Below are 52,270 nucleotides of genomic sequence, written 5' to 3' on the forward strand. Positions count from 1 at the left end.
CGTCTACCAGGAGGCCATGAAGCCGAAAGATGTGATCTAGGACAGTGACCGCTGTCTCCTTGGCTGTCTGTAATTTGGGCAAGGGAATGAAATGTGCCGCCTTCGAGAACCAGTCCACTACGGTCAAAATGACCGTCATGCCATTAGAGGGCGGGAGGGCGGTAACAAAATCTAGTGCGATGTGGGACCAGGGTCTCGAAGGGACAGACAGCGGTTGAAGGAGCCCATCAGGAGGTCGGTTAGATGACTTACCACTGGTGCAAACTGAGCAAGCCAAAACAAAATCGTGGACGTCACGAGCCATAAGTGGCCACCAGAATCGTTGTTTAACTAACCCATTAGTTCGACTTATCCCTGGATGACAAGCCACGTTAGAGCAGTGACCCCACTGAATGACTTCGGACCTTAACTCCTCCGGCACAAATAAACGATTCGGTGGACAACCGGGTGGAGGCGTTACCCCTTCTAAGGCCGTCTTGACATTCGACTCGACCTCCCAGTCGAGTGCTGAGAAGACTACTTTCTCAGGTAAAATACACTCGGGAGTCACCGGGCGGGCGGAGGGATCAAAAAGACATGATAAAGAGTCGGGTTTGACATTTTTGGAACCCGGGCGGTACGATAGAGTAAAATCAAAACGACCAAAAAAAAGTGCCCACCGAGCCTGCCTGGAATTGAGTCTTTTGGCAGTTCTAATGTACTTTAAATTTTTATGATCGGTCCAAACAATGAAAGGTACCCCTGAGCCATCCAACCAGTGACGCCACTCCTCTAATGCTAATTTGACGGCCAACAATTCTCTGTTACCAATGTCATAATTGCGTTCAGCAGGAGATAAACGATGGGAGAAAAACGCTCATGGATGTACCTTATCGTCCGAGGCAGCATGTTGAGACATCACTGCTCCTACCCCCACCTCTGATGCGTCGACCTCCACCACGAACTGCCGTGTGGGGTCAGGGGCCACAAGGATGGGAGCCGAAACAAAGCGGCTTTTGAGGTTAGTGAACGCAGTCTCGGCTGCGTCCGACCACGTGAAAGGAGTAATGGGGGAGGTCAAGGCCGTCAGAGGTGAGGCTAGTTGGCTGAAATTGTGAATGAAACGCAGACAGAAATTGGCGAACCCCAGAAACCGCTGTAGGGCCTTACGGGAATCTGGAGATGGCCAATCTATTACAGCCTTAACCTTGTCAGGGTCCATATGTATTCCCTCGGACGAGATGATATACCCTATGAAGGGAACAGACTGTGCATGGAATACGCATTTCTCCGCCTTGACAAAAAGCCCATTCTCAAGTAACCTCTGGAGCACTCGTCTGACGTGTTGAACGTGTTCCTGGAGAGATGAAGAAAAAATCAGTATGTCATCCAGGTAAACATATATAAACTGATCTACCATATCTCTCAATATGTCATTAACGAGTGCTTGGAAAACCCCTGGTGAGTTGGAGAGCCCGAACGGCATCACCAAGTATTCAAAGTGCCCTCTAGGGGTATTAAAGGCGGTTTTCCATTCATCCCCCTTCCTGATGCGGACCAAATGATAAGCATTACGTAAATCCAATTTTGTGAATACAGATGCTCCCTGTAACCTCTCAAAAGCTGAAGACATTAGTGACAAAGGATAGGTGTTCTTTATCGTAATGTTGTTCAGCTCTCGGTAGTCAATACAAGGTCACAGAGAACCATCCTTCTTACCCACAAAAAAGAATCCCGCCCCTGCTGGAGAAGAGGAAGGGCGGATGAATCTCGATGCCAAGGAATCAGAAATGTATTTCTCCATGGCCTCCCTCTCCGGAATAAAAAGAGAGTATAGTTTGCCTTTAGGCGGAGACTTACCTGGCACTAAGTCTATCGCACAGTCGTAGGGACAATGCGGAGGAAGAGAAGCAGCACAGGACTTACTGAACACCTCCTTCAGGTCCAGGTACTCTGTGGGCACGTTTGATAACACCATGTTCTCTTTCTGAAAGACAGAAACAGGCACAACAGGACAAGCAGAAACCAGACAAGACTCATGACAACTTTCACTCCACAATGTGACAGTGTTGGAACCCCAATCCACTCATGGATTATGTTTGATTAACCAGGGGTGACCTAAAACAATGGGAGCTACGGGGGAGTCCATGAGGAAAAAGGATATGGTTTCACAGTGGTTGCCTGATGTGAGCAGAGTGATGGGTTCCGTATAGTGGGTGACGTGTGGCAGGTCCTGGCCGTTGAGTGCGGAGACATGGATAGAATGAGACACAGGCAGGAAAGGAATGTTGAGGTGACGTGCAAGGAGTGAGTCAATGAAATTACTTTCGGCTCCAGAGTCCAGAAGCGCGTGACAGTCGTGAGTGTGATTCTCCCACCGCAGTTTCACCGGAAGGAGAGTCGATGATGTAGTCGAGGACTTCCCAGCGGAGATCCCACCTAATAGTAGCCTCATCTTTGCTATCGGGCTGGCTCTTTTACCGGGCAGGAATAGATAGAATGTCCTGAGACTCCGCAGTATGAACACAATCCGGGACAGCCGAGCTCTACCCACCTGCATGGGTTCGTGGTCGTCGACGGGAACGACCGTGTTCTCTCGACTCGAGCGGCCCCTTTCCGGAGAGATGGGATGGCGTGTAGGACTGGCCTGTCTACCCAGGCGGTTAATCCGAGCATCAACTCGAAGAGCCAGGTCGATTAATCCGTTGAGTGTAGGGGGCAGCTCGAGGAGGTAGATCTCCTTCTGAACATGGTCGGCCAGTCAGGCGCAACATGGATGTTGGTTCTCCCACACCGCCGTCCCCCATAAGGCGGCTTTGCCAGATAAGGCAAAGTTACTTGTTAAGGAAAGTCTTGCAGAAATTTGGCTCACCGCAATAATTCTCTTGCGCCAGAAGTCGCGGCTCTGGCCGGAAGTGATCCTGGAAGGTCTCTTGGGGGACGGGCGGCGCAGGGGGTGCGATGGGCGCAGTGGGAGAGGTGAGCTGATGGATCTGCTGGGTGAGCTCGGACACCTGTGTCACCAACGCTTGGATAGCGCGTCCGGTGTTTGCGATGCTCTCCTGCTGCTGATCCATTAGATTGATGCTGTGATGGATAAAGTCAGACAAGGATGTGGTGCTCGCTGCTTCCATGGCGGGTGAGAGCGTTCTGTGACGACTGGGTGAAGGAGAAGCTGGAAGCAAGTGCGAGTATAAACAAAGTTTTAATGAGAGTAGGTAAACAAACAAACTGGAACACAAACAACGCTGGGAAGGAGATACTGTCCGAGATGGTGGAGGGAAGTGATGAGTCCAGATGGCGGTGGTGAGTTGGCAGCAGGAGAGGGTGGCACAGGAACTGCGGGGAAGCGAGCCGAAGGTAAGTCATGATGCTTGTGGTGGTTTTGAAGAGTGGACGAGGTTCCGGGGGAAGACACGGACATCTAAAAACGCAGAACACAACAGAAAGCAAAGCACGATTAACAACATGAAACAACGCTCTCACAAACACAAGGCGAGAGACAAGCCATTATATATAGAGGGTAATGAGTGACAGCTGCTGCTGATGACAATTAATGGAGACGCCCACAAACTAATCAGTGCTGACGCGTAACACACAGACTTCACCCACAAAGTGCAAAACCCAGACATCACGGTTTACCAACCGTGAAAATATTTTATTCCATTTTAACATGTATACTGCCCACATTTTAACTAATTTAACAAACATTTCATAATCAAAAGTTAAACATTTAGAAGCAAACGAAATGCATATTTCATTTCATAAAGTCGATGGGTGGTCGCTCCTTTACGGTTACCGCTCCGTGGTTGTGGAATAAACTTCCATTTGCGATAAAAAATTCTACAACTCTGGACTGCTTTAAGAGGTCTCTAAAGACCCATCTTTTTAAAAATGCTTATTGTCTTTGAAGTGTATCTTATTTAGATTTTTTTTTTGTCTGATTTTCCTGTTTTTAATGTATTGTTTAATTATCTTATATTATGTTTACTATACTGTGTAGCGCTTTGGGTTGGAGAAAAGCGCATTATAAATAAAATGCATCATCATCATCATATTTCATTTCAATTATAAGCTAATAAGTGGGCTGTAACAAAGTTGCTACCGTAGTAGTACTTTGTACTTGTCCTTTTACTCAAGTAATTTTGAAAATGAATAGGCCTACTTATAATTTTACTGGAGTAATATTTTATTGGGGTATCTGTACTTTTACTCAAGTACTTGATTTGTGGGACACAGTCTGATTATTATAGTGATTATTTGCGTATAACTGTTCAGTAGTAGTTATTTCATAGTTATTTTTCTTGAACCTTAACTAGTAAATAATTAATAGTAGTTCTTCAGGATGTATCACAGAATATATTAGTTACTGATTATCTAACTGTTACTTAACACAATCATAAAATTATATTACATACTGATTAGTTAACACATCTTTCTTAGTAGTTAACAGTAGTGAGCTAAGTGTTAATAAATAATCACCTGTTAGTTCTTCAATAATTCCTTATTAGTTATGTAGTAAGTAAGAAACAGTATTCTAAAGTGTTACCCTGATTTGTACAAGAGTGTCTCACAGACCAGATGTTAAATTCATGGTTGTAATAAACCAGCAGCTCACAATATCTGACTTTGCTAGTAGAATCCATGGATGTTTTTCTCTGTAACTAAAATCCAAATGTAGCAGTCCGTCACTATCACAGTGCAACTCATTACCGTCAAGGAAAGCTTTCAGATCTTGCACATTGATCAACTTGTTTTAGCTTATTACTCACATCTTCGTCCTTTTGATCTTCATTACTCTTCTCGGACAGATTTGGTGCAGTCTGAAATGGAGGTCTTTTCCACCACAGTTCACTTTCCTTCAGATTAGCTACACTCTCACTTCCGTTTGGGAGATCTGCTGGATTGACCTTTTACAGTGGGAACCATTGCAGGGTTGGTTAAGGACTGTATTTTGATATCTATTTGATATCTATAAATGCAATCGCATGCAGTCTGAATTTATTAATATGTTGAGCAGATCTGGATTCAGGTTAGGTCCAGTAAGTAGACAGTCATGTGATGAGGCATCAAACACGACTCTGAGCTTTGTTTTTACCTTGTCTTCAAGGAGAACAGCATGATGAGGCACGTAGTATTTCACAGCGGTTGGTGATGACTCAACCTCTACCATGTCTTTGACAATGCCCTCCTCAAGGGAATCATTTACAACTTCATTATATTGGGGACTGCAACCTTCTCTTAAAGCACTCCAATCTTGTGTTTGCAATTCTGTAGTTATCTGGGAGTTATGGCTTGTCATGTCACCATGGCAGCTCAACTTCAAATCGTCTGTCTTTGTATTGAGTTGGCGTTTCAAACGTGTGAAGAGTCTCCTCTTCCTCTGGATTGTCTGTCTGCTTTGTGGCGATTCCAAGAGACTATTTCCTAGAAGGTTTTCAGACGATCTGAAACCAGTGTGTCTTCAGTATCTTGTACAGCTACACTGGACATTTTGACTGGGCCATGCACTGACCATCCAAGATGCTCTCAACAGCTACAAGTGTGTTATTCTTTCTACCTGGCCTGACAATATACGGCAGATCTTCATCACAACGGTGCACACTTGGGGTGTCTCGAGTGCTTCTATTAAAATTTTCTGCCCCTTCTTCCAGAAGTTCTGCAGAGTCGCCTTCACTGTATTGCACTTCACTGTTATTGGTGCTGCAGAGTCGACTTCCACATACATTACAGCACATTTGTCTAACAGAATCTTGTGATATGCTTTTGCCCAAATCACACGAAGCATCCCATCTTCTTCACTTTGTCTATTCGTACAGCAGTATCAGTTTCTGGACACAGTTCCGTTTTTGTGCGCTGTCACAGAAAAGGCAGTTCTGCATTCTTTGACTGGTGGTCTGTAGTACTGCAGCTGATGGCATGGTGTGCTTTCAAATGATGTGTCTTTTCTGGTTTCTGGTAGCTTTGGTTGTCTTTACAATTACCTGGTTTAATCAGCTCTATGGTCCTTTCTCAGAATCTCTTTCTGCAGGAATTCCATAACTTCTAGTCATCACTGGTTCCTCTCTGTCAGTCCAGATTTCATCTGGAATCATCTGTAGAAGAAAAGGGTCATATTCACGTTAATAAGCAAACTGATTCTGCAGCATCGTAATTACTATCTGTTAACATCATTCCCGCTATTGCCTTTGAAGCAGCACCAGTTAAATAGTCTTTAAGTAATTAAACTTCTCTGTTTTATCAAGTGTTTTTGTGAATAGCAGTTTCAAAAGCCCCTTTCACATTGCACATTGGTCCCAGAAAATTGTTATGAACATAAACATGTTCCGGGATTGATTCCGGGATCAGTCCCAGGTTGGGGACCTATTAACATTTCAGGGTTCAGTCCCAGAACAAGCTCTGTGTGAAAAATGCCAGAACCAATGCCATAAGGTTTGTCGTAATGATGACACACGTTATTGTGCGACTCTTTTAACGGTTGTTTTGAAAGCAGATCAACATTCCTCAGTTCCTCAAGTTGTGATTGTTCGCCAGCTTAAGTGAAACAGAATGCGTCACATTAGACATCACATCATAATGTAAAGTGTCTTTACGGGATGTGTGTGAAGGTGTGTACGCACACACAGATTCAAGAAAATCACTGGCAGGGGCAAATCCCGGGATACATTATCCATGTATTTTCTGGAATTTCTGTAAGAAAGAGGCTAAACTGATTCCAAAAGTCTTGCCACAGACTAATTTCATTGTTAAACTTGTCAATAATAAAGTTGGGTAACTTAATTATTTGTCTGTCCTGCTCAGTTTGCTGCTTTCCCTGTGTTGTGCCCAATTCCAACCTCGCCAGATTATTACTCCCCTGGTTAATTTAGGAGTAGGTTTGGGGACGGGGTTAGGATTAGGGTAGGGGTTAGGACTAGGCAATCAGGTAACATTAGTGACTTCAATGAGGGGTAATATTTTGGCAGGGGTTTAAAAATTATGCACAACACGGTTTCACTGTATCAATTCACTATGATGATTTGGACTTTATACTCCTCAACATCAATGTTTTCATTCTCCAAATCACTGGTGTTCATCCCTTCTTTTATTCTGATATCCAACTCCATCAGCGTGAGGGAGGCAATCACTTTTTCAGTGCACATACATACTGAATCATTCACTTAGTTCTCTTTCTTCTAGCACACTATCAGTTCTGCAAAGCATTATGGGCAATAAATAACTATAAACTTTTTGTTATTATTATTCTAAAACAGTGAATTAGACATTATATTAAAGAATCTTACTATTACTACTTTAATTTAGATCACAACAGTGTTTGGTATTTCTCTTGAATGACAGCTGCACACAAGCTGCATAAACTTCACAATTTTGTGTCAAACCTATATAATTATAATGTGATCCCGTATGATTTGAGATCATTCAAAGAGCTTTTTGTCCTTCTGTGAATGCAGCTGGCTGTACAAACAGTTAACATGGTCAGTGACACAAATTAGCTTTTTGACAGTTTCAAAAAATGCAGTTTTATGTCATAATTGTAATCCTGTTTTAACAAAGTAAAATCCAGAAATTCTCTTTATATATAGTTCTCTATATATACTTTAAAAAAAACTATGCTTTTCCGGCCAAAAATTTTGAATAAATTTTTTTTTTTAGGTTTCTTTAAGGCAATGCTGCACTCATTCGATCAAAAATAAAGTAAAATCAATAATATTGTGAAATATTATTACAATTTTCTATTTGAATATATTTTAAAAAGTAATTTATTCCTGTTATAGCAATGTTTCATCCTCATCCTCATGTCCTGTTATCACGCCCCGCACACCCACCGTCTTCTGACAGCTCATTCATCAGTTTTGAAACTTCTTTAGGGATTTGGGACACAGTCTAAAGGGAAAATGAATGCCAGAAATTAATAACTTACAGTGCGTTTGCTGAAAGAGCACATACAAGGAAAATAAACCATATACATGTTCTGATGAATCCACAGAAGAGACGGGGGTCTTCGGTGAAACTTGTTGCAACACTGAAAGGCTATCAACTATACCACTGCCTTGTTAAATAGGGGGAATTTGTTAAATGCTTGTGTTTATTTGAAACTGGAGAGTTCCTTGTGATTTTTTAAAAGAAAAGGTCATGACATTTGCCAAGAATGGTAGCCCATACTCAGAATTGGTGCTCTGCATTTAACCCCTCCAAGTGCACACACACACACACAGCAGTGAGAAGTGAACACACACCTGGAGCAGTGGGCAGCTATAGATCCTGGGGGTCTGGGGGTTCAGTGCCTTGCTCAAGGGGCACTTCAGCCATGGGTACTAAGGGTAGAAGAGAGCACTGTTCATTCACTCCCTCCCACCTACAACTCCTGCCAGCACCAAGACTCAAACCTGTGACCTTTGGGTTACAAGTCCAACTCTCTAACCATTAGGCCACAGCTGCCCCTAAAGATGTTCTGTTTGACCTCTTGTTAACTTGAAAAATGGCATAAACTTTAAAGCAAACAATCAAAGATCAGACAGGCTAGCACCTGTGTCTGATATAACCAGACAGTCTACCTTCAGCCTTATGTGTGACCTTACCATGAACACTCCTCAGAAGTTTTCCATTGGTTTGTGTAAATGTGTGTCATCTGGGTTGTCTGATTCTGAGTAAAGTCTGTATGCTGTCAGGAGAAGATAAACTCCAATGACCGCTTATTAAAGTTATTTGATAAGTTAAGAAGCTCGGTTCCATTCACACTTTATTTGTATTGCATTATCTAAATCATGGTGATTGACGACTTTATATGAGTCTTAATGGATAATCTGCCATCTGATGTCACTGTTTCACACTATATTGCTTTAAGGGCCACATCACAAGGTTTCTGAGTATCATTTCAGCTGGTCTGGAGAGCTTAGTGACATTTACAGAAAATCACAGTAAAATAATACTGTAACTTATTCCTGTGATGACAAAGCTTAATTTTTAGGAAGCATAACTCTAGTCCTGTACTGTATGTACTGTATATATAAATGTAAAAAAAGACTAAAAAGTACAGTTTAAATATGCAATAATACATATTTAAACTGTATTTTAATATTCCATCTTTATTGCAATAATAATATGGCTCATTGATACAGATGTCTGATGGACTGCCCTGAACCGAATACTTGTTAAAAGCTTCAACAGAAGGTGCCCACACCGTACTTTCGCATGATAAAACGTACAATAAACTATCATGAAGTGTTTTTTTTTTTTATGGTAATGGTAATCTATGACATATTTCATGTATAATTTCCTTGTGCACTCCCACACCTGTACGAATGAGGTTATTAAAACGATCTCTGGGTAGTGTTGAGCATTTCAAGTTCCATGTGACTCAAGCAGAGATCTTACCAAAGTGACAGTTTTATGGTGATTCAAACACACATGTACACACACTCATACACTCATGGCTCCTTAATTTCTCTGCACAACACTTTTATGTCCCTCAAAGGATAAAAGAAGCAGAGTGCTAATGTATTCTGTGAAGTACTGTATGCACTATTTAAGTACTAGCCAAACTTATCTTTCAATCCTAATCCAAATTCAACATTAAGTATATTTGTTGTTATCCCAGTAGGTTTAATTTTATATTTTAAAGCTAGCTCTACTGATAGACCTGCTGGACACACTGAATAACATCAACTCTTGCCCTACATAACTGTTAGCCATGTGTGATGGTCATTTCTTACACTGTTACAGAATTGACTATTACTCATCAGACCTTCATCTCTAATGGGATTCAGTTTGGCCATCATGCCAGCATTTCTTAGAAGCTTGTGCCACAATACCACCCCCTGGCCTATCTTGCCAAGCCCCACCCCTGTCCCTCAGAGACTTTTAGGGACAGACCTTAAGGTCTTACGTGCTCTGGCTCAACTGCTGAACCATCATGCAAAAAAACTTCAGTATTCGTGTTTGTGTATCATTTTTTATGTGCTCCTATAACGCAATAGAACTGATGTTTCATAACATGCAAATAAGACCCTTGACAGTCATTATTCTAGACCAAACTCTCTTGATATGACAGTTTTTTTATATGATTTTTCGTTGGTAGTTTTTTTGTGGCTGGGTGCTGTTATTGTGCAATGGCCCAGTCCCTTGATAGTGCTGATAGTGGGCTCAGGATACTGATATTGTGAGGCAGAGAGACAGAGGTGGGATCCAAAAATGAGGAATAAATTGTATATTGTGTTCAGGTGGAGCTCATACAGTTGTCAGGATTGAGAACAATGTGAATGAAGACCAAGGTCCACACCCATGGTTTGGTCAGCAAACAGCTTATCTAAACTGTAACTAGACTCAGGACATGTTAACTTTTTAGTTTGATCAATTTTCTTTTAAAAGCTTTTTATGCCCATACACTACATGACCTTCAAAGCTGTCAGACTGCTGTTCTGACTGTCTTCACATTTCACACTGCAGGACTTGGAGACAGGTCAAGATATTTAACCTAACCTGCATGCACTTCTCTCAGCACTGATTTGCCTTCGATTTTGAGCTTTTGTTGACAATCTCCGTTAACAAACTCCCCCAACCAAAAAAAAAGACAATATCTGACAATATCTGCATATGTTTTGATTAAAGTTATTACTGAAATTTATAATTTTTTTTGTACGTTCCTCTTTGGTTTTATGTATTCTGATGGAATATATTCAGGCACTTGTTTTCAGGTTCAGTGACATTTGCCAACACCATATGCAGTAAATGGCGCATCATTTGGCTTGTACACCACACTTCATTAATTTTTCATTTTATTTGGTTTATTAATCTTTCAAACAATTTAATCATTTGGCTTTTGTTTAATAAAATGCAGGTATAGTTCCACAGTAGGCTCTTCACCTAACGGATGAGCATACATCTGCATTCATTCAGAGGTGATTTACACAGCTTATCTGGTCATATGAAGGGTTTCAGTAGGGAAAAGGTTATTGTATTTTAGTCAGTCACTTCACGCTGTTAATGGGGCCAATATGTCATCAAATGTTGCAAGGGTCTCATCAGACCCTGTGATTGCAAATGCTGCTTTGCTGCCTTTACAAGGTTTTTTTTTTTTTTTTTTTTTTCGTAGAAAGGCAGCTTGTAAGCTTGCTTCCAGAGTGACGTATATTAATGTCTAATGACCTAGAATAACTCTGAGTAAGCGTTAGACCATATATACTTTAATACAAGTAATTATCTTGGTTGAGTCAAAGCTGAGAAAAATTAGGTTGAGAAAAATTATCATTAAATAATAAATAGAAGTAAATTTCATTAAGGCAAGGTACGATTTGGATGTGCCTTGATGTGCCTCATCTTAGTATGCTATTGTATTGATCACCTTAAAGTATCATAAAGACTTCATGATACTTTAATAGTGTATTGCATGCCGTTTGGAGCTAGAAAGCTTTAGTCCTATTGTAATTATGAAAAACAATGAGCAGTATGGTCTTCAGTGTTCTTGCATATGATGAGATTGGATGATGTTTAAATAATCACAGGGTTTTCTCTTTTTTGTGGTGAGCTAATCCATTAAGGAAACCTGGGACACATCTTGCAAACACAGGGGAACAGAAGGTGAGATGCTGTGCTGGATTAAGTGCAGCAGTGATGCCATTAACTTCAGGTGCTCGTCCTTCACTTGCTGCCAGCAGAGCTGCGCTTTCAAATGACATTGGATTAAAAAAAGGTACAAAATATTTTTGTACCTTTGGCATTTAAATACTAAAAAGTCTAGAACAGTATCAGTTGATTAGCTTTATCAGACACATACTGGTGATATATTATCACCATCAAACTTTGAGTTTGAGATTCAGGAACAAACTGCAGGGAAAAGAGAGATAAAGACGCAGGTAAAAGAATGTCCTTTGTGTTTAAAGTTCACAGAACAATCTCAGTCCCTGTTAGGTTCAATGACCTAGTTTTACAGCTCACTGACTTCCATATCTTATCCAGAGAGAGCAAAAATGAGAGAGCGTTTTTTTAGATATTCATGGAAACATCCATGAGGATTAACAGGTGTCGTTCATGCAAAGCTGAATGTGGTGGCATGACCTCTTAATACGATTTCATTTGATCACGTTCAAGAAACCTGTCAAACAAATGTCAAAAAATTGCATTTAAGTCTGATATACGGTGTGAGATTTAGTCATGAGAAATATTCCTGATGTAGCAGGTATACAACCTGATTTAGCTGACTCAGATTGGGAATTCTTTTCTTGTAAAAGGGTGAGACAGGAAAAGATGTTGTGTTACCGCAAGTACATTCTGCTGCTGCAGAGTCATGACACTGGATTTGATTTCACACTTTGAATCCAACCTCAATTTATCCCACACATACCACACCCAGTATAGCTCTGTGCATGTTCAAGTGGCTGAAAGGTAATGTAAGCCAGGAATTGGGATTTATAAACATCTTCTGTAAATCACAATGTGTGAAACCATGTGTCATCTTTACCACCACAACTAGTTGACAGAGATGTGATGGGCCTTTTAGAGACTGTTGTTGAGTGCATGTTAATGTGCATATATGTGTGCGTGTACATGTGTGTGTGTACAGTATGTGTGTGTGTGTGTGTGTGAGAGAGAGAGAGAGAGAGAGAGAGAGAGAGAGTAAGAGCGACAGGGCTAATTATGAAAGGAGACAGTCTGAGGGTGTTTGTGTGCAGAGAAGGAAAAACATGTAGGACAAAAACAAATAGAAAGCTCAAACATACATACTGGCAAAATACAAGAACAAACAATGCTAAACATAAGCTAAACAAAATGTCTGCTCCCATTTAAACAGTTTTTAAATGTTTGAAAATGATTGAGGAGTGCTATTTGTCAGTATTATCCTATTCTTTTGAAGAGTCTTGAACAAATAATCCTGGAATGTGGATGTCTGTGTTTCTGTGCAAACGCTTCTGCATGTCTGTGATGGTAACATTTTATTACTTGTTGTTAGAATCAATGCAATAACAGAAACACTTATTATCACCTAGTATCAAGATGCATAACATTATAATAAATGTGCACTTTTTTTAGCCACCTTAAGTGTTAGTACATTCAAGGTCAGGTTTATCATTGCAATTATATTAACATTTTATTATTATTATTATTATTTATTTTTTTTTAGAAACATTCTCTAGAGACAGAATGCACAGGTGTGTTTGGAGTTCTTGGATTAATTGCATGTCTTGTTTTCATTAGGAGATATTTTCCAGAGGATCCTCTTATCATTGAGGTTTAGTGCCAGTGGTGGGGAGTGAACACACGATGGGCTTAGTTCTTAGAAACGAATCATTTTCATTCTCAGATCCCAGTCAAGGCTGCCAATCTTCCCGGAAGGATAGTCTTGCTGTTTTTACTTTGCAAACAGAAAACAGCATAAATACGTAACTTGTATGTGGTGGATCATGATCTGAATCATGATTAATGGACAAACTTGGTTTGATTTGGTTTGATTACCATTTCTGTGAAACGGTAACTCTACTCTAAAATAAGTAATTGTTTTCTCTCTTAAAGAGCTCAGACAAACATTCTGAAAGTTTTGTGTTTTGTTTTGTTCTCTCTCCACATTAATCACTAATCACGCAAGGCTGACGTGCTGCGTCATGTACCGGAATGGCTTTCGCGTAAAACAGATACCAGAAATGAGAGATTATGGATATTTTTCTTAGAAAAAGGCATGGATTCGCTACAGGAGGCCTTTATTCACCCCCCCGGATCCGTGTGAGGCACTTTTTATTATGGATGTGCGCGCTTTATTTGATGACTTGTGGACTGTTCAACTGCAACACCCACTGACTGCAATGTCAGTAATATAACAACTGGATTCGTCTGAAAGAAGAAAGTCATGTACACCTAGGATGCCTCAAGGGTTAGTAAAACACAAGCTAATTTAAGTTTTTGGGTGCACTTTAAGTTTCTTGATTAGGGCAAGAATTCAGGCATGACTATACACTTTTCTGCTATTACACGGCTATACTCACTCACAACAGGGAAGTCGTGGCCTAATGGTTAGAGAGTCGGACTCCCAATCGAAAGGTTGTGAGTTCGAGTCCCGGGCCGGCAGGAATTGTGGGTGGGGGGAGTGCATGTACAGTTCTCTCTCCACCCTCAATACCATGACTTAGGTGCCCTTGAGCAAGGCATCGAACCCCCAACTGCTCCCCGGGCGCCGCAGCATAAATGGCTGCCCACTGCTCCGGGTGTGTGCTCACAGTGTGTGTGTGTTCACTGCTCTGTGTGTGTGCATTTCGGATGGGTTAAATGCAGAGCACAAATTCTGAGTATGGGTCACCATACTTGGCTGAATGTCACTTCACAAAATAAAATAAATATTTGGACAGGAAATGTTGATTTCAGTTTAAACAATTTTATAAGTTTACCTTTATATTCGTTTAAAACTTCCGCTGAGAAAAAAAATAATAATGCAATATGCAAAATTGTCCTAGCAAAAACACGAACACTGCAGCAATATTACAGTATAGAGCAAATGTTCAACAGTAGGCAAACTAAATGAATCAGCTGTGTTGCTTGACTTAAATGACTTAAATTTACAATTATCACTCTGTAGTCTCTGGTTTAAAATACACTTGATGCCAGAGTTCAGCAGAGCCCAAAACATTCCATTGCATTTTGAACTAATGACTATGATTATGATAATGATGATATTACTGTTTTTTGCTAATATTATTTTATAAGCAGAAAAAAATATTTAAAGTTCCATCACGCCAAAGCTGACAGATCACAGCAGGACTTCATAAACAGACTGAGAGGTGTAATGATTCTTATTTTTTCTTGTTTTGAGGAACAGCTTCACTGCTGAGTGATTAAAGACTTCCTCTGCTAACATCGCTTTGCCAAATTCTCCAAAAGGGAAAACATGATTATATATTAAAAGCTTTGGGGAATATTATAGGCACATCTGGCCTCACTGAGCATGTCTGCGTACTGTCTTTATCATCTTCAATTAAGCCTTGGCCTGATCAAAGATCCCTTTCACTGATCAGAAACAATGCATTCAGCTTTGTCCAACAGTGTTAGGAAAGAAGTAGTTATGGCCAACTGTAATACAAGGCTAAGAATAGTGTTCACATTTGTCAATGATTTATTGTACTTGCAAACAACCAACCAGATAGGAGCGAGAGAGGGAGGGAGGTCTTTGATAAAAACTAAATAAAATTTTAGTTCAACGAAGGTTTATAATAAAACTGCAGATCTTTCCATCATTTGTTACTCTTGCCATTCAGGCTGGTGATCATATTTCCACTCTATTGGAATCTTAACATCAAATATCCACTTCTCTGATGCAGATAAAGGTTTACTTTTGTGAATCTCCCAGCATGTTTGTACGTACAGTATGTACAATGTACCTAAAAAGTGTTGGGACATCGAGTCACAGCATCTGCAAACTATTAACTATGGACATGTTGCACCTAGTTTGCGAACAAGGTGTCCAAATGCATTTTAGCATAAGAAATGTTGACAAACTTGTTTTAATGAAATGTTTTACCTGAAAAGTATGATATCTTGAAAAGAAATGCCACTTGGTTTGATACGTTATCATTTAATCAATAAAACTGGTACATTTTTAAAATTGACTTAAGTGTCCAAATACTTTTTGGGGCCACTGTGTGTTTCTGTGCCAAGATAATTGTGCTTTCAATTTCTGCTCTTAAGTTTTCCACTTGCTCAGACAACACTGCGCCCTAGTGGTTTCAAAACAACTTAAGAAGAAGTTCTGTACACCATTATACATTACCTTGAATTTTTATTACATGAAGTTGTAATCAATCACTAAAGCAATTGAATGTTTAAAGGTTGAAGATTCAATATGTGGTTGGATTCTAGCTTAAATGAAGTGGCTTCACGCCAAGGGATATTTGATTAAATGACTCATATGATAATGGCAGTCAATGACACTTTGTGTTGATGTGCATGTTCCCGTGTTCTTAAAGTTTGTTCATTGGTGAGTAAATCTCTGGCTAAAGTGTAAATCATGACTAATGCTGTAGTTAAACAGTCTGCAAATGATGGGAAAAGGCTTTGACAGGAAGTCAAGGGGGTTGGTTCATCATCTCACCTGATGACAGACTGACAGAACAGGATGACGTTACAATCAAAAACAATAAGTGCCAATGGTTACCTGGTGTACTCAAACAAGACTTTGTGTGTGTGTTAAAGGTATTGACCTGTATAAGTGTTGATGGTGCACAGCTTAAAATTGCTCAAAATACAAAAACAATATGACTTAAAATACAAAATTGTCTCTTAAAGAAAGTGTTTTAAGTGACTCATCATATGGACGCATGAGTGTCAATGAATATTGGTATCAAAAGAATATTGGACACAAGCAATAAAAAGTCACTGATATCTGATTAATGTGTTTCACGCTGTCTCTACACTGAATTAAAATAATTCCCTCAATCCCTCATCAGTCTGAGATGCACGCTGATGCTGAAATTTCAACACATTTCATCAGTTAGTGTCTCCACTGATGCAACCATGGCCCAATAAGCTCTGGTACTGGAGGAGGAGAGAGACACCCAGTGTCCAAGGTGAGAAAAACACACACTGACTCAACTAGAACTTTCTGCGAGCATACTTTAAATATATATAGTCTTGTGCTGAAATAAAATAAAAGCTTACAAGAGAGAAATAAGACCATTAAAATCCTAAAAGCCTTGCCTTGCCTTGAATGTTAATGCATCAACTAAGGTTAACTAATGAGGTCTTATTGTAAAGTGATACCTATTGGTTTTTATAGTTCTTTTGCACTTTAATGTGTAAAACATTTAACTTTTATATATTTTTCTGTATTGCTTTATTGTTTTAAATGTTTAAAATATTTAACCTGTTATACTGTATTATGATCAACACCGTGATAATACCGTATACCGTGATAAAAGCATTATCAATTAACCGCAACAGGAAAATTTGATACCGGCATATCCCTAGTACCTATTGTGAATAAAATAGGAGAAGAGTGGAAAAGTTAAAAGTCGAGAGGTCACCTGACAGTGCCGATGAAGAGTACAGGATCCTGTGGTATGACAGAGAGTTGGCTGCGAAGATCTCTCAACCCCAGTTTGCAGATGTCCACATCATCTATAAATATAGTGCTCTCGGCTGGCTCGGCCAAACGGAGCAATGCCACACCCAGAGAGGACATCCTGAATCAGAAAGAGAGGGTCAACGAATGAAACCAAGAGAAACAGATCTGGCAGAACATTCTCGTTCTTAAGACAAATGCTTTTACTGATATGCTGAAGCTGCTTTTTGCATCTTATGAAGGTAACAACATGTGCATATTTAAGTACATATCACAACTTTCCATTTCTAAATTTAATTCAGTATACACTATGTCAGTATTAACTATTAAAGAAAATGAATCTTAATGTAAAAATGAAAACATAAATTAAGCTTTGAATAAAACATAATATCCTCTCTCACACCAGAGCCAGTGCGTCCCACAATGCCGACCTTTTTTCCCCTGGCTTAATTTTCTGTGGAGATTATTGAGGACTATGGGCATGTTGTCCCTGTATCTCATACTGTAGTTTTTAAAGGTAATGGCGCCCTCCTGTGGCCAGCCGGCGGTAATATGCGCGCCCTTGACACTTCGTGGACCCTCTGATACACAACTCTACAGCACACAAGCAAGCAGTGGCAACAAATCAAAACTATATTCTAAACTAAATATAAACTCATGATATACTTAAATAGACTTAAATAAACTTAATGTTTATGTCTCTTACCGTAATATACTCAAGCAGTCTCTCAACACTGGTAAACTTTGCCTCCACCTCAGTGGACAATCTCACCACAAACTAAAGGATCCCAGTCAACTCAATGACAGAAATGCAAAAAAGCAAAAAACAACAGTTGTGCTCAAGCATCCACTTGAATTTGAAATCATAAAGACTTTCATTTGTTTAGACTACTGTTTTGGTCTAGCTGTGAGAGTTACCTGTATTGTGTAAGATATGGTCCAACAGCACTGGGTCTTTTTAGTGTCTCTCTCTGCAGGTTGCATCATTACACCAGTAGATGGCAACAAACAGCTGTCTTTGGGTCATTGAAAAAAAAACACTAAATCTGTTTTGGCTTTATTTGGGAGCAGAAACAGGCAAGTCGCAATTTCAGTTTAATTATTAAATTCTTGTTTATTGGCAATATCAAACTGATAATCATGTTGTTGGTCTAAATTTTAACACTCATGCTTGCCTGCTATTGCTCAGGTATGCTGAATAATTACTGAGTCATTCTGGGATATGATTCATGAGGGTTAAAATGATGTTTCATATTCATTTTGGCAAGTACCACAACATGTTTCCCAGTGCTGTATGTCTTTCTAAAATATTTTCTAATATAAATTAATATCTTAAAGTTATAGTTCACCCAAAAATGAAATTTCTGTCATTAATTACTCACCATCATGTCATTCAAAACCCATAAGACCTTCGATCTTATAAAGTTGTTATTTTTTTTTATTCTTTGCACACAAAAAGTATTCTTGTAACTTCATAAAATTAAAGTTGAACCACGGTCACATGGGCTATTTTAATGATGTCCTTACTACTTTCTGGGCCTTGAACACGTTGGTTGCTTTGCTATTGATGCAGGCTCAGAAAGCTCTTGGATTTCATCAAAAAAATCTTAATTTGAGTTCTGAAGATGAACGAAGGTCTTATGGGTTTGAAACGACATGAAGGTGAGTGATTAATGACAGAATTTTCACTTTTGGATGAACTATCCCTTTAATATATTTTCATAGATCCAAATCTATTGATTGTATAATCTTACTGTTCAATGTACTGCTTTCTTTTGTCATAGGCATGGATGTTGCTGACTCCCTGTATGGTAGAGGTGGTGAGAGAGATCCAGGGAGAAAGACTCACATTCTCCATCCTCTTCATCTGACAAATGCTCCTTTGGAAAACACTGGGTCAAAGAGAAAACCAACATGGTTTGTACATTCCATGGCATTAAAACCTGTTTAGTAGATCTGTGTTTGTAGTGTCTCTATTCTGCTTCTGGATAAAAAAAAAACACATCTTATGATTTTAAGTTGCAATGTTTATGCCTCACTATAGGATTGTATCAAAGATGCCCGCGAGAACTGCCACAGCGATAAGCAGGTATGGGAACACTATGCAGATTGTGAGAATGGTGAAGTGACGATCAGACAGAACTGCAAAAAGTTCTCCATGTTGAACGGCAAAACTGCATCAACCTCATCTTGGTCTTTACTGAAGCGGTTCACCAGGCGGCCAGTTGGAGTTGTGTCAAAGAAACTCATTGGGCTGCCAAGGATCTGATGAAAAGTACAGTCAAATGGTATCAAAATGCTGCGGTTCTCATTTTACTGAACAAATAGTATCACTATGGTTGCATTCATTTACTAAACCTATACTTGATCACTCACATTATAAAAATTTGTTCCTTTCCCATGAGGATGGGTTGGATCAACCAATAATAATATATTATTAATATATTAAAATAATAAGTGTAATCTAAATTAAAATTCAAAAAAATTGTTTTTGTAGGAAACCTTCTTGAATCATAAACTGAATCATGGTTAATTAATCTACTATATCACTGTAAATCTACAATAATATATCATCTAAAAATTCAAAAACAAGCAGCTTTTTCAGTCATAATTACAGTAGAAATAGTGGAAAAAACAGCTCAAATCTTCAAACAGAAAAGAGGCCTTCAAAGCCAATGAACAGGACACGGAATCATGTTAGAGTGAATTACCTGCAGCTGATGAGTGACCAGAATGACTGATTTGCCCTTCAGCTCTTTCTTGATGCATTCTTCAAATGTGCTTCCCAACATGTGCATCAGGAGCAGACAGAGGATCATCCAAAAGGAAGATGTCACTGTTAGAATACACTGCCCTGACCAAACTGGCCCTCTGCTTCTGACCACCTGAAAGATTAATACTTCGCTCTCCAATCTAGACACACACACAAAAGTAATATTATCATCCTCATATGCTATTTAACTGAACTCCTAGTATTACAAACATTTAATAGCTTATTGAAAAAATGCATTAGTGTCTAATCAGAGTACTGTATAGCCGTGTTTCCACCGCAGGAACTTTAGCCAGGGACTAGGGACTTTGGGCCGGTACTCGTTGTGTTTCCACCGCAGGAACCAGGAACTAAATAAAGTTCAGGGTAAAAAAAAATGCCCCTCAGAAAGTCCCAGCTGGCAAGGTAGTACTTTTTCAAAGTAGAACTTCAAAGAACTTTTGGGGGTGGGACTTGGGCGCTAAACATCCTGATTGGTTGAGTTCACGCAGCATTGTGATTTCAAACCCCATTTATTCCGATCATTTTCAAAATATTACTGTTATTGTGTCATGAAATGTAATTCTACATTCTCGCCTGAAATTCTTGTAATTGTTTTAAAACTCAGCGGCTATTTATAAATGTTTTGGCTGATCTCGGTGATGTGAGCTTCACGCGATCAGCAGGAGCTCAGTCCTCATGTATACGCCGAGACCTTCTGATGTGTGCCACTGGCTCTGATGTCTCTTTAGCGGATAAACATAAAATATAATTAGTTTTGGGTAAATGTAACAGGTAATATTTGGTCTGTATTCAATTTATCTATATGTTAAAACGAAAATAAAAAGAGGAAATTGATATATTTTGTTTCATTGTAATGGCTGTATGTATATGCTACACATTTCCCTGAACTAAGTACATTTCTGCGGCTATTATTATGTTTAAATGAAAAGCGAAAGGAGGCAGTGGTATTTTATATCCGATTTCGTTAAAGCAGAAAGCAACAGGTCTGGGGGGGGAAAAGTTCCTGGGAAAAAAAGTTCCTGGTACAATTGTTTAGGGTAATTTCGGTGGAAACGCGGCATATGTTGGTAAAATGTGGGAACAGACCTCTGTCTGGTCTCCATGTGGAAGTATTTCCAGATCAGGTTTTAGAAAGCAGGCATGAATAACACTGACATATCTACGTACAACATAGCAAGCATGTACCACATTTTTTAGCATGCAGCAATTTATATCAGTACAAAGGATCAATGTCCAACAACAATTTTACATTGATTATGAAGCAGCTGAGACTGTGACCAGAGTCAGAAGTATACCCCATCCATTAAAAGTTATTACAAGCAATTAAAAAACACCATAAAGTGGTTCAGCGTCTTCTTGGCACTAAAAGAGGATCTGGTAAATTACATGTGTTAAAAAGGTAAGGGGCAGTTTCCTAGAATGATAGGATTGACACTGGGGTAAATGAATACTTGCTACATTATTTGTTATTTCAGGATGAATGCGGTAGTGGTGTCTAAACTGTCTATGTCGGAGACCTGCTCAGTAAATTTAGCTGTTCAGCCTTACCATAGTGAAATAATGTAGGGTTTCATAATAAACTACTCTTTAACACTACAATTGTAATGTTCTGTCTTGCAATTATACTTCCTAATATATCAATCTATCAGAGAGACTAAAGATGCGGTCACTTTTATTATTGTTAAGCAATTTTTTGCAGGTGGAATCCAGTCGTTTCAACAGTTCAGTCATTTCAAGAAACCACAAAATCTGGAACTTTGTGTGAGGATAAAAGACTTTCACCACACAGATTTTGCAACGAGATCAGGTTGTTCATTCTGATTCGCCTTGTTAACCTAGAGAAAGCTGCTTTAAAGCTGCTGGTTTAAAAGTGATTCTGTGTGAGCTGTGCTACATGCAATCGCAACACTGTTGACATTATTTTGCTAAAATTTCACTAATGTGACTGCACCTTAAGATAGTGGGATGATTTTAGTCATATCAGCTAAATTTGTATGATACATATATGTGACCCTGACATTGATCATAGAATAGCTGACTTTCCCTTTTCCCCTTCATGTAGGTCAGGTCGTATAAGTTTTATCCAGATTTATTGTAGTTAAAACCTGTCTGTCATGAGCAATTTCATGAACTCTAAATGTAACTTTTCAAAAAAAATAAGTCTTAAACTAAAAACTAATAGTCTTTGCTGTTCTCTATAATTTCACCTGGTTTGGTCAAATGGTTCTCCAGAGAGGATACGGTCCCTTACAGTCCCGTGGAATATCCAGGCTTGCTGGGACACATACGCTAACGTTCCATTAGCTGATACAGACCCACTCAGAAGATGCATCTGAAGGGAATACATGATCATACTGTCAGTTACACCACGTCATCACATCATATGTGAAACTGGTCGTTAGGATGCAGAAACCACAGAGGCACCACACCTCAAGTATACTTGAAATCAGATATGTTTTTCCACTTCCAACATTGCCACACACCCCCCGTGTTAACGGGGACCTGACCCAACTCATTGGTGTAAACGGGGACCTGACCCGACTCTGGAGGGACCACGGGGACCTGGTCAGTGGGGATCTGACTCGACTCTGGACGGTCACCTGTGGCTGCCATCTTGGGCAGTGGCTCTGGCCTGGCGGCCATCCTGTCTGGAGACACAGGTCTAGAGTCGGCCTTCGTGTCTGGAGAGACAGGTGTGGCTGGGGTATCCCACTGAGACCGATGGTGTAGGTACCTGGTGAACCCTCAAAAGTCCAGGATCTCCAGCCCCTTCATCTCTCACTCAGGCACAGGGTCATCCAGGCAGGAAATCCCACACTGCTGGATCTGGGCATGATGGAGTCCTTCTGTTACCAAATCACACACAAAACGAGAGATCCAGTTTGCAGTGTTTAATGGGGAATCCAAAAACCAAATCCAAAAACAGGCTAGAAGTCAATAACAACATAGGCAGTCCAAAAACAATAAACATGAAAACCACTAGGGACCACGAGAAAGCCAGGTGACATGAAACAAGGACTCCATGAAACAGAATGAGACAGGCTGGTTTATATGGACAAGTGAAAACAATGAAAGTGGGGACAGCTGAGTGCAATTAACAGGTGTGCAATTAACAGTGATGAATTGGACAAAGGCTTGTGGGAAATGGGGTGACTATGGAGAAGTGAGACTACTAGTGGACACCCAGGGAAACACAGACCAGACACTGTGACACTGGCAGGCTCCAGGAGAAGGTGGGCTTTTTCATGGCCAGCGCCAAGTCCATATTCTTATCCTGCGTGAGATAACCTGTGGGGTTCTGTACCAACATAAGCTTCTGTAGAAATACAACCATTAAATGTTTTGCTATTAGTATTGTACTGCTGAGCAAAATCACACTGTAAAAAATCTAATGAGCTATTTACTTAAAAAATTAAGGTAACAATATTACACATAATATTTTTGAGTAGTTTTTCAGGCTTGATTTTTTTTTTAATGGCATCTACCTGAATAAATCATGTGAAATCTCCTAAATTAATTAATCTATGACACAATACATTTTATATATTTAGGGAAATGTGCTCATTTATTTTAAGTTTATTCTCAAAAGTCTGTGATTTTAAATGAGGTCTGTTTGTATTTTGTTATTTTATAAATTTACAAGACTGTATACAGCCATTCACCTCAAGTAGGAAAATACTTGAGAAATACTGGAAAGTACTGCACTAGCACTAGCAAGGCTACTGCTCATTAAACAAGGTTTAATGCCTTAGAGTAGTATCCATAACTACAAGCTCTACTCTTCAGCACAGTGGTAACGATTGCACTGTACAATGGAAACTTCAATGTTACAGAAACTCTTACAAATGTCAAATATAACTGAACATTAAACATTAATAGATGCTTCCTTTCACCCAAAAATATAAAGTAGCATTTAATTTCAAAATTTACTCTCCATATCCAGCCATATGCAAAGAATGCTGGGAACTAACAGTCCCCTCTAAAATAAAACTGCAAAACTGAGCTAATTCTCTTAAAATAAATAGGCAGTCTTCTTTCCTTAATTATTTTAGTTTAATCCGTTCCCCAATTCAAGCACCAAAACTGCTTAAGTCTCCTTAAAAAAATGAGGAAAACGCATATCTTGGTTTTATTAGTAAAAAGTCCTCATTCTTTTCTATACAACACTAAATCATAATATCTTTAATGAAATCCACACATTATTTTTAATTATCACCTTAATTTTTTTAATGAAAATTACAAGACTCATGATTCACTTTTTACAGTGCAGGTTTATTCAAAATGTTCATTCAGTGTAAAAGACATGATTAACACGTGTCAGAGCATCAACCTACAGTAGAGCACATGTTAAATACTCTGAAAATACATTTCCTACACACTTATCTTTATGAGTAAATTATATAAACAATAATTACATACAATTATATGTCCTAAACTAATACCAGCTTAGAGCAGATAATGGGGCCAAAGGTACAAAATCATTGGATTGAAGAGGATACTTTTTCAACAATGCTTTAGTTATAAATTAGAGAAAATTATGTGAAAAAGTCCGAGCTTGAGTCTATGGCAACAAGCCCATAGACCAGGGGCATAGTCATCTTTTCAGAAGTGAGGGGGACAGAAATTACATATATATATATATATATATATATATATATATATATATATATATATATATAAATTAGGGGTGTAACGATTCACTCGTTTTCTCGATGCATCGATTACAAACCCTGTCGATTCATATGCATCGATCTTGAAACATGATTTTTGAATCGTGAATCACCGATCTTGGACAGTAATCAATTCAAAATGCTAAGCATCGAATGAATCGCGATTTCTATAGCGATTCAATGCTTTCAAAATGTATACACATTAAATTACTACACGCACGAATTAATGGAGACATTGAAGAGTGTTCGTGAATCGTGCCTCTTATCTGTCCTTCACGCGCTCCACTGTTTACCGACTGAGACTGTCACAGGATTGCGCTCGCGCTCCGTTCGTCTCTGACGCAGCTGACGTGTGATCTATAGGACTCGTGGCCAGTAATGCTAACGTGAAGTAGTTTTACTTTTCTGAAGTTTGTCATTGGCTCTCTGCATCTTACCGACGGAGTTACCGGAGCCGTCGACAGCTGTGTTTATTGCATGGACGGAGCAGAAATGTAAGTGTCTAAATCATACGCACAGATCCATTGAATGATAAATGTTTTTAAACAATGCGGATGAACCGAATATACGAAGGAAACTTTTAAAATTAACCACAGCATTAACAACGCCTTGAAATAAGAGCGCGTGATTTATCTGATAATCAGATGCATGAAAGTAGCGTTTGTTTCATTAGCAAACGTTTTCTCTCAGAATCATTCGCTGATGGAGAGGAAAAGTTAAATAGAGATGAAGACGTTTTCACACTGAAAGAGAAGCGATCTCGCTCTCATAGACGTGCCAGGCTATATCTGCAGCTAAACTGAATAACAGCAGAATGAACTGATGAAACTAAAAAAAACCACAAACAATTTATGAATGATGCAGTGCTAATTGACATTTATTACAGTACAGAAACTATAAAGTATATTTTCTACCTTATTCTGTGCAGAAAATTTAAATAATTGCTAATGTAGCCTAGTATATAAAACAATAATAAAATTGCCATTAGGAAAAAAAATATCGATTACAAATGATTGATTATTGTCCAGCAGTGTATTTGATTTATTACAGCTAATTAAAAGTAATTAAAAAAGAAGATAATTCCTTGTAAAAAATAATAATAATATTTATTTATTTAATAATAATAATAATTATTATTATTATTATTATATAGGCTACATACATAAAATGATTGTATTTGACATTTCTGTCACTTCTGAAATTATGGCTACGCCCCTGGTGTGACAAAATGTTAGCTTATACATAATACTCTTTAAGCTCTTTTTTAAAAACTTATGGCTTACATAAATTTTTACGTATGCCATGTCGCATCATTAAACTAGCATTTAACAATGGACAAAAGTTTTTTTTTTTTTTCTAACCTATGGTTCTCTAACCATAAAGGCTACTGTAATTTGCCCCCTGACTAAGCATTTAAAGAATTTAGTAGAAGCATTTAAATAATCCCGTGAATGCACTTAAAGAATGCAGAATCGAATCGTTATAATCGAATCGTTATAATCGAATCGTTATAATCGAATCGTTATAATCGAATCGAATCGAATCGAATTTAATTGTTAATCGAATTGAATTGAATCGTTCTAAATTTGCAAAAATCGTTCCTGAATCGAATCGAAAACTTATGAATCGTAATCGAATCGAATCGCTGCCTTGCCAAAGATTCACAGCCCTAATATAAATATATGTATATATATATATCGATATATATATATATATATATATATATCCATTTTGCTGCCATAACAATATAATATAAAACATTACAATATAAAATTTCTGTAATCTATATAGCCTACCAGTCAACAGTTTTATAACAGTAAGATTTTTTATGTTTTTAAAGAAGTCTCTTCTGCTCACCAAGCCTGCCTTTATTTGATCCAGAATACAACAAAAGCAGTAATATTGTGAAATATTTTTACTATTTAAAATAACTGTTTTCTATTTGAATATATTTTAAAATGTAATTTATTCCTGTGACCCAAGCTGTATTTTCAGCATCATTACTCCAGTCTTCAGTGTCTCATCCTTTAGAAATCATTCTGATATGATGATTTGCTGATTATTAATATTTAAAACATATGAGTACATTTTTTCAGTATTCTTTGATTAATAGAAGGATCCAAACATCAGCATTTATTTGAAATAATACATTATACAAGGCTTGGAGTTGGTCAGTGATGCCTGTTTTTCCACAACCACAGCTCTGTATCTACTGACCAAACCATGTGAAACTCTCGTTCGCTCTCTCTGCTTTTCTTCAGTATAACTTTAACAGAACATGAACGATAAAGACGGTCTCAAGATAAAAACAGTCCTATGAGATCTTTTCACTCCATATACTTTGATTAGTGCTTGTATGTGTTTCGAACATACAAGCACACAAGTGTGCTTACAAGCATACAAGTGTGCTCATACAAGCTCATACAAACATACAAGCATACAAGTGTGCTCATTATTACCTTTTCCTGCTTATTGCTCTTTCCTTGCATTCTTCTGCTTCATTCTTGAGTTGGTAATACATGATAAAAATGTAACTGCTTGAATATCAGACCAAATTTGATATTCAGTGAAGTAGAAAGGACTAGGGGGAAAAAAACAGAGAGAAAAAAAAACGGAATCTAACATACATAGAAAATATAGTCATCAATTTCACCTGTATGTTTAGAATAATGGCCTAATTTTTTTACAATATGGGATGAAAAATGAAGAAGAAAAACTAGAATACAAATATGATGTCAGCCCCAATTCTCAGTGGAAAGCACATAACTATGTAAAAAAGACAAAAACTTATAGCAGAGAGGGGGGGGGGTGTACCTACTTGAAAATTTAAGTTCAGTTGCATTACATTTTAAGTACAATCAAATCTGTCATTTAAATTCCTTTTTTGTTTTCAGATCATGGAATGTAAATGTCATTGTAACAAGAAAAGTAAATTAATCTGATTACTGTCAATCTGATTACTGAATATATTTAGCTGAAAGAATAGTAAAGCACAAAACAACAAAGCATCTAACAGATAAAAATCTAAACTCTAAATAAACAAACAAACAACTAAACTAATAAATTTCTTTAAGATGACACACTCCTCTTATCTGTAGGAGCCAATGAGAAGCGAGCTTCCGCGATTGGCTGCTGCACGCTGACGGCAGTCGCGTCTGTTTGCAGGCCTGAGCGGAGCGACTACAGCGCTTTGGGGAAGAGCAATGAATTCATTAGAACAAGCCGAAGGTATTTTTACTTTTTTTCAATGGATCGATTATCAGTTTAGTGTATTCATCTCTAAGTTTCATATTGAAATATTAGCGGAGCATCCATGTGTTTGTTATGGCAAGTAAGATAGTGTTGAGTGTTGACACTGGGTTGCTAGCATCTAAGCTAAGATTCTGGGAGCCTTCAGCTGTTAAAAGGGTTGTTTATTTGGCTTGCATGCACTGCAGCAACAACATGAACGTAAGTATGTGAAACGAAATCTCGAAAGACGATGTATATTTTGATGTATCAACAAGTAGTGCAGCTCTTCTATCACTGTAAAACCCGGCTTTTGGCTTTTAAACATCGTGTTGGCCAACCATAATGCCATCATATCTGACACTGACATATAATAAGTTACATGCAAAATAAATATTGTACATTTTCCATAAAATATAAAAGCCATAAAGGTGCATGTGCATTGATATGCCTGGTACAGCTAATATTTCTCACTCAAGTGTAACTGAGCCTGAAATCAGTGTATTTATCCCATCTATGTTTTTTGCTTTTCTTCAATACGCATTTTTCACATAAATATAGCAATCAAAGTGTCTTAAAGGGGTAATTGACCACTGACAATTTTGTATTTTAATAAAACTTGGCTGTCTATAGAGTAGAAGGGCGAAATGTCTTTGAAAAAGGTGTTACATGACTAAAAATCATGGAGAAAGGGGATTGTGGCATTCTCTTTTGTTAGAAATGTAGGAAACCCCAGAATACAAAAATACGGAAGTACGATCTGTAGTTTTAATAAAAGCCCTGCAGCTGTCAAAAAAAAACTCTTTAGCTGCTAAATAAACTGGGAGATCTGGGTACAGGTCAAATGGAAAAAAATACACATTGTTCATTTATATGTACTACCAACATTGAAATGATACAAATCCGTCTATTAACATGTCCTTTAAGTGGTTGCTGAATTTTTTGTAAACTAAAACTGTAAAATTTTGTTTCTCACTGTCAGTCCTGTGCTGATATAGATGTGTTGTTCCTCCTCAGACCTGAAGGCTTTTGAGAGGAGACTGACAGAGTATGTGTCTTGTTTGCAGCCGGCTACAGGTCGTTGGCGCAGTAAGTCAGTCCAGCTTGTCTGCTCTAAACTTTATTAGATCTGTTTCAAGCAGTTTAAAACCTGGACTATGTATCTGGTCTGAGCTAAGATCTGTACCTGATTTCCAAGTGTCCATAACATATTAATCAACAAGGACTGAAATCAAGTATATTGTGCCTTACATTGCCTCATTTTAATTCATGACTTCTGTCTTCTTTTTGCAGTGATTCTGATCGTGGTGTCTGTGTGCACAGCCACAGGAGCTTGGAACTGGCTGATAGATCCAGACACTCAGAAAGTATGTGAAATGAAGCAGTGTCAGATTAGTGTCAAATGTCGCATTCTGCTTATTTGCCCTTACAGTTGTTTGTCTGTCATGTCTTCTCTTTCCACAGGTTTCTTTCTTCTCATCTTTATGGAATCATCCATTTTTCACTATCAGCTGTGTGACTCTGATTGGCCTTTTCTTTGCTGGAATACACAAACGAGTTGTCGCACCATCTATGTATCCTTCTTAATAGAGGAAATTTTTACTGTCTGCCAATCTGTTGACTATAAACAATTATAAAACTGTGACTCCCAAATCTCTCCTTAACCACTAGCAGTATTGCAGCACGCTGCCGGACAGTGCTAGCAGAATATAACATGTCCTGTGATGATGTGAGTACTTTTGTCCTCTGGATTGCACAATGTGATTTTCAGTTTCACTGCTTTAAGTATCCAAAGTAACTTTTCTTGTGCAAACATTTGTATTTTTTCCTCTCACATACTAGACGGGGAAACTTATCCTGAAACCACGGCCTCATATCCAATAGCACGTTGAAGAGACAGAAGTGGAGAGTATTTCATATCAACATATTAATCATCAAGATTGCACATAGGGCCTCAATGCCAGGAGTTTGTCCAAAATGTGCGAGGGTTGACCTCCCAAATAGGACTCTGACTTCCCTCTGAAATTTATGAAGAAGCAATGGAAGCTCAAAAGGAAATTACCTTTTTGAAGAAAAACATTGTTTCTGCTATTTTTAGATAACATCCTTATATTTCTGTTGGAAATTTTGAGTTTTATTGATTGTGGATTTTGATATCCTCATTTGTAAAGCTGTTTTCCTATTTTAGATGCATACGGTGTATGTATTTTTAAGTAAATTGCTGAACACATAATAAATATCAAAGTGTAGATATTTGTAAACCTTAAGCTGATTTCTACACATCTAAGCAATATTTGTGAGGTGTTGATGCCTATGACATGATGCACTGCTTTTTGTTGTTTTTAAAAGTACTTTTATGCAACCAAAGGCTGCACTAGTTGTTTAACATAAAAGGGAAACCGGCAAATGCATCTTAAATGAGTGTCACGGTTGGCTGAGATTTTATTTACTTTCACTCCAGAGTCAAAGTCTACAAGAAAATCTTTAAATGAGCTGTGTTGGCAATAATAAAAGTAGTTTTTTTTATATGCTGTTTGTTGCCATTTATTATTATTAATCTGAAAAATCAGTTAACTTGTCAGCCAATGTGTCTAATTATCAAATAGCCCAAAGTTATTTTTCCAGGTAATGCATGCAACAATAAAATGAATATAAATGACACTGGATTAAATATAGTACATAAATGCACATTTGCATAAATGTGAATGTATTATGGTAAAGTTACACTGCAAATGTGCCACAGAAGTGCTTCTTAACTAGCATTTAGCTGTCTTTTTTACACAGACTGTTTAATGCTGCTCAGAGGTGGTATAAATGAATTTACACAGAAGTTGCAATTGCACACTTTGGTACGTTAAGGTGGTTAAGGTTGGTCTGAGCAGGCATAACTTTGTCTGGCTTTTATGCAGCATTTGAGCAGGCACAGAGCAGACCTATTTCGGTTGAATATTTTTGTGTATATGTTTGAATATATCTGGTGATACATATTTTAAAATGTTTCGAAAAGTCAACATTTAATGCACATATTGCTGTTACAATAATAAGTAATTCAAAAAGAAGTTTTACAGAAATTCTTTTTTTACCAGGCAGGATAGTAATATGTTAATGCATATTTTAATAAACCGCAATTTCACGCCTTGAGTCAAACGTCTTTTTTTATGTACAATATCAGTCAAACTATCATTCCAAATGCTCTTACTATCGTCTCATTATGCATCGTTCGTCTCAGTGTTTTGACCAGAGAGAACCGATCGGATCGATTCGGTTTGAGTCCTGAAACAGTCGTTCAAACCCGTGAACCAGCTCAATTAATTCATAAATCAGAGCAAGTCATCTGCAGAAACAACTAGAGCACTAAATGCTCTGTCCTTTTCCCATAGTGCTCCTGCTAAATCACAAGGCCTGGATGAAGAGGAGTTTGGCCCCAGACAGTCACTGTAACCACTGCAGTCACCATCCTGCTCAATGCATCACAGGCACACTGTGTGAATGCCTGTTTAAGTAATAATAATAACTTGCATTGGAGTAAATAAATTTTTGAAATCATGAATGTCACTAGAGATCCTAAAATGATGGAATTGATTTCAGCGAAGTCACACAAGACACAGCTTCTTTACTATCCGATACTTTTGAATATACAGGTGCAGTAATATTAGAGTTAATTGTTTTTAATCCAGGACTTTTCACCAGCCTTTCTTTTATATTAACATGAAGTTTTACATTGTGTGTCTCTGCCTCAGGCTTTATCCCATCTGCATGCATACCACAGCTGAAGAAACAAAAGAAAGAGAAAGAGAAACAAAAAGCCAAGAAACACAAAAAAAGAGAAAAGGGTGGGGTTCTTTTGGAGTAAATTAACACAGTCTGAGCGCCAGACGTCTTTGCAAAACTACAAATTACATTTCATTTAACTTTCCTTCTTTTTTCAGAAGAAAAAGAACAAAAAACATGAGCACAAAGGCAAACAGAAGAAGAGAGTTGAGGAGTCTAATAGCAGCTCAGACGACACTGACTTCAACAGTGAAGATGAAAATATAGTGTTGTCTACTAGTGAACTGCTCCAGATGTTAGAGCTCATATGATACAGTTTTTTCTGATTGCTTTAGCACATTTTTTGTAACTATTGGCTATTTTTGCAAAACTCTACACACAAATAAGAAAACCTTTCACCCAATTAACAAAACATTGTAGTTCTCTTGCAAAAGCGAACACAGCTAGATTAACTCTTCACACCTTCGTAAAAATGGTGTTTTCGTATCAAACAGTAAACACAAGCCATCATCTACTAAGCACACAATGTGCCAACTACACAGTGATGGTATGAATACAAAACACATCTGGCTTTTGCTTTCTCTGTATACAGATGTCAATTTGAGGTCATACTTTTGTCATAGTGTCATGTAAACATACAAGGATCCAAACTTTAAGTTTAAGTGTTTATTCACACTCATCAAAACCAAGACAAAGTCAGAACACAAAATAGTAATTTCACAAAAAAAAAAGACAATCAGCCTACATCATGTTGTCTTTCTGGGTCCGGCCACAAAATTTTGTCCACATCGAATAGGATATCCTCCAGTCCAAGGCACCGGGGAAAATATCTCCTTGAATGCCGTATCCAGGCCTGACATGATGCCTGGTCAATATCTCCACATGCCTCCTCCATTGTTGATGAGGATGACGGTCGTACACTTTCCAGCGCCAGGAAGAGAAGAAGTCCTCGATGGGATTTAAGAATGGAGAGTATGGAGGGAGGATGAGTGCCATGAAGGATGGGTGGTCTGTAAACCAGTTGCGGACCAAAGCAGCCCTATGGAAACTAACATTGTCCCGACTTAGTGCAGAAATGCTTACACTGTGTATATTTTGAAAGATGGTGTCATTATCAATTATGCGCTGCTGTATTTCGCGCAGTCTTATTGCATTATTGACCATCACCATGTTCACTATATGGGTCTCTTGCTCTGGAGTATTCTTCCTCTGCCCCCAACATCTGGACGTCTAGCAATTCTGTAAAGTAACAATTTCAGTATTTTTGCATGTATGGCACTGTTGTGTTTCTCATTAGAGTATGGCAGTGCTACAAAGTACTTACCGATTCTCATTTCCACAATGAACAAAATGTGAAATAATTGTGTACTCCGCTGCATTCATTGAAAAGTTGCTGACAGATTCCATAAGTGGAGCAGATAAAATATTCCAGACACCTTGACTGATCTTAGGAGGAAAGCTCAGAAAACCCACCTGGATTTAAACCCCCCAATCAACTGTGGACCTGAACTGTAATTAGTCTGAATATTGTTTAACTAACAGCGTGTTTGTTTATTCGTGTATAGCGCCCCACTCGACCTCGCCCTCCATTTTATTTTAAAATTGACCTTTAATATCTGCTATAAACCTTATTTACAGTGTTAGCTAAGGTTTGTGATAAAAAATCCAACACAGTACAAAATGAAAAGAATCATACGTGTAATAATAATTCACATGATAAGATGTAAAAATAATTTGAATATCTGTTCGTTTTTCAAGATCTGGTCATGATCTGCTTTGTCTGTCAGGACCACTGATGTATATATAACGTTACTGTTCATTATTATAGATCATCATCAGTGGTCAGGACGCATTCTGTAATTGACACAGACCGGTCAGATCTGGTCAGATCAAATCTATTTTCATTTAATCACCATCATATTTGTGCAGTGTTCTCTCTGAGCAACCATCTACACCAAATCGTAGCGCTCGTTTTAGTGTTCAAAAATTTTTATTTAATACACAAATATAAACTTTTCGTACTACACAGCTATACAGCGCTCTACATTGTGTGAAGTATATATACGTCAACTGACAACCAATCACACGGCGGCGCCGTGGCTTAGTTGGTTAAAGCGCCTGTCTAGTAAACAGGAGATCCTGGGTTCGAATCCCAGCGGTGCCTTTTGCACCATAAAGGCACAACCATACTTTTAGGTACGTAAAACTAAACGAAATAACAATATATGAATTAAAACATTGGATATAAAATTGACTAAGGCGAATGGAACCCAAAAATCGTATGTACGTTGTAGAATATGACCAAAAACGTTTGAGTTTTGAGATCAGTCAGTGCAGGAATATTTCAAATGACGCTAATTGTGTTTCTTTTACTGTATATGGTTGCTAAGCATGTAAATAATAAAATGGTTCACACGCCATGGGTTCCAGCGATGCATCCCTCCGTCCACAAGAGTGCAGGCTTTCACTGCCACAGTCCCTGACAGCTGGTAAGTGCCCCAGACAAACCATGAAAACAAAAATTGTCTGTTTACACGATTACATCAAAACATCGTACACGAGTGCACCCAGGCTTTTGCGTTAAGATGTTACATTTAAGTTAAACATTTTGGCGTTTATATCAGCATCATGTTATGTTGGTGTTTTGAATAATGATCTCAGACAGCGTTATTTTGCATGAGATGCGCTCCAGTAGTCTTCGATGGACAGAAGTCCGCTGAACCGCTATCGCTTCACCATACCTGGGAGATTGTAGTGATCGCCCCAAGAGCAGCAATTCATTCACTCACTGACGAAGAATCAGTGTGTGTCCTGTGTTGTTCCCACCTCCAAGTCCGTCCCTCCTCTGAAGGTCTCTCTCTGCCTTTCCCTCCAGAGAGAGAAAGAGACAGAGACGATGCTTAGAGGCTCGTGCAAGACGTTATATCGAGCGTACGCGTGAAACCGACATGAGATGCACTGCAAAATCGGTCTGGATTCAGAGGAAATGACCTGAGCTGTGAACGACCAGAAGATGATGGTGATGATGGAGAATATCGGTGCGATTCGGCTTTACCTCATGAAATGCATCTGTCTACGCTGGGCTTGGGTCTGTGTGGGTAAGTGGACTTCTAGGATTGTGATATTATAATATATATATATATATATATATATATATATATATATATATATATATATATATATATATATATATATATATATATATATATATATTTATTTGTGATTATATATATATATTCGATTCGATTCGATTATATATATTATATTCGATATATATATGTGATTTGTGATTATATATATATATTCTCTAAAATATATGACAATTATATATGTTTTAATATATATATATATGATGGGGGGGGGGGGGGGGGGTGTTGCGGCGATTTCTACCCAGGGGGGCCCCCTGCCCCCCCTCCGGGGGTCTGTGCACTCCACTGGTTAGGTGCACGGTTGATAAAGCAGAAGTCGAGCTTTCACTTTTCATTGCACTGTACCTTTTTCCAGCCCACATGTCGGGATGATATTAAGTATTATTTCATTCAGACCTCAGGCAGGTGATTGTGGGCTGAAGTATGCGAATGGCAGCGATGACAAAGAAAGGTTAAGCGGCGCGCGCAGGTTTCGCAGCATTCATACATCCAAGGGATACTCGAGGACAGATCCGCGTTTGGCTTGTTGTCATGGCGGTTATAAACACGACAGTTTCAGTCTGATCTCCTCGAAACCCGATTGACTTTGTGATTTGTGATTATTTTTTAACAAATATGTATTATTGCGCAGCAAATGAGGCTGTTCACGTGCAATTACATAGCTACCTTGTCGTGATTAAAATGTGAACATTCCGTATACCATTTACCAACCACGCCATAAAAAGGTTCGCTGCATGGTGTCCTAGGCTGGTCTATTAGTTGGTTTTAGAAGGGTTTGGGACACTTTTCAGTAGGTCAGACTGGTAGCACACCTAAACCTACTGAGGAGCAGCATCTTCTGGGCTTGGAGACCAGCTCAAACCAGTCCAACAAAATACAACCTGCACTATATTATGATCTGATAATCTGTTATATCAATTGACACAGTCATTTTTTTTCGACTTCCTCAGCATCCATTTGAGCATAAAATCTATGTGCCTAACTTGATGGCATCGAAACTAAAACTACAGCAATGCTTTCACAGTCTGCCAAGCATTGGGCATCTTATCTCACCCATATCTATTCTTACACAGCACTCTAGGCTTGTTTGAGCAACACACGATCTGTTGAGGTCAGCTTTAATGCTCAACATACAACCACAGATAGAACAGAGTCAGAAAGAGATGAAAGAGAAGATGCTCTCAAATCAGAGACAGAAGCACAGAAAGAGAACGAATGGCTGTGTTATACTGGAGATGGTGTCCAGTGAAGGGATGGAGGCATGTTGATAGTACCAGTGACACCTAGAGCTCTTCGTCTCTCACACAAAGACAAAGGGAACTTCTGTCTTTCTTTATCACTCTCACACACCCACATGGCCTTTCACTTCGACTGCAGATATTCCATGTCCAGACAGGTTTTCCCCACTAAATGTGAGTGTGTATAGACACAGCGTTTCCCTTTAGAGGTTGTTACATCTGGTAAATGAGGACAACGAGGGTGTTCATTGTATTCATCTGTAATAGTTTTCAGTAGTTCTGAAATAAAAATTAAACAACAAAGCTAGATGTCTCAATAACAACAAATTGTGCTCATTTATGTGTAGAGGTTATTTGATAGAATTTAATTTAGGGAAAAGTAAAAAAGCAGATGCAAAAAAGAACATGGGGAAGACTGTTTTGAGTTCAGGCTACAGACCTTTGGCAGGGTAGCACTTTATTGAATTTTTGACAGAAATAAAAAAGAGGATGTGAGGGACTGAATTATAAAAATGTCATTGTACAGACTGTAGTCTAACCCTCACAGCCTTATTTTCATCTGTGTAAACTTCAATATGTTGTCTACCCTGATTAAGATTATAATGTGTTCTGTATGTATCTAGGGAAGTCAGTGGAGGTGATGATGAGCCATGAGCCTTGATCATAAAATGATCTGTGCTCATATGCTGGGATTCCCCTGATCTCTCGTAAATCAGGGGAACAAGGTCTTGTTCTCTCATCCAGAGAACAGGGTGTTAGCTCCTAGACATCATCATATTTTATGTCAAGTAATAGCAGCGACTGGGCGTATGAGAGGCGTGTGTTTGTCCTGGAGGGTAATAATAGTGTTGGGGATGGAGCTGAGGAGAGAGATGTGCTGCCATCTATATTCAGGGATCTCACGTCATACAGGTAACAGGGAAAATTGTGATTTCTAGTTCTGAAAAAGTCATGGAAATATTAAAGATAATATTTTTGTTGTTGTTCAGCTCAAAATGTATTATTATATATATTTTGATATTATTATATGAAACCTCCAATTTTTTTGAAAGTCAAGCAGTATTATTATCAATGATAATACATTATGTTTTGATATTAATATATATTATATAAAAAAAATTTTTTAAACACAAATGACTGGAAAAGTCAATTATTATTATTATTATTATTATTATTTAAAAATCCAAAAATAGCGAACGTTTGGAAATGTCCAGGAAATGCATGTCTAAAGGTCCATAAATGGACAGTTCTTTACTGTCCTTGTTTCTCTTTCAAGTGTCTTTAGCATAGCTGGAAGAAAACACAAATGATGGAGAAAGGTGTGAGAGTGACTAGTTTATAGACTCACTTGGATTTTCTCTTTCTTCCTGGACTATTTCTGTTACTTCTGTGAGTGAAGTGACATTCAGCCAAGTATGGTGACCCATACTCAGAATTTGTGCTCTGCATTTAACCCATCCCAAGTGCACACACACAGAGCAGTGAACACACACACACACACTGTGAGCACACACCCGGAGCAGTGGGCAGCCATTTATGCTGCGGCGCCCGGGGAGCAGTTGGGGGTTCGATGCCTTGCTCAAGGGCACCTAAGTCGTGGTATTGAAGGTGGAGAGAGAACTCTACATGCACTCTACATTCTCTACATTCTCAAGCTATTTCCTCCGTGTCTTATTGTATTTCTGTTGAAATTCATAATCAGTAGCATACACTCTCACACAGCTCCCCACTAAATTGAGTATTATGTGTCAGGGCAATCCACAGGCTCTCTCTGATCCCTCTTAATTGAGTGGATCAGATTCTTGCCATCATATATACCTGGCCTGCACTCAGAGATCCATAAAGCCTGGAGTAATGTGTTGATGTCATCTCAAGCACAGTGTGACAGCTGTGGTCACTCATGAGTCACTCTGCCACACACAAGCAGTATGCACATGTCTTCTGTGTGTGTTCCTCAGCTGCCTGTGGTGGTAAAGTGGAGTTACACACCGAGAGGAGAGGAATGATCTACAGCCCATCATGGCCCCTCAACTACCCGCCCGGAGTGAACTGCAGCTGGAATATACAGGGAAGCCGCGGAGATGTGATCACAATCAGGTGGATACACACAAGCGGTCTTGGTATTTGTATTTCTACTCTGTGCATGCAAGAAATGCTGCTTTTCATGAACAACAATTAGTCAAAGCAACCTTCACACTGTTAGACGCCCCAGCAGCTTTTACTGATTAATTGTATGAAAGTATGGTATTTCCACGTTAAAACCAATGTAAGGGTTTTTCAAAAACTATTTAATTTTTGTTGTTGTTTCATTTCAGTTTATGATCCTGTTTGCAAGGTTATATTGGTCTGTGCAGTCTTCCATATGAAAGCACTTAGACTGCTGCATGACTAGAGCTGACTGCAGGGATTTTATAATGTACTATTTCTTGTCTCTCCTGCTACTGTTGTGTGTGTATGTGTGTGTCTGTGGGTTTCGTCACCGCTTTAATGATATTATCTAAAAGCATGACATCATCTCCTCAGAGATTTGTTCTTTATAGAAGAAACCTTAAAGTGGAAAAGGATAATAGTTCGGATGAAGAGAATTTTAATTTATTTTAATTCATACTGGTTAATTACTCATTGTCTAAAAGCTGTAGTAGAAGCATTTATGCAATACTTGATCAATCACATTATCTCAAATTGCCTCGGACAGACTGACATAGAAATCTGACCCACTCGTCTAGCACTAGGATGAGATTTATTTTGTGGGTATTCTGCTGATATTTGATGTCCATTGCAAAAAAAAAAATGTATATATATATATATATGTACAGTATAAAGATTATGTGTTGCAAAGAAAAATAAGTATAATAGTTTTTAATGGTAATTAATGTTTTTTTTTTCATGTTTTTAAAGTAACATATATAACATCTATAATAATTTATTAGGATTTAAATTTCTAATAATAGCTGATTTTTAGTGCATAAAAACACTTGTGTATGAACACTGAATATAAGACAACACTGGCTTGATAGTTGAAGTGACAGTTCTGCCAACTGGCCCAAAACTTTCTGGCACTGGCCTCAGGCTGATCTGATCATCCCTGTTGTTGTGACCTGTCTACAGCTTTGCATAATGTGTGTGTGTGCATGTCCATTTGATTGACAGCAAAAGGAGATTTAAATGTCTGTATTTTAATGACTGTCTATACTGTGATTTACTCATGCATTTTAATAATTTAACAATGAATTAAAAAATAATTTGATCATATAAATTAAAATAGATTCTGCAGTTATTGGGTCACACAGTATAAATTGGTGAACGCCCTATATCTGCATTCTGATGAATGAACTCTCACCATCTATTTTCATAAAGTGGTTATTCTTGCTTAATGGGTGAAATATTTTTGATATCATATTTCAGCTCACAAACATCAAAATGAATAGGGGAAATATTTTAAGGAGCCCCTGAGCATGTTTTGCCACTCAAATGGTCATGACATCTTATTACTAAATTATTGTAAAACAAACTCTGTTTAGACTCTGTTTAAGCAGTGATATTTGGGAAGCATATAGGGAAAAGAGAGATAAGAAAGAGAACAGAGAATAGATGTGTAATGTTGTCAAGTTATTGGCTGCAAATAGCCCATTCTTCTGTAATGGTACTGGATGCTGATTTTATCTCTCGCTCTCGAGTATGTGTGTGTGTGAGTGACTTTGATAGCACTCTGTAATCTGTGTAATGTGATAATAGATCCACTGCAGATATTCTCTCTCTGTTGCTTATGGTCTCCCACTCCTTTTACATAACTGGAATGTTGTTATAGGGTATGTTGTTATATTATGTAGAAAAAAACATTTGATTGTGTAATTTAAGGAGGTATCACAAAAGCAACCACAATGGGGAAACAGGAAAACAGGAAATGCGATGATTTCGATTAAAATTTTTTTCCAAAGGAACAAGATTAAGAAGCACCTGTAATATCTCTTAACAGTTTTAATTTTTTATTTAGTGACATGACAAAAATGGCTCAAATCATCCATTTAACCACCATTTAATTACAAAGCATATTATAACCTGTATAAGAATTTGATCTTTAAAATTGTTTAATATCTTATAATTAAAATACATGATGGAGAGATAAAATATTTTCACTCTCTCCTTTTGTTATATTCTTTTAGTGATTTCCTGCTTTACTTTTACACAAACAGAACTGCATATTTTCACAGCAGAAGGGCTTGGTGTGGTTGCAAATGTAACCTTGAAAAAAAAAAAATGAAAAAGGAACCTAAAAGGGTCACATAAGGAGAAGAGAAGAAAGAAGAGCTCTGCTATGTTTGGATAAAAGTTGTGTTGTATTTTTTAGAATGTTAATTTGACATTTTCTTTTAGGAATGAATATGAGCTTGTGAATACATTGCGATACATTGGTGTGGGAGTTTATCTGAATGTATCTTTGAGGGGAACTGACTGTCTTTAGAAAAGTTTAGATGGTATTTTCTTTTCATCTCGTCTCTGTATAATTCATGTTAAAGGGTTAGTTCACCCAAAAAAAAAATCAAAATTATGTCATTAATAACTCACCCTTATGTCGTTCCAACAACAACACAGTTTAAGATATTTTAGATTTGGTTCGAGAGCTCTCAGTCCCTCCATTGAAACTGTGTGTACGGTATACTGTCCATGTCCAGAAAGGTAAGAAAAACATCATCAAAGTAGTCCATGTGACATCAGAGGGTCAGTTAGAATTTTTTGAAGCATCGAAAATACATTTTGGTCCAAAAATAGCCAAAACTACGACTTTATTCATCATTGTCTTCTCTTCCGTGTCTGTTGTGAGCGAGTTCAAAACACTGCAGTGTATGATATCCGGTTCGTGAATGAATCATTCGATGTAACCGGATCTTTTTGAACCAGTTCACCAAATCGAACTGAATCATTTTAAACGGTTCGCGTCTCCAATACGCATTAATCCACAAATGACTTAAGCTGTTAACTTTTTTAATGTGGCTGACACTCCCTCTGAGTTCAAACAAACCAATGTCCCGGAGTAATTCATTTACTCAAACAGTACACTGACTGAACTGCTGTGAAGAGAGAACTGAATATGAACACCGAGCCGAGCCAGATAACGAACAAAAGATTGACTCGTTCACAAGTCAAGAACCGTTTCTGTCAGACGTGTCCAATTCGAGAAATGAGGAGCTGATGATACTGTGCATGTGTGATTCAGTGTGAAGCAGACCGACACACAGAGCGTCTGAACCGAACTGATTCTTCTGGTGATTGATTCTGAACTGATTCTGTGCTAATGTTATGAGCGCGGGTAAACCGAAGGCTTGAATCAAGGGCAATCATCGCCAATGACATCATTACGTCGAGCGCAAAAGAACCAGTGAACCGTTTTCTTCAACCGGTTTATTGAATCGAACTGTCCGAAAGAACTACTGTTGATCCGAAAACCGATGCAACCGGTTCTTGACTCGAGAACCGAGTGAATCTTTTGTTCGTTATCTGGCTCGGCTCAGTGTTCATCTTCAGTTCTCTCTTCACAGCAGTTCAGTCAGTGTACTGTTTGAGTGCATGCATTACTCCGGGATATTGGTTTGTTTGAACTCAGAGGGAGTGTCAGCCACATTAAAAAGGTTAATAGCTTAAGTCATTTGTGGATTAATGCTTATTGGAGACACAAACCGTTTAAACGATTCAGTTTGATATTGTGAATTGGTTCAAAAAGATCCGGTTACATCGAATGATTAGTTCGCGAACCGGATATCATACACTACAGTGAACACGCTCACAACAGACCCGGAAGAGAAGACAATGCTGTATAAAGTCGTAGTTTTTGCTATTTTTGGACCAAAATGTATTTTCGATGCTTCAAAAAATTCTAACCGACCCTCTGATGTCACATGGACTACTTTGATGATGTTTTTCTTACCTTTCTGGACATGGACAGTAGACCGTACACACAGTTTCAATGGAGGGACTGAGAGCTCTCGGACTAAATCTAAAATATCTTAAACTGTGTTCCAAAGATAAACGGTGGTCTTACGGGTTTGAAACACCATGAGGGTAAGTTATTAATGACATAATTTAGATTTTTGGGTGAACTAACCCTTTAAGGCAGTGCTGCGTTGCTTTGTTTAAAGCGGTAACCAAGGAAACACTGTATCGCTGCTATTTCTATGACATATTTCTGTTTCACAAAGAAACGTGCAGTATTTTGTGAAAGTGATTCCAGCCCATGCATTGAGCACCATGTGTTGCTGTGTCCAGTTTTCACAGCTTTGATGTGGAGGACACGGGGGACTGCAGGGGCGACTGGCTGCTGCTCGGCCCCACATGGAAAGCTGAGGATCGGTTCTGTGGCTCTCTGCTTCCTCCTCCCTTCATCTCCTCCAGAGGACAGGTCTGGGTCTACTTCCACTCTCAGGCTAACAGCTCTGGACAGACACAAGGCTTCAGACTATCTTACATACGAGGTGAGTGAACTTACAGTGTGCATATGTTGCATTAGAGCCCATTCTGCTCTTTTGTGTTTTACAGTAAAAGTGGTTAATACTTGTGCTCCATATGCCAAGTCTTCAAATATGGTATTCTGCTTGACTGTAAGCATTCAAACCTGGTGCCTCACAATGTGTCAGATGTCATTGGTTATTGTGACTCATAAGTAATTGTCATGCAACAAGTTTTAAATGTAGACAATCCTAGACTAGCGTTCAGAAGTTTGTAGTCACTAAGATTTTGAAAACGTTTTTAAAAGTGCTTACAAAGGTTGCAATTATTTGATTAAAAAAAACAGTAAAAACTTGTAATATTGTAAAATATCTTTTAAATATTACACAGTAATATCACTATGTAACTATGTAATCTTCAGCTTCATTACTCCAGTTTTCAGTGTCACATGGTCCTTCAGAAATCATTCTAATATACTGATTTCTCTGCTCAAGAAAAATTTATTGTCAATGCTGAAAACAGTTGTGCTTCTTAATACTTTAATATTTTAATACATCCTTGCTGAATAAAAGTTTTTGTTGTTGTTGTTTATTTTAATTTTTAAAAAGATCCTTCTTACCCCATTTTCAACAGTATTGTACAATCTTTCATTCCAGTGAGTCAGTTAATTTTTGGCTGAACAAGACTCCAAACCAGCTTAAATATTATGCTTGTGTGTATTAGGGTTTAATATCCATTGATTAGGCATACACTCCCTGACCAAAATCTTGTCGCCTATTCAAGTTGTAGGAACAACAAATAATAATTTGACTTCTAGTTGATCATTTGGAATCAGAAGTGGCTTATATGAAAGACAAAGGCCTATAGATTAAGCTTATTTTACCAAAATAAAATCTTAACATGCTTTGATTTTTAATTATTTAATTAGAACAGAAAGGTCAGATTTTACTAAGACAAAAGTCTTGTCACATCTTTAAAGAATTCAACCAATCACAGATTAGAGCACCACCTGTGACAAATACTGTAATTAACACATTCCCAGGTGTGTAGAAGAAGAACCCCAGCACACCCAACCTTCATTTGAAATGCATCCTGACCTCTGACAGCATGCCAAAGATTCAACCACAGACCAGAGTGCTGATCATCAAGAACCCAAAGACCAAGTCTCCTGCTGAGGTGGCAGACATCTTTAATGTATCTAAACGTCAAGTGGAGAGGATAAGAAAAAGATTTGAAGAAACTGGTGAAGTTCATGACAGGCCCAGGTCAGGCAGACCCCGTAAGACAACTGTTTGAGAGGACCGCTTGTTGGTTCGACAGTCCCGGGCCAGCCCTTTTTCAACTGCAGCAGAGCTACATAAGAACTGGTCACCAGAAACCCCTGTATCTACAAGAACAGTTTGTCGAATTCTCAGACGCAGTGGTCTCAATGGCCGAATTAGTGCACAGAAACCAGCATTAAACAGAAGACAAATAAAAAATCGTGTTGCATTTGCCAAGGCCCACAGCTTGCAGGATGCATAGACTATGGAAAAATGGCAGAAGGATGATTTTTCCGATAAATCATTGAACTGCATCCCTATAGTCGCAAATACTGCAGAAGACCTATTGGAACACGCATGGACTCAAGATTCACAAAGAAAACAGTCAATTTCGGTGGAGGAGAAATCATGGATTGGGGCTACATTCAGTATGGGGGTGTGCGAGAGATCTGCAGAGTGGATGGAAACATCAACAGCCTGAGGTATCAAGACATTCTTGCTGCCCATTACATTACAAAACACAAGAGAGGGCAAATTCTTCAGCAGGATGGCACTCCTTCTCATACTTCAGCCTCCACATCAAAGTTCCTGAAAGCAAAGGGAGTTGGCCAGCCCAGTCACCAGACATGAACATTATTGAGCATGGAGGAGGAGGCATTGAAGATGAAACCAAAGAATCTTGATGAACTCTGGAGTCCTGCAAGAATGCTTTCTTTGCCATTCCAGATGACTTTGTTAATAAGTTATTTGAGTCATTGCCGAGACGTATGGATGCAGTCCTCCAAGCACATGGCAGTTAATACACAATATTAATTATTTTTCCACTGCACCATGACTTTATGCTCTGTACTGTACATTATTTCTGTAAGTGACAAGACTTTTGTCTAAGCAAAGTCTGACCTTTCTGTCCTAATTAAATAATTAAAAATCAAAGCATGATAAGATTTTATTTTGGTAAAAAGGTGTAATCTAGAGGCCTTTGCCTTTCATATAAGCCACTTCTGATTCCAAATGATCAACTAGAAGTCAAATTATTATTTGTTGTTCCTACAACTTCAATAGGCGACAAGATTTTTGTGGGAGTGTATGTTGTTTATCATACTTTATGCATTTCCTTTTGAGTTGCAATGTTTCATCAGATTTAGTTGTGTTCCTACATTAGAGAGCCGGTAAATTACAAAGACTGTTGTCGTGGCATATAGATTTACTGTAAGCACAGATTGACCAGGCGATTGCAGGCTTAGCAGATCAATAGTGTACGGCCACAGAGCCGTGATGAAATGCTAATGCTTTGCAGCACTTGCATAATGTGCATATTTGGATTGCACTAGTGTCAGTGTGTATTAGACCGATCTCCTCTGATGATTATTTAGTTAGATCTAATATTCAGCTAATGAAGATGAAGGAGATAATTGGCTGTCATTACTTAACTCCACGGGGTATGTGTAAATGTCACTGTGTGTGTGTGTGTGTGTGTGTGAGGAGTGAAATGCTGTGTGATTTCCTCAGAGGTGCAGTTCAATCAATAATACTGAACGGTTGTGTTTGTTAAGCTGTCACCAGGCAAATAGCATCTGCAGAGTGGGTAGATTTGATTGGCTTATTTCAGCAAACTGTCAGTGTTTACGTGTGCAAAAGACTGTCTTTGTCTCTGTCTGTTTTTTACTCATTAGGTCGACTGGGTCAGAGTAGTTGTGAAAACGATGAATATTTATGTGGAAATGGTAAGTGCGTTCCCCATTCCTGGCGCTGTAATGGATTGGACGAGTGTGGAGACAATACAGACGAGAGGAGCTGTGCTGCCCCACCAACATCTGCTCGGGTCAGTCTGTGTCCGCCTGGGACCGTGCAGTGCTCTGATATCCAATCTACCCGCTGTCTGCCGGTGTCTCTGCGTTGTAATGGAGCCCGGGACTGTCCTGACGGATCCGACGAGGCACACTGTCCCGACACGTCTTGTGGAAAACACTTAGTCAACTTCTATGGGACATTTGCCTCACCTGATTTTTTCCGTCCAAACAGGAGCGCTGGGACAGTACTTCACTGCACATGGTTCCTAGACACACAAGTATGATAAGAGCCTCATTTATTCTCACTTTTGGTTGCATTAAATCAGCTACAGCGTTCTGCTTGACTGTTCTTGCTTCAGGACCCAAAGCCACTGGTGCTGCAGGTGGACCTCCAGCTGGGTGTGGGAGACTCTGTCCGTGTTTACGATGGATTGGGAGAGCGTGCGGAACATCTTCTGCAGAGTCTCTCTCACCATAATAACCACAGACGAGCCCTGCTGGAGTCATCCCAGGGACAGATGAGCATCTTCTACCACGCCAAACCGCACAGCCCTGGACACGGATTCAACGCCACCTACCAGGTCTCACATTCTTGGTGAAGCTAATGAGAGTTTGGACATTTTCCGGTGATCAATTATGCTCTCCATTTTGCTTTGGCATTGTGTGTTTTGGCCGAATACTTTGCATCATTGCAGTGTAAAACTGTCTTTTAGCATATCGTTAAAAGCTTATTTTTCTTAATGAAATTCTGGACTTTATGTCTAAACAAGTTTGGTTTAAAAAACTGTGACATTATAGACAGTTATGTAAATAAATATTTCAAATAAATGCTGTTCTTTTGAACTCTCTGTAAATTAAAGAATTCTGTAAAAAAAAAAAAAAGAATTTCACAACTTCCACAAGAATATTAAGCAGGATGGCCATTTTTAAATTCAGAAATTCAGTTTTTCCATTACAGCAATAAATTGAAATATATATAATAGGGCAGGGGGGTGAGTTGAGCCCTTGGAAATAATCACTTTGGATCTAAAATAAACTGCTTTCGAAATATGACTTTCCAAAAAAAAAAAAAAACACACACAAAAAAAACTGCAGGGTTAAGCTTCAGCTCTCCACAACCCTAATAAGGACAAAGAGGTTTGGATAATAGAATGGATGGAAGGATGACTTTTTAAATGATTTCAGAATTCCAAACCATAATTCAATTAAAATAAATAAATAAAAACTGACTGCACTTGACCTTACAGAACTGGGCTAATAGTACTCAACATCACACTTAAATGTTGCAGGGAAATACGGTTTCATAAAAACTTCAATGGCCAGTTTTCATAAACAAGGCCTATTTCAAATTTTCAGAACAAAATCAAGTTCAAAACAGGAAAATCAAAAATGTTTTGTCTAAAATGAATGAAATCTAATGTAGAATTACAGTACAATTATACTTTAGGATGTGAAGAAGGGGTGAGCCACTGGTCTTACTTACCCCAGGACTTAACTTAAATTAAACTTCTATCATCCAGCATTATGCTAACAGTATCGTCTCATATTATAACTTCCTAAACCACAAACACGTGTGCCATTTTCTTTTTCAATTTTTTTTTATTTATTTAAATGTTGTTACCAATTATTCTATCCAGTAAAATTGATAACTCTTCATATATTTGTGGTCACATTGTAACAGATGTCACATTTTGATCAATTAAATGCATCCCTGATGAATGTAAGAGACTTCTTTATAAAACATAAAAAAAAATCTTACCGACCCTGAACTTTCCAACAGTACTGTGTTTAAAAAATCAGTTCAAAAAGAAAAAACATTCTGAAAAACATTCTTGTCTTGTTGATACACTGTGGAATGAATCAACAAGTCAAGGTATTTTATGAGGTTTACATCATTCATTCTTGCAGAGCCGAAACATAACTGACAAAAACAACTCTGCAAGTACCCTTCAGTTTTATGTTTTAAACATAAATGGCAATAGAGTGGCCAAAGTTCCACAGTGCAGGTTTAACTAGCTATCCAAAAGCAAAACTGTGAAGTAAGCTGTACCCACTACAGTTTATGATTAGGATTGATGCTAACACTGTGATGCTAATAATGCTTAACCTCCGTCCGTCTCTCTGCAGGTTAAAGGGTACTGCTTTCCAGGTGAGCATCCATGTGGCACAGACGAGGGCTGTTACTCGGAGCTGCAGCGCTGTGACGGCTACTGGCACTGCCCCGGGGGGCGAGATGAGGAGGACTGCCCGCTGTGTCAGCCAGGAGAGTATCCCTGCGAGGGTGGCAGCGGAGCATGTTACTCAGCTTCTGAGAGGTGTAACAACCAGAAGAAGTGCCCCGACGGCTCAGATGAGAAAAACTGCTTTGATTGCCATCCTGGAAACTTCCACTGTGGAACCAACCTGTGCATCTTTGAGACGTGGCGCTGCGATGGGCAGGAGGACTGTCTCGACGGCAGCGATGAAAGAGACTGTCTTGCATCCGTGCCCAGGAAGGTGATCACAGCGGCTCTGATTGGCAGCTTGGTCTGTGGGCTTCTGCTGGTCATCGCACTGGGTTGTGCCTTTAAACTCTACTCGCTCAGGACAAGAGAGTACAGGTGAGGTCACTTCTATCTTCTTCCTGCCTGAAATTAAACTTAGAGTCATTTAGGAAATGTATTGTGATTCTCGAATTTTTCCAGATTTTTTAAATATGTAAAGTAGTACATAGTTATTCATTATATAAGATGTCTTAATCATTATTACTTCATTTATTTTTATTTTAATAAAACAAAGATATATTGAAAGATATATTCATTTGAGAATCAAAATAGTCTGAACCCACTGGCAAATAAATGTTTTCTCACTAGGTTTTGTTGTTTTTGCTTAAAACAAGTAAAAAAAATTAAAAAACAAGTAAAAAAAAAAATATATATATATATATATATATATATATATATATATATATATATAAAATGATTGTGAAAGAAGTATCTTATGCTTACCAAGGCTGAATTTATTTAATCAAAAAAACAGTAAAAACAATAATATTGTTAAATATTATTACAGTTTAACATAACTGCTTTCTTTTTTAGTGTATTCTTTTAATTAATTTATTTCAAGAGATTTTAATATATCTTTTATTTTTTTAGACAAAACAAAATGTTAAGAAAATGAAATTTTTTATCGTATCAAGCTTTATCTTTTCTTTCTTTTTTATTTGTGACTTTCCTTGTTTTCTGCTAAATGGATTTTATCCCAATGTGATCAAGAAAGAAAACAAGAGAATGCGGATGCTCTGGGAGGTGTTGCACAGTTTTTCTCCAGTTAGCCTCGTAAAGACAAAAAAGCACCCAAAATACCCTTGATTCATCAAACAGTCAAAATGCTGCTGGTTAAGTAACAGCTCTGGGAGATTCTCTGGAGACATCCTGCCTGAATGTTTTCAACAGCTTCCCTTTTTAAAAAGCCATTGTTTTTTCTTACATTTTTAACCGGCATCAGTCAGCAGCTTTATAAAACAGTGAGCGTTTTTTATGTTCCCCTTTCTCACTAGAGCTTTTGAAACCCAGATGACCCGACTAGAGGCGGAGTTTGTTCAGAGGGAGGCTCCACCCTCCTATGGTCAGCTGATATCTCAAGGTCTCATTCCTCCAGTGGACGACTTCCCAGTATACAACCCAACACAGGTATGTGAATATGACATTGAATTTGAATTGAAGTAGCAAATAGGATTGCGATTCAAATTTGAAATTAAGAAAGTACGAGTAAACACATTGAGCAAAGTTTTGTGGCCATAAACAGGTGTGTTTTCCATAGTCAGTAGTGTAGCATTGCACATAGCACTTCTCACACAGAAGTCACTTTAAAACCAGTCAACTTTCTATTGGTCAATGAATTTACATAATCAGCTTTTTCGCCCTCATATGAAAATACCCAATTCCTATTGAAATGGAAGGATTTTCCTTGCAAAATGATGTAGGCAGTGGTAAATGTGACATGACCTGCTTTTTTCTGTCTCTCTCTCTCAGGCTTCTGTTCTGCAGAACCTCCGTTCAGCTATGCGAAGGCAGATTCGTCGTCACTCTTCTCGTCGTTCCTCGTCACGGCGGCGAGTTGGTCGTCTGTGGAATCGCCTGTTCCATCGTGGCTCTCGGGTCCGGGGTCAGATACCTCTCCTCACGCCTCCAGGCCACACGCACACAAACACACACCCCGATCTGAGCCTCCACAGCTACAACACGACAGATGATGGCATGGAGGAGTCACGTGAGAGTGCGGGACATACTCCGCCATCCTGTTCGACGGTGGCGCTGGGACTGGCCCTGCAGGCTCACACCGAGGCCTTCTGCATTCGTGACAGACAGTCTCTGACCTCTCCCCTCTCTTTGCCCTCCCCTACCTCACCCCGCTCCACCTCCGACACTCTGGAGGACGAAGATGATGAAGATGACAGAGGTTCAGAGTGGATGAGAATGAAATCCAAACAGGGCATTTCACCGAAACATAAAGATGACAACAATCCTCCTGGACCCCCTGATAGCCCCAAACGCAGCACAAGCCGGTCGAGATCCTCCAGACGGCTGGTGCAAGAGCTGGCTGCAGAACTCAGAGGAGTCTCTCTCCTGCGCTACACCTCTGTGGGCATCTCGCCGCTTTCCTCCCCTGAGTCACCGTCGTCCTCCAGCGGTCAGTCTGAGGAGCAGAGAAGCTTTCCTACATTCAGAAAACCACATATGGACGCCCGCACAGACTCGCTCACAGATGCGCACGGACACACCAGGAAATCTTCAGAAACAGAAGAGGTTCCTGGTGACTGTGTCAGGCTTTGCAGACTCACAACTAGCGAGGAAGAGGATGATGAGATTCTGTTAGTGCACTGAGAAGCCTTTATCACCCTCCCTTTTCTGAATTTGTGCCAACACAGTGAGCCTTACTAGGTTCAACCTACGGCCTTCCATCCAGAGTCATAAAGTACAGTATGTTTACACATGTAGTTAAGATCTGGTTTTTTGCGTTGTCAAGTTACAGTCTTTATAAGTATACATGACAGTGCATACGCTAATATTTGAAGGATTAAATACATGTCTGTAACAACAGCAGGGCCAGTTGTAGTCTGATGAACATGTATACATGCTGGATGAAATCAAGCTACAGTTGCACGTGAGTCTAGTAGAACCAGACTGGAACTATTTCAGTCAGACAAAAGGGTTTACATGACATTTTAAAAAGAAAAATTATTGCTTTAGTCAGACTGAAATTGATCTTTTGAAGTGTACGTAAATATACAGTACCGTTCAAAAGTTTTATTCAAGAAATTGTTTAGTTCAGCAAGGATGCATTACACTGATGAAAAGTGACTAATGAATTCTATATTGTTACAAATAAATGTTTTTTTTCTGAATTTTCTTTTTATCAATTAATCAATTGGGGAAAAATGACAGTTTCCACAAAAATATTAATCAGCACCACTATTTTCAACCTTGATAATAATAAGAAATGTTTCTTGAGCACCAAAGCAGTGTATTAGAATGATTTCTGAAGGATCGTGTGACACTGAAGACGGGAGGAATGATGCTGAAAATTCATCTTTGCATCAGGGAATAAATTACATTTTAAAGTAAAATATCCTCAAACAGAAAACAGTTATGTCAATGAATTTTGAAAAAGTCAGCATTGCTGAGCCTAAGAGGCTTCTTTCAGAAATGTTTTAAAATCTAACTGACACCCGAAACTTTGAACGGTAGTGTTGTACTTACAAAGTGTCGAGCCTTGTATTTGCAGAATGTTTGGCTTTTATTCCCTGTCATAGTAGAACATGGAGGATTCAACCTCAGCTCAGACACTGCAGTGTGTGTGTGTGTGTGTGTGTGTGTGTGTGTGTGTGTTTAGTTGTCGTCCGTGATCAGATAATTTCACAAATCAGCTCCTGCATTCAATATTATTGTTCACTTGCTAGAAATCACCTAAAAACCCTTATGAATGTGGCTATAACACTACAACAATATTTGATTATCAAGGACTGAGTATAAATACTTTCCCACATGGAATATCATTATTACACAGAAGTTAATTAGTCTGAATCTATGCTTTCTATCAGTACCATTCTGTCATGACCTTCACCTCCTTCTCACCTTCCCAACGCCTTATAAGAGATTCACTGTGTCGCCTTCTGAGGTTAACATTTCTGCACTCATTTCATTTTTATCAGAACCAGCCAGAATGTTTGAATGTTGGCTGTGTTCTACATTAACAGATTTGAACCTCTTATATTGCACGTACACTACTGTTCAAAAGGTTGAGGTTGGTTCAAGTTTTTGGAAGAAGTCTTTTATGCTCACCAAGGCTGAATTTATTTTATTCAGAAGTACAGCAAAAACAGTAATATTGTGAAATATTATTACAATTTAAAATGACTGTTTTCTATTTGAATTTATTTTCAAATGTAATTTATTTCTTTGATGTCAAAGCAGATTTTTCAGCAGCCGTTACTCCAGTCTTCAGTGTCACATGATCTTTCAGAAATCATTTATATTTGCTGCTCAAGAATAATTTCTTTTTTATTAGTTGTGCTGCTTGACATTTTGTGGAAACTGTGACTAAATGCATACTTGCTAAATAAAAGAAATGTGTGTTGTTTTTTCTAAATGTGCTGACCCCAAACCTTTGAACAGTGGTGTACAATTGTATACCCCTGGACTACTGGAGCTGTTTGCTGATAAGGGATGATCTGAATCAGCTTTTTTGTATTTAAGGTTTATTTTGTTAGTCTGCTACCAGACTGTAATATCATGGTAGGTCCACCATTGAAATGAATTAATGTTAAGAAGCTTTTTTCCCCATTTAAAAGACTATGAGTCTTTCTTGAAGGGAAGCAGAACTCAGGGATTGTATAATGATTCATGAGAGAGAAGCAGTTAACCTGGATTTCCTTGTTAACAGTTGTAGT

The 52,270-nt window shown here is 38.5% G+C and overlaps 2 protein-coding genes and 1 non-coding gene across 3 annotated transcripts; all 3 read left to right on the forward strand.

Annotated features, from left to right (window-relative positions):
* Nucleotides 1–27,554: 27,554 nt before the first annotated feature.
* Nucleotides 27,555–30,216, forward strand: LOC132106767 (nuclear envelope phosphatase-regulatory subunit 1). Its single transcript, XM_059512753.1, has 6 exons — nucleotides 27,555–27,688; nucleotides 28,706–28,777; nucleotides 28,982–29,055; nucleotides 29,153–29,262; nucleotides 29,363–29,417; nucleotides 29,531–30,216. Exons 1-6 carry the CDS (start codon nucleotides 27,664–27,666, stop codon nucleotides 29,570–29,572), a joined length of 378 nt encoding a protein of 125 aa, XP_059368736.1. The 5' UTR covers nucleotides 27,555–27,663; the 3' UTR covers nucleotides 29,573–30,216.
* A 3,333-nt stretch (nucleotides 30,217–33,549) lies between these two features.
* On the forward strand, nucleotides 33,550–33,623 carry trnat-agu (transfer RNA threonine (anticodon AGU)). The gene has a single exon. It is a non-coding gene; the product is annotated as a tRNA-Thr (tRNA).
* Nucleotides 33,624–34,217: 594 nt separating this feature from the next.
* LOC132106775 (low-density lipoprotein receptor-related protein 3-like) lies at nucleotides 34,218–50,313 on the forward strand. The gene is made up of 8 exons (XM_059512765.1): nucleotides 34,218–34,557; nucleotides 37,805–37,943; nucleotides 42,108–42,313; nucleotides 45,223–45,617; nucleotides 45,699–45,920; nucleotides 47,467–47,939; nucleotides 48,878–49,010; nucleotides 49,353–50,313. The coding sequence occupies exons 1-8, from the start codon at nucleotides 34,473–34,475 to the stop codon at nucleotides 50,202–50,204; spliced, it is 2,505 nt and encodes an 834-aa protein (XP_059368748.1). The 5' UTR covers nucleotides 34,218–34,472; the 3' UTR covers nucleotides 50,205–50,313.
* The last annotated feature ends 1,957 nt before the right edge of the window (nucleotides 50,314–52,270 follow it).

The sequence above is a fragment of the Carassius carassius genome, chromosome 2, assembly GCF_963082965.1.
Source record: "Carassius carassius chromosome 2, fCarCar2.1, whole genome shotgun sequence".
NCBI lineage: Eukaryota > Metazoa > Chordata > Actinopteri > Cypriniformes > Cyprinidae > Carassius > Carassius carassius.

Coding starts and splice junctions, on each gene's coding strand:
- LOC132106767 (XM_059512753.1), top strand. CDS start 27,664: ATGAATTCATTAGAACAAGCCGAAG. Junction 27,689..28,705: donor TTCATTAGAACAAGCCGAAG/GTATTTTTACTT, acceptor GTTCCTCCTCAG/ACCTGAAGGCTTTTGAGAGG. Junction 29,418..29,530: donor ATAACATGTCCTGTGATGAT/GTGAGTACTTTT, acceptor CTCACATACTAG/ACGGGGAAACTTATCCTGAA.
- LOC132106775 (XM_059512765.1), top strand. CDS start 34,473: ATGATGGTGATGATGGAGAATATCGGTGCGATTCGGCTTTACCTCATG. Junction 37,944..42,107: donor GGAGATGTGATCACAATCAG/GTGGATACACAC, acceptor TGCTGTGTCCAG/TTTTCACAGCTTTGATGTGG. Junction 45,921..47,466: donor GATTCAACGCCACCTACCAG/GTCTCACATTCT, acceptor GTCTCTCTGCAG/GTTAAAGGGTACTGCTTTCC.